At 39.9% G+C, this 65,670-nt stretch overlaps 4 protein-coding genes across 4 annotated transcripts; all 4 read left to right on the plus strand.

Moving 5' to 3' along the window:
- Nucleotides 1-3,818: 3,818 nt before the first annotated feature.
- Nucleotides 3,819-5,581, plus strand: LOC114473624 (tripartite motif-containing protein 16-like). The gene has a single exon (XM_028463374.1). The coding sequence runs from the start codon at nt 3,867-3,869 to the stop codon at nt 5,523-5,525; it is 1,659 nt and encodes a 552-aa protein (XP_028319175.1). The 5' UTR covers nt 3,819-3,866; the 3' UTR covers nt 5,526-5,581.
- A 15,350-nt stretch (nt 5,582-20,931) lies between these two features.
- Nucleotides 20,932-22,742, plus strand: LOC114473625 (tripartite motif-containing protein 16-like). Its single transcript, XM_028463375.1, has one exon. It carries the CDS (start codon nt 20,973-20,975, stop codon nt 22,626-22,628), a length of 1,656 nt encoding a protein of 551 aa, XP_028319176.1. The 5' UTR covers nt 20,932-20,972; the 3' UTR covers nt 22,629-22,742.
- A 5,855-nt stretch (nt 22,743-28,597) lies between these two features.
- On the plus strand, nt 28,598-40,532 carry LOC114473569 (tripartite motif-containing protein 16-like). The gene is made up of 2 exons (XM_028463285.1): nt 28,598-28,666; nt 38,814-40,532. The coding sequence occupies exon 2, from the start codon at nt 38,837-38,839 to the stop codon at nt 40,502-40,504; it is 1,668 nt and encodes a 555-aa protein (XP_028319086.1). The 5' UTR covers nt 28,598-28,666; nt 38,814-38,836; the 3' UTR covers nt 40,505-40,532.
- On the plus strand, nt 28,617-30,363 carry LOC114473570 (tripartite motif-containing protein 16-like). Its single transcript, XM_028463286.1, has one exon. It carries the CDS (start codon nt 28,690-28,692, stop codon nt 30,349-30,351), a length of 1,662 nt encoding a protein of 553 aa, XP_028319087.1. The 5' UTR covers nt 28,617-28,689; the 3' UTR covers nt 30,352-30,363.
- Nucleotides 40,533-65,670: the final 25,138 nt, after the last annotated feature.

Raw genomic sequence — 65,670 nt, forward strand, 5'->3', positions numbered from 1 at the left:
CATTTTCCGCTTTCTATTGTCTTGTTTTTTTCTTCTTATTGCATTCACATTTTTGTTGTTTTGTGTGTTATGAGCCCATTTGTGTGTTTTTGTTGTCGGTTTGTAATTCTATCATTTTTCTCTCATTAGGTCGTTTTGTATTTTTGGACTCTTGATGTTAACTAGTGTATATTTCTGTAATTTTGTATGCGTTTTTAACTCATTTTGTACATTAACTTCAGAGACTGCTCAAAATTAGAGCAATGTGGCCCCTGGTTCACCAGTTGTCCATGTCTGCCCTATAATACTGTAAAAATTGATATTTCAATATTTTATTCTCGTCGTCTATTACTACTCTAAGTATTATTTTTTAGTTATTTGTTTATTCTTTCAGTGAAATAATTCAAACTGACTTCTTTAAATTTGCTGTGTTTATAGTGATTTCGCTGACTTTACGTGGTCTGTGTACTTAGCAGCTCTTAGTTAACGCTGACACTGGATTCAAGAGTCCTGATTCAGTTCAAACATTTGACTCCTTAACCCAGATACAGTAGTTCATTAACCAACCAGCTAGATTGAAAACTACACGTCTGCCCTTTAAGGTTTGGTAAGTGAGGATGTGGCCCCTCCCCCTGTCTGACCAACACAGCCGCACCCCATCCTGTCCCCTAATATATTTATTTTCCCACTTTGTGTATTTCTGTCGATGTGAAAAAAGGCGCCACACTTCACTCATGTACTTGTTTGCACATAAAAGCCAGATGTGTTTTTTTTATTTTTTAACAGCAAGTAATAAAAATGTGAGCATCCAGTCCAAAGCTTTACGGTGTGACTTCATCCGTTAAGGAACTTGTTGATGCGTTTTTAAAACGTGGAAACAAATGGATACAAGCATCAACACTTTAAATATAAATGTCTATAGAAACCAATTTTAAAGGCTTTGAGCCTCTTCACCTTCCACAGACTTTATTCCTCCTTTTTCTTTAGCGTAGCTTGGATAAAAATGCCACAAGTTAATCGACCCGTCCTGTTTCTTTTCTCTGAACAAAGAATAAAGCTGTGCCATTAAGTTTTATGTAGATTTAAGTATTGCTACAGAATAATGGGATCAGCTTTGTTGAGAGAAACAGATTTCTCACTCTCACCAGAGCCAAAAACACACATCTGTGCTTCCACCTTCACACCAGGAAAGTCCAGAACTGAATTATTAACATGAACTCATTCAGTACAGATGGAGAAATGACCAATCAGTGAGCAAGAGGCCAGTTAGAAAGGGTTGAAAGTCAGCAAACTCACCATGTACCAGAACCAGAACCAGAAACATTGACCCTTACAATAAGGACTAAAATAATCTGGGTGAGGTACCCAGGTCATGGACTCAACAGATGCAGAATTGACCCACAAGAACACCTCAGGACTCAACCATATGGGTTAAGAACTCGGCTAGTGGACTCCCCGTATAGAGTCAGAAAAGATATCGGGATTAAGGATTTCGGGTCTCAGACTTCCAGAAAAGAGTTCATGCTGAAATGATCCAGGGTAATGACCCAGGTCATGGAATCCTTCAGTACTGAAACAATCAGATCATGGGTCATAGACTCTTCATAAACTGTCAGAGTTCAAACAATCTGGGTTAAGGACCAGGATTGTGGACTCACTGTTAAGAGTTAGGATTCAAACAATCTGGATTAAGGATTTCCAGGAAACAGTTAGGACTCAAATGATCAAGGTTAATGACCTGGGTCATAGACATTCGGTACTGAAACAATCTGGATTAAGGATCTGAGTCGTGGATTCACCATAAAGAGTCAGAAAACTATCGATCTCTGACTCACCGTAAAGAGTCAGGACTCAAGTCGTGGACCCACCATTAAGAGTAGGGCCTCAAACTATCTGGATTAAAGGACCAGGCTTATGAACTCAACATAAAGAGTCAAGACTCAAATTATCTGAGTTAAACACCCGGGTCATGGACTCACCGTAGAAAGTAAGGATTCAAACAATCCTGGTCTTGGACTCACCGTAAAAAGTCAGAAAGCAAACAACAGTAAAAAGTCAGGACTCAAATTATCTAGATTAGGAACCGGGTCGTGGACTCACCGTAAAGCTGGGGTGCACTATATGTCGATCGCAATGTATCGGTCGATCGCGAAGGCATTTTGTGTTGATCGCGCACGTGGGCTGCAATACATCATCAATGAAGGAGAACGGCACAGTCACGTTTATCAGAAATGAAACCTAACAATCCAGCTTTTGACCCCAGTTTGAGGGGGCGCTAGTGCACCAATCTGTTCATTTACAACCTCTAATAATAAGTAGAAGAAGACCCTCCTCCAGCCCAAATCCAGGGAGAGGGTGAGACCCGGACCCCTCCGGACGAAGCAGGTCGGCCCTGAGTCCCCTCGGTGAGGAGGGGGGACCGCCGAGTAACGAGCGTTGTGTGTTCACAGCGGTACTTCTCATCGTGTACAACTCTGATGTATGAGCTCACCGGATTTCCAAAATGGCGCTTAGCACCTCCCATACAAACAAATGGGAAAAGTAAAGATATCTTTCTTTAAAGATGATATTATTAAAAACCGAACAGACCGATACACTCACTGTTGAATCAGGTGAACTGTCTCAGTTCAAGTCAGGAGCTTGACACAAAGTGCAGGTGGATGATGGTCACCCAGAACTTAAAACAACTATGACCCCATCTTGGAGGTGGAAAACAGCTGTGCTACTAATACTGTTAATATTGAACAGTAATAAATATGACTGATAGATCAATGATTAACCTGTAGATTATGAAATACATCTTGGTGCAAAACTGCTGATGCTGCATTGCCAGGTTGGGTGTAGTGTGTGAAAGAGATGCAGTTGTTGCTGGTAAAGGTACATATATGTGGTCATAGGTTAACACTACATGAAGAGAAAAAATAGGGAAATTATAATGGCAATAATCATTACTGGCAAATTTCAATCGTTGTAGAATCAGAATAAATCATAACCGTAATATAAATCAAATCTAAATTGGAAAAATAATCAAAGATTTCCCAGAATTCCTTGAAGGCTTTGGTCACAAAAAGAAAACTGGAGCAAAGGAGTTACCTCATGAATATTTTCTATGGTATTAGCTCTATTGTGCATAAGTGATTTTTTTTTATTATGTACTTTTAGTATGTGTTTTTTAATCATCACTTTTGGACTGAAAATGGGTTCAAATCCCTTAAAATCCGTTTTTAATCAATTTTGTAGCAAAACTGGGCTTCAACCTTTTAAATCATATTGTTAAATTCACTTTTGCAGTAAACATAGGTTCAGAACCATCCAATTAAATGTTTATCACCACTTTTGTCGTAAAAGTAAGTTCAAATCCATTGAATCAGATGTTTTAAAAATGGGTACAAAACTGATAGATGTAAACATAGGTTCACTTTTATAGTACACATTGGTTTAAATCCATCAAATCTAATTTATAACATCACTTTTGGAGTAAAGATGGATTAAAATACCATAAAATCCAATGTTTATTATCACTTTTTTTGTAAAGATGAATTTGAATGCCTTGATTCTAATTTTATTGTTCACTTATTACAGTAAACATGGCTTCAAACACCCTCGTTATTTTTTTTATAATAAGAAGAGACACTATTGTGAACATAGGTTCAGCCCTGGACCTGCAAAACCAGCCAGGCTGGATGTGTCTTTAAACTGAGAATCAGTGAAACACCTTCATTTCCTGGATTAACAACATTCTCTCTCAGCTCTTGGCTCCACCCCCTCAGATCTTCACTTTGTCTGTGGGTGTAACCAGGAAGTGCTGACTCATGCTGTAAAGTAGCTTTGCACTCAGACACTCAGACTGGTTTTCAGGGAGAGGCAGTTACACTGGGACTTGTGAAATGGCGCAGGAAGGAGCTGATCTGTACGGAGAGACCTTCTCCTGTTCCATCTGTCTGAACCTCCTGAAGGAGCCGGTGACCGTTCCCTGTGGACACAGCTACTGCAGGACGTGTATCAGCAGCTTCTGGGATGGAGAGGCTGTGAAGAACAGCTACAGTTGCCCTCAGTGCAGAGAGGCGTTTACACCGAGGCCTGTCCTGGGGAAAAGCACCATGTTGGCAGAAGTAGTGGAGAAGATAAATAAGAGCAGACGTCACGATGCTCCTGCTGTTGAAAGATACGCTACAGCTGAAGACGTGGCCTGTGATTCCTGCACTGGAAGGAAACGGAAGGCCTACAAGTCCTGTTTGGTGTGTCTGGCCTCTTATTGTAAGAAACATCTTCAGCCTCATCATGAATCTGCTGCATTCAAGAGACACAAGCTGGTGGATCCATCTGAGAAGCTGCAGGAGAAGATCTGCTCTCGTCATGATGAGGTGATGAAGATCTTCTGCCGCACTGATCAGCAGTGTATCTGTTTTCTCTGCTCCATGGATGAACATAAAGGCCACGACACGGTTTCAGCTGCAGCAGAAAGAACTGAGAAGCAGAGAGAGCTGCAGGAGAGTCGAGCTGACATCCAGAAGAACATCCAGGACAGAGAGGAAGATGTGGAGCTGCTGAAACAGCAGGTGAAGACCATCAACGTCTCTGCTGATCAGACAGTGGAGCACAACGAGCAGATGTTCAGTGAGCTGATCCGTCTCCTCCAGGACAGAAGGTCTGAGCTGAAGAAGGAGGTCCGATCCAAGCAGCAGACTGAAGTGAGTGCAGTCCGAGCTCTTCAGGAGAAGCTGGAGCAGGAGATCAGTGAGCTGAAGAAGAGAGACGCTGAGCTGCAGCAGCTCTCCCACACTGAGGATCACATCCAGTTTGTCCTCAGCTACAGCTCCCTGTCAGCGCTCAGTGTGTCCACACACTCCTCCATCATCACAGGTCCTGAGAACTGCTTTGAGGAGGTGACAGCAGCTGTGTCAGAGCTCAGAGAACATCTCCACAAAGTCCTGATGGAGGACTGGACCAAAGTCTGTCACACTGTGGAGAGAGTGGATGTTTTACAACCAGAGCCGACGAGCAGAGCTGGATTCTTAAAGTATTCACAGGAAATCACTCTGGATCCAAACACAGCTTTCATTCAGCTCAGTTTATCAGAAGGAAACAGAAAAGTAACATTCATAAAAAGAAATCAGCGTCATCCTCCTCATCCAGAGAGATTCACTGATCATTGTCAGGTCCTGAGCAGAGAGAGTGTGACTGGACGTTGTTACTGGGAGGTGGAGTGGAGAGGGACAGGAGTTTGTGTAGCTGTTTCATACAAGAGTATCAGCAGAGCAGGGAATGAATCTGGAATTGGTTTAAATAACAAATCATGGTCTTTAATCTGTTCTACAAACAATTACACATTTTATCACAACAACATCATCACTACAGTCCCAGGTCCTCATTCCTCCAGGATAGGAGTGTACGTGGATCACACAGCAGGTATTCTGAGCTTCTACAGCGTCTGTGACACAATGACTCTCCTCCACAGAGTGAGCACCACCTTCACTGAGCCGCTCCACCTCGGACTCTGTGTTTACTACAATGTTGGAACTACTGCTGAACTCTGTAAACTTTAACACACACACACACACACGCACACACGCACACACACACAATATATTTGTGTATGGTTTCTGCTTTTATTCTGTAAATGCATTTGTCATAAAATATGGTTTTTAGGTTTCACATGTAAAAAATAGTTGGTTCCTTTTTTTTTTTTTTGTCGCTCCCCCTGAGAATAAAATCAATTGTAACCAATAAAGTGAATAAAGTCACTTGTTGTTGTTATTGTCCTTTTACACCTTAAACGATAGGATTTTAAACTGTTTTATTATATACAGTATATAGGTTGTTATACACACACACATACTGTATAAATGGAGATAGCAGTGCTAATTCAAATATAATATTGAATTATGACAATTATAATTGTAATTGAAAAACATCTGTTGCTGATGTAATTGTAATTGAATTGTAATTGAGTTCAGATATTTGATTTGTAATTGGTAGTTTACCAATAATAATAACTTCTGATCCTATAAAATATTCTGGCCTCTGGTGGTGAAATAACTGATGCATCCTTGGGTCCATTTATTTTTGTGTAATCATTATGGTCTGGGATGATGTCATCTGTATCATTTAAATGAAGTTTTGATAAACTTAATTTAAATTAACCTAAACAATAAACCTGCTCAGATTCAGTAAACCATTGATCCCTGAGGGGAAATTGGATGAATGTGACATTAATGCTGTTCTCATACATTTTTATATGACATAAATAATTAAAAAGGAGCAGTCAGAACAATCAATGTCATTAAAATTTAAATCTACCTTTTAATTGTATCTTACTTCATTTTTGACATACATTTCTGTTTAATTTTTTAATTATTTCATTTATTAGTATTTATTTTGTATTATTTATTTATTTTTTTTTTTAAATATTGATATTTCTAAAAAAAAATATTGATATCGAGTTTGAAATTCTAGTATCGTAACAACCCTAGATGATAGATGTTTGTTTTTTTGTGTGTGTGTTTTACAACTGATTTCAGACATGGATCAAAACTGACCCGTTATCATAAGAGATGCTAACAGAGAGAGAAACACAAGAGGAAGGTTAGGTTTTATGGGGTTATTTATAAAAGGGTCATTAATTGTAATTAAACATGGATAATTGAAGACGTAATTGTAATTGAAAAGAATGCATTTGACCCCAACCCTGCTCAAAACACACAAGACAACAACAAAAACACATGAAATGAAAGAATATAGAAAATGACATTAAAAACACACAAAACCACAAATAAACACAAAATGAGAAAAACACACATGTGGACCATGTGAGGGGCCCTCAGGAGCTCTAGTCACCTATGAGCTCCATCTAAAACCTGATTTACTTTCTAGGATTCAAACTCACAAATATAAATACATATGACAGATAAACACTGCTGCACATGATAAAGTTTTAGCATTAAAATACCATCTTTATATGTTTATTTTCACTGAAACGTTACATGAAATGTTTCAAGTGTTGCAGATACTGTATGGTGTATGGACTGTGGTATGTTACATACAGTAGGCTATAATATTATAATCATAGTTTCAGAAAGATTGGTGACCCCTGCTGTAAAAAGTCAGTACTATCAAACAAACCGGGTTAAGGACCAAGGTCGTGGACTCACCATGAAGAGTCGTGACTCAAGCAATCTGCTTTAAGGACCTGGGTTGTAGACTCACAATAAAGAGTCAGGACTCAAATGATCTGGATTAAGGACCTGGGTCGTGGACTCACAATAAAGAGTTAAGACTCAAACAATCTGGGTTAAAGTCTGTGTAAAGCAAATTCAGCCATTTTCTTCTAAACACATTAAATAAGTCATATTTAATGTATTCCTTAAAACATGTAAAAAGCCATTCAACCATTTAGAATGTAATTGTGGAGCGAGGCTTCACAATTTATGTTTCAAATTTAATGGCGGGTCAGAAATCGTAGCCACGTTACGTAACGGAGTCATCATTAGCATAAACCCGATCCTGCTGCTGCAGCACACCAAACTTCCGCGTTCTCCAGCGGGTGCAAACCGGCCCCTAGCCAAAACCAAACCACATATTTGGACTCAGGGGAACAAAATGTGTCCACTGGTGCCACAATTTCCATGAAATTAGGACTTTTTTTACACCGCAATTTAGTTTGTCACCTCTAGTGGGAGGGATGCACATAGTCGGACTGGGCGGAGCAGACCTTTCCGCTTGTTTGGCCTGATCTGAGCACTTATGGAAGCACTATCGACGCTGGAGCCGCTTTCACACTGCTCTCTCCCATAGACACAGTACATGGAGGCGGCACCCTCCTGCGCGTGGGCGTGGTTTTAGCGCCTTTAACTGACACGCCCCCAAGGTCTCAGAGCAGACGGTTCTTGTTTTTCTATGATTTTGAGACTTAATTTTATATACTTAGTGCTTTTTTTCATCTTTCAATTTTGGCTCAGTGGTCAAGAACTCATTTCTGTGACTCACTGTGAAGAGTCAGGACTCAAGCGATCTGGATTAAGACCCTGGGTCTTACTATTGGCTAGTGCACCAATATGTTTATTTCCAACCTCTAATAATAAGTAGAAGAAGGGAGAAGGGAGAGGGAGAGATACGGACCCTTCCGGAGGAAGCAGGTTGGCCCCGAGTCCCCTCGGTAAAAAGGGGGGACCGCCGAGTCACCAGCGTTGTGTGTTCACAGCGGTACTTCTCCTCGTGTACAACTCTGGTGTATGGGCTCGCTGGATTTACAAAATGGCGCTTAGCACCTCCGCTACAAACAAATGGGAAAAGTAAAGATATCTTTCTTTAAAGATATTATAAAAAACCGAACAGACCGATACACTCACCGTTGAATCAGGTGAACTGTCTCAGTTCAAGTCAGGAGCTTGACACAAAGTGCAGGTGGATGACGGTCAACCAGAACTTAAAACAACTATGACCCCATCTTGGAGGTGGAAAACAGCTGTGCTACTAATACTGTTAATATTGAACAGTAAGAAATATGACTGATAGATCAATGATTAACCTGTAGATTATGAAATACATCTTGGTGCAAAACTGCTGATGCTGCATTGCCAGGTTGGGTGTAGTGTGTGAAAGAGATGCAGTTGTTGCTGGTAAAGGTAGATATATGTGGTCATAGGTTGACACTACATGAAGAGCAAAAATAGGGAAATTAAAATGGCAATAATTATTACTGGCAAATTTCAATCATTGTAGAATCAGAATAAATCATAACCGTAATATAAATCAAATCTAAATTGGAAAAATAATGAAAGATTTCCCAGAATTCCTTGAAGGTTTTGGTCACATGATACTCAACGAGCAAAGAGAACTGGAGCAAAGAAATTACCTCATAAATATTTTCTATGGTATTAGCTCTATTGTGCATAATTGATTTTTTTATAATGTACTTTTAGTATATGTAGGTTTTTTTAATCATCATTTTGGACTGAAAATGGGTTCAAATCCCTTAAAATCCGTTTTTAATGAATTTTATAGCAAAACTGGGCTTCAACCTTTTAAATCATTATATTAAATTCACTTTTTCAGTAAACATAAGTTCAGAACCATCAAATTAAATATTTATCACCACTTTCTTTGTAAAAGTAAGTTCAAACCCATTGAATTAGATGTTTTAAAAATGGGTGCAAATCTGATTTATAACATCACTTTTGTAGTAAAGATGGATTCAAACACCATAAAATCCAATGTTAATGATCACTTTTGTTTTTAGTAAAGATGAATTTGAATACTTTGATTCTAATTTTATTGTTCACTGATTATAATAAACATGGCTTCAAACACCCTAGTTATTTTTTTATAATAAGAAGAACATAGGTGCGGCCCCGGACGCACAAAACCAGCCAGGCTGGATGTTTCTTTAAAATGAGTATCAGTGAAACCACTTCATTTCCTGGATTAACACAACAACATTCTCTCTCAGCTCTTGGCTCCACCCCCTCAGATCTGCACTTTGTCTGTGGCATACCTGTCAAGTTTTGAATTTGAAAATAAGGGAAATGTTCTGGCGCCCACTACGAACCGTCCCACGTGCCCAACCAAGCTCCAGTATCCCTTATATTTTCAGATAAGTGTACAATAAATCTAAAATACCCACTTGTCAACCACTTACTAAATACAATTATGTGATTAGAATCTGGTAGGTCGACCTTTATTAACATTGAAATGCTGTGAACATTCCTACTAGGGCTGGTGATATGAACCAAAACTCATATCTTAATATATTTTCTCAAAATGGTGAAATATGATATAAATCTTGATAATTTTATCAAATAAAGTCTGACCAGAAAGACAATTCTGGGTTAAATTTGCTGATGCAAAATGCTACACAGGGACATTTAATAACAAACAGCTGATCAATATGTGACACTCATTAATCATCTAACTGAGCTTTACATGTTGTTCTGAGAAGTAAAACTGTTAAAACTAGTATTTTGATACATAATGTAATATATATATATAATAGCTTACATATATATATTTTGATATATGAAATATTGTAGTTTTCTTTATCGCCAAAATAGAAAACTCAATACATCTTGAATCTCGATATATCGCCCAGCCCTAATTCCTAAAATATAAAACATATATTATAAAAATATAAATGTGTATATGAAGCACATGTGTTTATTTAATATACTTACAGTTTATATACAAGTCAACACATTAAATATTTACTGTTAATTTCACATTGTTTGTCTTTAAGTTAGACATTAACATTTTATTTTCATTATATATTTTCTTGTAATTTTTCATGCTCACTCATGTGGTTCTCTGGTATTCACTAATGTCTTATTAAACACATTTGTTGAGGACTTTACATCTTTTAAACCTTTTTGAAAGGAGTGTATATATTTGTGGCGTTGTTCTTTCCACTGTGGGAGACGTTAAAATCTCAGTTATTAATCTAACAGAATGTGTAACTGTGTCCAATCCTGCTGCTCCTTAGGAAGATAAACTCTCTGTTACATTTTACAACGTATTCACCCTAGTTCTTTGTTTTTTTCACCAGAACGTTTTTATTCATCGTCTCTGTTCTGAGTTGTTTCCGGGTTTGTTGCCGCTGTCAGCACTAAAGCTGCTGACAGCGGCACCTTTGGTCGTCAGTCTATCAACAGAGTGACAGTTCTCGCGAGGCTAGTGACAGCGTTCAGTTTATTGAGGCATCTTTTATATTTAATTACATTAAAATACGGGATATGTACAGGAAAATACTAATACGGGAAAATGGCGGGAAAGAGGGGTAAAAAACGGGAGTTTCCTGGCAAAAACGGGATACTTGACATGTTTGGTCTGTGGGTGTAACCAGGAAGTGCTCACTCATGCTGTAAAGTAGCTTTGCACTCAGACGCTCGGACTGGTTTTCAGGGAGAGGCAGTTACACTGGGACTTGTGAAATGGAGCAGGAAGGAGCTGAAAAGGAGAACAGGAGAAGGAAACATCTTCTCCTGTTCCATCTGTCTGAACCTCCTGAAGGAGCCGGTGACCGTTCCCTGTGGACACAGCTACTGCAGGACGTGTATCAGCAGCTTCTGGGATGGAGAGGCTGTGAAGAACAGCTACAGTTGCCCTCAGTGCAGAGAGACGGTAACACCGAGGCCTGTCCTGATGAAAAACACCATGATGGCAGAAGTAGTGGAGAAGATAAATAAGAGCAGACGTCACGATGCTCCTGCTGTTGAAAAGCTACGCTACAGCTGAAGACGTGGCCTGTGATTTCTGCACTGGAAGGAAACTGAAGGCCTACTGTTACGACCCCCTCTAGGATGTCATGTCAAGGCTTGAGGGGCCGCAACATAAACAAGACGCCACACAGAACCTCAACGTTTATCAAAAGTATTTATTAACAAAATTATAAAAGTACCAACAGAACAAATTAAAAGGGACTGGAGATCCTGGCCAAACTGAACAAAAGTAGGGAGGACACTGGGCCAACCCTATACAGGGCCGTCGTCCCAGCATCCACCCTCTAAACTACAAAAAACATACGAAAGACTAAAACTACCGGAGCACGAAAACAGGACTACCAGAAATCTCCAGTCCAAACTAAAATAACAAACTTACGAAGATGTCCAGTGGGGAGCTGAAGAACTCTCCCCACATGTCTGCTACTGGTCAGTTGTTGTGCCTCCCACCTTCTGGTCCTCTCAGCCCTTTATACAGCTCCTCCTCCCTCTCCTACCTGATTACTGATGTGAGCAGGTGTGTTAGGAGAGGAGAGGAAGGGCAGGCTGAGAGGCCAGGAGGGCACCAGCCGTAACACTACAAGTCCTGTTTGGTGTGTCTGGCCTCTTTTTTGTAAGAAACATCTTCAGCCTCATCATGAATCTGCTTGCATTCAAGAGACACAAGCTGGTGGATCCATCTGAGGAAGCTGCAGGAGAAGATCTGCTCTCGTCATTGATGAGGTGATGAAGATCTTCTGCCGCACTGATCAGCAGTGTATCTGTTTTCTCTGCTCCATGGATGAACATAAAGGCCACGACACGGTTTCAGCTGCAGCAGAAAGAACTGAGAAGCAGAGAGAGCTGCAGGAGAGTCGAGCTGACATCCAGAAGAACATCCAGGACAGAGAGGAAGATGTGGAGCTGCTGAAACAGCAGGTGAAGACTATCAACTTTAATAAATTAAAAGGAGCAGTCAGAATAATCAATGTCATTACAACTTAAATCTACCTTTTAATTGTATCTTACTTTATTTTTGACATACATTTCTGTTTAAGTTATTTTTTTTTTATTAGTATTTATTTTGTATTATTTATTTTTTTTTTGAAAAAAATATTAATATTTCTAAAAAAAAAATAGAATTTAAAAAAAATTAAGTGGAAAATATGGAATTTGGAATTATTGATTTTTTTTAGGGCCCTCATCATAACACTGAGTTAGCTGATGTCGGCATGGCTGCAGCATGGTTAGTGCTGCTGCTGGGGGGCGTGTACGCAACCAAATTTAGTCAGAAATGAGAAGGAACAACTTGATAAATTTTGTTATACTTTCTCAAATAAGTGTAATTGTTTTTGTTGTTTACAAGTGTTGTTAAATGTTGCACTACATTACACTTAATTTAAAAATACTTTGTTTTCTGTTCATAGTTTGTATTCTCATCTTTATTAAAGGAAATTATGCTTCTTCATTTTTGACTTTTTTTTGCCCCGTGGTATCAAAAATGGTATCGAGTATAGAAGTTTATTTTTTTTTTTGTCCTGAGCATTGATATCGAGTTTGAAATTCTAGTATCATGACAACCCTAGATGATAGATGTTTGGTTTTTTGTGTGTTTTACAACTGATTTCAGACATGGATCAAAACTGACCCGTTATCATAAGAGATGCTAACAGAGAGAGAAACACAAGAGGAAGGTTAGGTTTTATGGGGTTATTTACAAAAGGCTCATTAATTGTAATTAAACATGGATAATTGAAGACGTAATTGTAATTGAAAAAAAATGCAATTGACTCCAACCCTGCTCAAAACACACAAGACAACAAATAAACACAAAATGAGAAAAACACACATGTGGACCATGTGAGGGGCCCTCAGGAGCTCTAGTCACCTATGAGCTCCATCTAAAACCTGATTTATTTTCTAGGATTCAAACTCACAAATATAAATATATATGACAGATAAACACTGCTGTACATGATAAAGTTTTAGCATTAAATTACCATCTTTAAATGATTATTTTCACTTAAACATTATAAGAAATGTTTCAAGTGTTGCAGATACTGTATGGTGTATGGACTGTGGTATGTTATATACAGTAGGCTATAATATAATAAGATATATTTTAAAAGTACAACGTGGATTCACGCAAAATATGGCATAATTGTTACATTGCACGATTAGTTAAAAGTTGTTTGTTAGAAGCTAGTAAAATAGGAAGATGATTATTTTCTATGAAATGCAATGATAATGAAACTGCATAAATTATAAATGTTGCATGTTGAATCCTAAACATTTCCTATGTTTTTAAGTTAGCCTACTGCTAGCCTTCCTCATATTACCCTGGAATTACAGTGAAACCGTGAACATTTAGTATTTTTTAAAAGTGATTTTTCAAGCTGGCAGCCCTTCATACTATACAGTAACTATGAAGTAGCTCATAGTTTCAGAAAGATTGGTGACCCCTGCTGTAAAAAGTCAGTACTATCAAACAATCCGGGTTAAGGACCAAGGTTGTGGACTCACCATGAAGAGTCGTGACTCAAGCAATCTGCTTTAAGGACCTGGGTTGTAGACTCCCCTTAAAGAGTCAGGACTCAAATGATCTGGATTAAGGACCTGGGTCGTGGACTCACAAGAAAGAGTTAGGACTCAAACAATCTGGGTTAAAGTCTGTGTAAAGCAAATTCAGCCATTTTCTTCTAAACACATTAAAAAGGTCATAAATGTATTCCTTAAAGGGGACATATCATGGTTTTAAATCATTTCTTTTTAGATATAAATCATACAGTTGTGGTCTATATAAAGCAGAACTGCAATGCTTGGGTCTGAATTCCTCATTATTATAGCTCCACCCCTTTTCTACCCCTTTTCTGATGTGCTTCTGAGAGCAACTCGTTTTGGTGCGGTCTCTTTAAATGCAAATGAGACACTCCATATCCCGCCCCCTCTTCAGGTGACACTCGGTTCAACTCCACCCTGCTCGGCCATTTTTGTAGTTTGATAGAAGAGATACGGCTATGTAGCGGCACATAAACTTTTTATTCACAGGTTATTTACAAAATGTCAACAACAGAAGACTTGTCCATCCAGCCTTACATGTTTGAGCCAGAATCTGACCCAGCGGAGCGAGATGAAAATGAAGATGATGAACCTGCAGAACCCTAACAAGTGAGCTAACACAAGCACCGAGCTAACGCTAGCGCCAAGCTAACGTCACAAAATGCATTTTAATACAGTCTTTTCAAAGACAAAAACGGCAAAATGAAGTGACTAATGAAAACTTTAGACTTAATTAAATCACGTAGGCCATATCATCAAGGATCTAAAACGAGCACACAGCGCTAACATATGAAGACGGTGCAACTGCTAATGCTAACAAAACAATGACAGGGACGTTTCATCATCACACTTTTTAGCGTTATTTACAGCTTACCGAAGTGTTCTGTTCGTCGTCTCCAAAGATAGAAGGAATTGAACCCTCAATCAGACAAAGTCTTTCGGCAAATCCTTCTTTATACTGGCGGAGGTTGCTGAAGCAGTCATCCTTGAAGTGCTTCACGCACACAAAAATGATCTTACCCACAGATGTGGGTACATTTCCATAAAAAATAAAACTCAACCAGGCACTTTGAAAAGGTTCTGATGCTGGGAGACGGTGTAATGAAGCGTGTGGGTTACTACATCCAACAACCAAACATTTTGATTTCTCCTCTCGTAACTTCAGCATCCTTGAGCTTGGACTACAAAATCGCAGCGAGAAATAAAAATGGCGGATTGCTTGAAGTGTTGGGTCTGGAGTTGATGTACTAATTTGGCAGTTCCGCTGCAAATACTGTGATGTAATAGTTCAAAAAACGTAATAGAGAATAGAAAAATCGAAACAGATTGAAAAATATGAGCAAAACAGAATATAAAGATATCTACGGAGCACCTGAAGAGACTAATTTGATTTTTTTCTGTACTTCTAAGCACTCTAAATATACAACAAAATGCATTTAACACTAGAAGTCCCACAGAGGTGTCAAATGAACTTTTTACCTATAAAACCCAGAGAGGTGTCATTTGACCCAAAGAGAACACAAAAATTATTTATTTTTAATGACAGTGTGGTGTGAGAAATGTGCAAAAGAACAACTGTGATTTGTTTTCAATGGTTTTTATTTGTGTAAAAAAAACAAAACAAAAAAACAAAATAAATAAAATTAATGATAATAACAAAGCAACTGTGCACATATTTAGAAGAATCTCCTTCATCCTCTTATTGAGACTCGTGACATACTTGGCACTGCCACGGTATCTCTCTCCTACATTTGCCACATGTGTATTTGTGGCAATGAACACATCGCACAGTTGCGCGATTGCTCTTGCAGCAATGGTTGATCTGACACTTAGCCCTTTTCCCAGGGCCAGGTGTAGGCGGTTGTTGTTGGCGCAGTTGCTCTTTGAGTGCCTTCTTTTCACTCACATGAGAGTTAGCCAACTCTCTTGCTAGCTGAACCAGGAAGTCCACCCGTCTCTCCTGCACCCCGGTGCATGCTTGATAAAGCAGATGTGCATTGAGTGCCGCCATGTCGATCATGTTGTAGAACACGGCGACTGGCCATCGCCGTGTTCCTGTGCGCACACTGTACTCCCGCACCATCTGGTCCATCACATCCACTCCGCACTTTGTGGTGTTGTATTGGGTGATGGTGTTTGGCTTCCTTTTGATGGTTTCCTCAGTCTCAACCACGCTGTGCATGCTGCTGAGAATGTAGACGGTCTTTTTTCGTTTGGGCGCATACACCGTCAGCGTGGCACCAGTGGTGGAAAACACCTAAAAAAGAAGAAATTGTTGTTATTATAGCGGTTTTAAACACAATGACACACTCAGAGGTGTTGATGGAATAAAAAAGACCAACAACATACCTGAGTGGTGAATTCCTTGCGGTCCATCTTCTAGTTGACTGAGGAATTTCCCGGCGAATCTTGTTGACTGTCCCGAGGATGGTGGTTTTCCGGCTGAGCAGTCGTCGTGCAAGTGTCAGTGATGTAAAGAAATTGTCCGTGGTGACCGTCCTGCCTTTGTCCATAAATGGTTCCATCAGCTTCATCACCACACTCTCAGAAAGTCTCTCCTCACTGGGACGACTGGGGTCCTTTCCAAGATATGGGAGGACATTGCAGATGTACTTTGTTTTCAAATCACAAGCCACCCAAAACTTTATGCCAAATTTGTCGGGTTTTGTTTGCAATGTACTGCAGGAAACAGCAGCGAGTCTTCGATGGGAAAAGCTGTTCATCAATTGTGATGTGTCGACCAGGGTTGTAGCATGTGATGCAGTTGGTAACAAACGATCCCCACACATCCGAAATTGCAGCAAACTTATCTGTCTGCACTCGCTCACTGCGCGTAAACATGTCATCAAATCGTAGGTGACGCATGATGTCTTGGAAACGGTTTCGTGACATAATTCCAGTGATAAGTGGGTTTCCCAGGCATGCTGACCAGCTGTCACGCAGAGATGGAACCTTGGTCACCCCCCTCAAAATAATAACAGAAATAAATGCCATTAGTTCATGGAGGATCATGAACCAGTCCGTCTGCTCCGTTTGCCGTGCATGCCGAATAGTCCATTCTTGAATGGGACGGAGCATGCCAACAGTAATGAAACAGAGGAAGCTCTGAAGGCGACTCCTGATTCTTCTTCTGGCCTTTGCTGTTGGCTCTCCATCTGCAGCGTACGGTTCCATTGGAGTGAAACGGAGAATTTTACCCACATGTTCTTCATGCCACACTGTGCCCTCTTTCGCCGTCTCTGTGGGCTCACTCTCCAACCGAGCTCTCTTTTCCAGATGAGGAGCAGTCTCGTCATCTGCAATGTGAACAAATTCAAATTATTCTTTTCTTCGTTTTTAAATAAAAATAAAGTCAGGAAATGAAAATAGGATGTTTGGGAAATCTAACCTGAAGACAGCTCAGAGTCCGAATCCGAATTTGGCTGAAGGTTTATGTCCTCCCCATCTGAGTCACAAGGGTTTGCATTGTTCAGGATCAATTCCAACGCTTCTTGAGTGGTAAATCTTCTCTGCATTTTGAGTAGAATAAGTGTGGAGTGTCAGCAGGTGGAAGCAGCCAGCTATTTATTCCCCACAGCACAAAAGGCTGCATGACAACAGGGTATTCCAGGGGTGTCCAATTCCGGTCCTCGAGGGCCACTAATCAGCACACCTTATTCAAATGATCATCCAGCTCTGCAGAAGCCTGATAATCATTTGAATCAGGTGTGTTGGAAGAGGTGACTCTGTTTCTTTCAATGTTTGTAGTCTGTGTTTGTTCTCCCCCAGCATCAAGCAGAACGAGTTAATAAACGGGGCATTGTGACTTTAGCTTCCAGGGCACTTCCCCCTAACATTCCAGACTTCCATTGTTAGAGTCAGGCTCTCCCCCCTGCTGATTTCTCAGGTGATTCATTTACAAATGAATAGATGCAAATTGTAGCCATCAGAGTCGTCAGTTTGGTCCTAGAGTTCATTTGACCCTGCTCTGGGACTTCTGGGGGGATATAGAAATCCCTGGGACTTCTAGTGTTAAGGTTCACCCCCAGGCCCCCCAGGCCGAAAAGAGCACCCCTGGCGCCCTGGATGGGACGAGGCCACCGGGCTGAGCTAGGCTTGGTGTTAAGGTTCACCCCCAGGGACCAGGCCCCCCAGGCTGGTCTCAGTGGTAGCAAAGAGCACCCCTGGCGCCCTGGATGGGACTAGGCCGCCGGGCTGAGCTAGGCTTGGGGTTAAGGTTCACCCCCAGGGACCAGGCACCCCAGGCCCCCCAGGCCGAAAAGAGCACCCCTGGCGCCCTGGATGGGACGAGGCCACTGGGCTGAGCTAGGCTTGGTGTTAAGGTTCACCCCCAGGGACCAGGCACCCCAGGCCCCCCAGGCCAAAAAGAGCATTTACAAATGAATAGATGCAAATTGTAGCCATCAGAGTCGTCAGTTTGGTCCTAGAGTTCATTTGACCCTGCTCTGGGACTTCTGGGGGGATATAGAAATCCCTGGGACTTCTAGTGTTAAGGGTTAAAAAAGTGGATTTAGCATGATATGTCCCCTTTAAAACATGTAAAAAGCCATTCAACCATTTAGAATGTAACTGTGGAGCGAGCCTTCACAAACTATGTTTCAAATTTAATGACGGGTCAGAAATCGTAGCCACGTTACGTAACCGAGTCATCATTTGCATAAACCCAATCCTGCTGCTGCAGCACACCAAACTTCCATGTTCTCCAGCGGGTACAAACCGGCCCCTAGCCAAAAACAAACCACATATTCGGACTCAGGGGAATAAAATGCGTCCGCTGGTGCCACAATTTCCATGAAATTAGGATTTTTTTTACACCGCAATTTAGTTTATCACATCTAGTGGGAGGGATACACATATTCGGACTTGGGCGGAGCAGACCTTTCCGCTTGTTTGGCCTGATCTGAGCACTTCTGGAAGCATTATCGACGCTGGAGCAGCTTTCACACTGCTCTCTCCCATAGACACAGTACATAAAGGCGGCACCCTCCCATGCGTGGGCGTGTTTCCAGCAGCCTTTAACTGACACGCCCCCAGTTTTTCTATGATTTTGACACCTAATTTTATATACCGAGTGATTTTTTTCATCATTCAATTTTGGCTCAGTGGTTCATAACTCGTTTCTGTGGTGTGAAGAACTCATAACACAGATTTATCTTTACTTTACACAAACTTTAAGGACCTGGGTCCTGGACTCACTGTGAAGGGTCAGGACTCAAACGATCTGGATTAAAGACTTCCAGACTTCCAGGAAAAAGTTAGGACTCAAATGATCAAGGTTGATGACCTGGGTCGTAGACTCCTTGGAAACATTCATTACTGAAACAATCTGGATTAAGGATCTGAGTCGTGGACTCACCATAAAGAGTCGGAAAACTAACGATATGGGTTAAGGACCGGGTCATGGACTCACCATAAAGAGTCAGGACTCAAACAATCTGGCTTAAAAACCCAGGTTATGGACTCAACATGAAGAGTCAAGACTCAAACAATCTGGATTAAGGATCTGAGTTGTAGACTCACCATAAAAAGTCAGAACTCAAATTATCTGAGTTAAGGACCCGGGTCATGGACTCACCGTAGAGAGTAAGGATTCAACACGGTAAAAAGTCAGAACGCAAATAATCTGGACTAAGGACCCAGGTTGTTGACTCACGTTAAAAAGTCAGGACTCAAATTATCTGGATTAAGAACCGGGTCGTGGACTCACTGTAAAGCAAGGGTGCACAATACGTCAATCGCAATCTAACGGTTGATCGCAGAAGCATTTTGTGTCAATCGCGCACGTGGGCTGCAATACATCATAAATGAAGGAGAACGGCACAGTCACGTTTACCAGAAATGAAACCCAACAATCCACCTTTTTACCCCAGTTTGAGGGGGCGCTAGTGCACCAATCTGTTCATTTACAACCTCTAATAATAAGTAGAAGAAGACCCTCCTCCAGCCCAAATCCAGGGAGAGGGTGAGATACGGACCCTTCCGGACGAAGCAGGTCAGCCCTGAGTCCCCTCGGTGAGGAGGGGGGACCGCCGAGTAACGAGCGTTGTGTGTTCACAGCTGTACTTCTCCTCGTGTACAACTCTGATGTATGGGCTTGCTGGATTTCCAAAATGGCGCTTAGCGCCTCCGCTACAAACAAATGGGAAAAGTAAAGATATCTTTCATTGAAGATGATATTAATAAAAACCCAACAGACCCAGTTCAAGTCAGGAGCTTGACACAAAGTGCAGGTGGATGACGGTCACCCAGAACTTAAAACAAACTATGACCCAATCTTGGAGGTGGAAAACAGCTGTGCTACTAATACTGTTAATATTGAACAGTAATAAATATGACTGATAGATCAATGATTAACCTCTATATTATGAAATACATCTTGGTGCAAAACTGCTGATGCTGCATTGCCAGGTTAGGTGTAGTGTGTGAAAGAGATGCAGTTGTTGCTGGTAAAGGTAGATATATGTGGTCATAGGTTGACACTACATGACGAGCAAAAATAGGGAAATTAAAATCGCAATAATCTTTACTGGCAAATTTCAATCATTGTAGGATCAGAATAAATCATAACCGTAATATAAATTAAATCTAAATTGGAAAAATAATCAAAAGATTTCCCAGAATTCCTTGAAGGCTTTGGTCACATGATACTCAACGAGAAACAGGGGAGGGATTTCAGCTACAAAAGAGAACTTTTGTTGTAAAAGTAAGATCAAATCCATTGAATCAGAGGTTTTAAAAATGGGTACAAAACTGATAGATGTAAACATAGGCTCACTTTTATAGTACACATTGGTTTAAATCCATCAAATCTAATTTATAACATCACTTTTGTAGTAAAGATGGATTCAAACACGATAAAATCCAATGTTTATGATCACTTTTTTGTAAAGATGAATTTGAATGCCTTGATTCTAATTTTTTGTTCACTTATTACAGTAAACATAGCTTCAAACACCCTCGTTATTTTTTTTATAATAAGTAGAGACACTATTGTGAACATAGGTTCAGCCCCGGACCTGCAAAACCAGCCAGGCTGGATGTGTCTTTAAACTGAGAATCAGTGAAACACCTTCATTTCCTGGATTAAACAACAACATTCTCTCTCAGCTCTTGGCTCCACCCCCTCAGATCTGCAATTTGTCTGTGGTTGTAACCAGGAAGTGATGACTCATGCTGTAAAGTAGCTTTGCACTCAGACACTCAGACTGGTTTTCAGGGAGAGGCAGTTACACTGGGACTTGTGAAATGGAGCAGGAAGGAGCTGATCTGTACGGAGAGACCTTCTCCTGTTCCATCTGTCTGAACCTCCTGAAGGAGCCGGTGACCGTTCCCTGTGGACACAGCTACTGCAGGATGTGTATCAGCAGCTTCTGGGATGGAGAGGCTGTGAAGAACAGCTACAGTTGCCCTCAGTGCAGAGAGGCGTTTACACCGAGGCCTGTCCTGGGGAAAAGCACCGTGTTGGCAGAAGTAGTGGAGAAGATAAATAAGAGCAGACGTCACGATGCTCCTGCTGTTGAAAGCTACGCTACAGCTGAAGACGTGGCCTGTGATTCCTGCACTGGAAGGAAACTGAAGGCCTACAAGTCCTGTTTGGTGTGTCTGGCCTCTTTTTGTAAGAAACATCTTCAGCCTCATCATGAATCTGCTGCATTCAAGAGACACAAGCTGGTGGATCCATCTGAGAAGCTGCAGGAGAAGATCTGCTCTCGTCATGATGAGGTGATGAAGATCATCTGCCGCACTGATCAGCAGTTTATCTGTTTTCTCTGCTCCATGGATGAACATAAAGGCCACGACACGGTTTCAGCTGCAGCAGAAAGAACTGAGAAGCAGAGAGAGCTGCAGGAGAGTCGAGCTGACATCCAGAAGAACATCCAGGACAGAGAGGAAGATGTGGAGCTGCTGAAACAGCAGGTGAAGACCATCAACGTCTCTGCTGATCAGACAGTGGAGCACAACGAGCAGATGTTCACTGAGCTGATCCGTCTCCTCCAGGACAAAAGGTCTGAGCTGAAGAAGGAGGTCCGATCCAAGCAGCAGACTGAAGTGAGTGCAGTCCGAGCTCTTCAGGAGAAGCTGGAGCAGGAGATCAGTGAGCTGAAGAAGAGAGACGCTGAGCTGCAGCAGCTCTCCCACACTGAGGATCACATCCAGTTTGTCCTCAGCTACAGCTCCCTGTCAGCGCTCAGTGTGTCCACACACTCCTCCATCATCACAGGTCCTGAGAACTGCTTTGAGGAGGTGACAGCAGCTGTGTCAGAGCTCAGAGAACATCTCCACAAAGTCCTGATGGAGGACTGGACCAAAGTCTGTCACACTGTGGAGAGAGTGGATGTTTTACAACCAGAGCCGACGAGCAGAGCTGGATTCTTAAAGTATTCACAGGAAATCACTCTGGATCCAAACACAGCTTTCATTAAGCTCAGTTTATCAGAAGGAAACAGAAAAGTAACAGTAATGAGAGAAAATCAGGATCATCCTCCTCATCCAGACAGATTCACTAAATATTATCAGGTTCTGAGCAGAGAGAGTGTGACTGGACGTTGTTACTGGGAGGTGGAGTGGAGAGGGGGAGGAGTTGATGTAGCTGTTTCATACAAGAGTATCAGCAGAGCAGTGTTTGAAAGTAGACTTGGTTTTAATAACAAATCATGGTCTTTAAACTGTACTACAAACAAATACACATTGTATCACAACATCACCATCACTACAGTCCCAGGTCCTCATTCCTCCAGGATAGGAGTGTACGTGGATCACACAGCAGGTATTCTGAGCTTCTACAGCGTCTGTGACACAATGACTCTCCTCCACAGAGTGAACACCACCTTCACTGAGCCGCTCCACCTCGGACTCTGGTTTTGTAATTATGGAGATACTGCTGAACTCTGTAAACTTTAACACACACACACGCACACACGCACGCACGCACGCACGCACGCACGCACACACACACACACACACACACACAATATATTTGTGTATGGTTTCTGCTTTTATTCTGTAAATGTATTTGTCATAAAATATGGTTTTTAGGTTTCACATGTAAAAAATAGTTGGCTCCTTTTTTTTTTTTGTCGCTCCCCCTGAGAATAAAATCAATTGTAACCAATAAAGTGAATAAAGTCACTTGTTGTTGTTATTGTCCTTTTACACCTTAAACGATAGGATTTTAAACTGTTTTATTATATACAGTATATAGGTTATTATACACACACACATACTGTATAAATGGAGATAGCAGTGCTAATTCAAATATAATATTGAATTATGACAATTATAATTGTAATTGAAAAACATCTGTTGCTGAGGTAATTGTAAATGAATTGTAATTGAGTTCAGATATTTGATTTGTAATTGGTAGTTTACAAATAATAATAACTTCTGATCCTATAGAATATTCTGGCCTCTGGTGGTGAAATAACTGATGCATCCTTGGGTCCATTTATTTTTATGTAATCATTATGGTCTGGGATGATGTCATCAGGATCATTTAAATTAAGTTTTGATAAACTTAATTTAAATTAACCTAAACAATAAACCTGCTCAGATTCAGTAAACCATTGATCCCTGAGGGGAAATTGGATGAATGTGACATTAATGCTGTTCTGATACATTTTTATATGACGTAAATAATTAAAAAGTAGCAGTCAGAATAATCAATGTCATTAAAATTTAAATCTACCTTTTAATTGTATCTTACTTCATTTTTGACATACATTTCTGTTTAATTTTTTAATTATTTCATTTATTAGTATTTATTGTGTATTATTTATTTATTTATTTTTTTAAATATTAATATTTCTAAAAAAAAAAATTGATATCGAGTTTGAAATTCTAGTATCGTGACATCCCTAGATGATAGATGTTTGTTTTTTTTTTGTGTGTGTTTTACAACTGATTTCAGACATGGATCAAAACTGACCCGTTATCATAAGAGATGCTAACAGAGAGAGAAACACAAGAGGAAGGTTAGGTTTTATGGGGTTATTTACAAAAGGCTCATTAATTGTAATTAAACATGGATAATTGAAGACGTAATTGTAAATGAAAAGAATGCATTTGACCCCAACCCTGCTCAAAACACACAAGACAACAACAAAAACACATGAAATGAAAGAATATAGAAAATGACATTAAAAACACACAAAACCACAATAAACACAAAATATTAAAACACACATGTGGACCATGTGAGGGGCCCTCAGGAGCTCTAGTCACCTATGAGCTCCATCTAAAACCTGATTTATTTTCTAGGATTCAAACTCACAAATATAAATACATATGACAGATAAACACTGCTGTACATGCTAAAGTTTTAGCATTAAAATACCATCTTTATATGTTTATTTTCACTGAAGCATTATAAGAAATGTTTCAAGTGTTGCAGATACTGTATGGTGTATGGACTGTGGTATGTTATATACAGTAGGCTATAATATAATAAGATATATTTTAAAAGTACAACGTGGATTCACGCAAAATATGGCATAATTGTTACATTGCACGATTAGTTAAAATTTGTTTGTTAGAAGCTAGTAAAATAGGAAGATGATTATTTTCTATGAAATGCAATGATAATGGAACTGCATAATTTATAAATGTTGCATGTTGAATCCTAAACATTTCCTATGTTTTTAAGTTAGCCTACTGCTAGCCTTCCTCATTATATTACCCTGGAATTAAAGTGAAACCGTGAACATTTAGTATTTTTTTAAAAAGTGATTTTCAAGCTGGCAGCCCTTCATACTATACAGTAACTATGAAGTAGCTCATAGTTTCAGAAAGATTGGTGACCCCTGCTGTAAAAAGTCAGTACTATCAAACAAACCGGGTTAAGGACCAAGGTCGTGGACTCACCATGAAGAGTCGTGACTCAAGCAATCTGCTTTAAGGACCTGGGTTGTAGACTCCCCTTAAAGAGTCAGGACTCAAATGATCTGGATTAAGGACCTGGGTCGTGGACTCACAATAAAGAGTTAGGACTCAAACAATCTGGGTTAAAGTCCGTGCAAAGCAAATTCAGCCATTTTCTTCTAAACACATTAAAAAGGTCATAAATGTATTCCTTAAAGGGGACATATCATGGTTTTAAATCATTTCTTTTTAGATATAAATCATACAGTTGTGGTCTACATAAAGCAGAACTGCAATGCTTGGGTCTGAATTCCTAATTATTATAGCTCCACCCCTTTTCTACCCATTTCTGATGTGCATCTGAGAGCAACTCGTTTTGATGCGGTCTCTTTAAATGCAAATGAGACACTCCATACCCCGCCCCCTCTTCAGGTAACACTTGGTTCAAATCCACCCTGCTCGGCCATTTTTGTAGTTTGATAGAAGAGATACGGCTATGTAGCGGCGCATAAACTTTTTATTCAGAGGTTATTTACAAAATGTCAACAACAGAAGACTTGTCCATCCAGCCTTACATGTTTGAGCCAGAATCTGACCCAGCGGAGCGAGATGAAAATGAAGATGATGAACCTGCAGAACCCTAACAAGTGAGCTAACACAAGCACCGAGCTAACACTAGCGCCAAGCTAATGTCACAAAATGCATTTTAATACAGTCTTTTCAAAGACAAAAATGGCAAAATGAAATGACTAATGAAAACTTTAGACTTGATTAAATCACGTAGGCCATATCATCAAGGATCTAAAATGAGCACACAGCGCTAACATATGAAGACGGTGCAACTGCTAATGCTAACAAAACAATGACAGGGACGTTTCATCATCACACTTTTTAGCGTTATTTACAGCTTACCAAAGTGCTCTGTTCATCGTCTCCAAAGATAGAAGGAATTGAACCCTCAATCAGACAAAGTCTTTCCACACATCCTTCTTTATACTGGTGGAGGTTGCTGAAGCAGTCATCCTTGAAGTGCTTCACGCACACAAAAATGACCTTACCCACAGATGTGGGTACATTTCCATAAAAAATAAAACTCAACCAGGCACTTCGAAAAGGTTCTGATGCTGGGAGACTGTGTAATGAAGCGTGTGGGTTACTACATCCAACAACCGAACATTTTGATTTCTCCTCTCGTAACTTCAGCATCCTTGAGCTTGGACTACAAAATCGCAGCGAGAAATAAAAATGGCGGATTGCTCGAAGTGTTGGACCTGGAGTTGATGTACTAATTTGGCAGTTCTGCTGCAAATACTGTGATGTAATAGTTCAAAAAACATAATAGAGAATAAAAAAATCGAAACAGATTGAAAAATATGACCAAAACAGAATATAAAGATATCTACGGAGCACCTGAAGAGACTAATTTGATTTTTTCTGTACTTCTAAGCACTCTAAATATACAACAAAATGCATTTAAGGGCTAAAAAAGTGGATTTAGCATGATATGTCCCCTTTAAAACATGTAAAAAGCCATTCAACCATTTAGAATGTAACTGTGGAGCGAGGCTTCACAAACTATGTTTCAAATTTAATGGCGGGTCAGAAATCGTAGCCATGTTACGTAACCGAGTCATCATTTGCATAAACCCAATCCTGCTGCTGCAGCACACCAAACTTCCGCATTCTCCAGCGGGTACAAACCGGCCCCTAGCCAAAAACAAACCACATATTCGGACTCAGGGGAATAAAATGCGTCCGCTGGTGCCACAATTTCTATGAAATAAGGATTTTTTTTACACCGCAATTTAGTTTATCACTTCTAGTGGGAGGGATGCACATATTCGGAATTGGGAGGAGCAGACCTTTCCGCTTGTTTGGCCTGATCTGAGCACTTCTGGAAGCATTATCGATGCTGGAGCCGCTTTCACACTGCTCTCTCCCATAGACCCAGTACATGGAGGCGGCACCCTGTTTCCAGCAGCCTTTAACTGACACGCCCCCAGTTTTTCTATGATTTTGACACCTAATTTTATATACCGAGTGATTTTTTTCATCTTTCAATTTTGGCTCAGTGGTTAATAACTCGTTTCTGTGGTGTGAAGAACTCATAACACAAATTTATCTTTACTTTACACAGACTTTAAAAACCTGGGTCCTTGACTCACTGTGAAGGGTCAGGACTCAAACGATCTGGAATAAAGACTTCCAGACTTCCAGGAAAAAGTTAGGACTCAAATGATCAAGGTTGATGACCTGGGTCGTAGACTCCTTGGAAACATTCATTACTGAAACAATCTGGATTAAGGATCTGAGTCGTGGACTCACCATAAAGAGTCGGAAAACTAACGATATGGGTTATGGTCCGGGTCATGGACTCACCATAAAGAGTCAGGACTCAAACAATCTGGCTTAAAAACCCAGGTTATGGACTCAACATGAAGAGTCAAGACTCAAACAATCTGGATTAAGGATCTGAGTTGTAGACTCACCATAAAAAGTCAGAACTCAAATTATCTGAGTTAAGGACCCGGGTCATGGACTCACCGTAGAGAGTAAGGATTCAACATAAAGAGTCAAGACTCAAGCAATCTGGATTAAGGATCTGAGTTGTAGACTCACGTTAAAGAGTCAGGACTCAAATTATCTGGATTAAGAACCGGGTCGTGGACTCACTGTAAAGCAAGGGTGCACAATACGTCAATCGCAATCTAACGGTTGATCGCAGAAGCATTTTGTGTCGATCGCGCACGTGGACTGTAATACATCATAAATGAAGGAGAACGGCACAGTCACGTTTATCAGACATTAAACCCAACAATCCAGCTTTTCACCCCAGTTTGAGGGGGCGCTAGTGCACCGATCTGTTCATTTACAACCTCTAATAATAAGTAGAAGAAGACCCTCCTCCAGCCCAAATCCAGGGAGAGGGTGAGATACGGACCCTACCGGACGAAGCAGGTCAGCCCTGAGTCCCCTCGGTGAGGAGGGGGGACCGCCGAGTAACCAGCGTTGTGTGTTCACAGCTGGACTTCTCCTCGTGTACAACTCTGGTGTATGGGCTCACCGGATTTTCAAAATGGCGCTTAGCACCTCCGCTACAAACACCCAGAACTTAAAACAACTATGACCCCATCTTGGAGGTGGAAAACAGCTGTGCTACTAATACTGTTAATATTGAACAGTAATAAATATGACTGATAGATCAATGATTAACCTCTAAATTATGAAATACATCTTGGTGCAAAACTGCTGATGCTGCATTGCCAGGTTGGGTGTAGTGTGTGAAAGAGATGCAGTTGTTGCTGGTAAAGGTAGATATATGTGGTCATAGGTTGACACTACATGAAGAGCAAAAATAGGGAAATTAAAATCGCAATAATCTTTACTGGCAAATTTCAATCATTGTAGGATCAGAATAAATCATAACCGTGATATAAATCAAATCTAAATTGGAAAACAAATCAAAAGATTTCCCAGAATTCCTTGAAGGCTTTGGTCACATGATACTCAACGAGAAACAGGGGAGGGATTTCAGCTACAAAAGAGAACTTTTGTTGTAAAAGTAAGTTCAAATCCATTGAATCAGATGTTTTAAAAATGGGTACAAAACTGATTGATGTAAACATAGGTTCACTTTTATAGTACACATTGGTTTAAATCCATCAAAACTAATTTATAACATCACTTTTGGAGTAAAGATGGATTCAAACACTATAAAATCCAATGTTTATGATCACTTTTTTGTAAAGATGAATTTGAATGCCTTGATTCTAATTTTATTGTTCACTTATTACAGTAAACATGGCTTCAAACACCCTCGTTTTTTTTTTTATAATAAGTAGAGACACTATTGTGAACATAGGTTCAGCCCTGGACCTGCAAAACCAGCCAGGCTGGATGTGTCTTTAAACTGAGAATCAGTGAAACACCTTCATTTCCTGGATTAAACAACAACATTCTCTCTCAGCTCTTGGCTCCACCCCCTCAGATCTGCACTTTGTCTGTGAGTGTAACCAGGAAGTGCTGACTCATGCTGTAAAGTAGCTTTGCACTCAGACGCTCAGACTGGTTTTCAGGGAGAGGCAGTTACACTGGGACTTGTGAAATGGCGCAGGAAGGAGCTGATCTGTACGGAGAGACCTTCTCCTGTTCCATCTGTCTGAACCTCCTGAAGGAGCCGGTGACCGTTCCCTGTGGACACAGCTACTGCAGGACGTGTATCAGCAGCTTCTGGGATGGAGAGGCTGTGAAGAACAGCTACAGTTGCCCTCAGTGCAGAGAGGCGTTTACACCGAGGCCTGTGCTGGGGAAAAACACCATGATGGCAGAAGTAGTGGAGAAGATAAATAAGAGCAGATGTCACGATGCTCCTGTTGTTGAAAGCTACGCTACAGCTGAAGACGTGGCCTGTGATTTCTGCACTGGAAGGAAACTGAAGGCCTACAAGTCCTGTTTGGTGTGTCTGGCCTCTTATTGTAAGAAACATCTTCAGCCTCATCATGAATTTGCTGCATTCAAGAGACACAAGCTGGTGGATCCATCTGAGAAGCTGCAGGAGAAGATCTGCTCTCGTCATGATGAGGTGATGAAGATCTTCTGCCGCACTGATCAGCAGTGTATCTGTTTTCTCTGCTCCATGGATGAACATAAAGGCCACGACACGGTTTCAGCTGCAGCAGAAAGAACTGAGAAGCAGAGAGAGCTGCAGGAGAGTCGAGCTGACATCCAGAAGAACATCCAGGACAGAGAGGAAGATGTGGAGCTGCTGAAACAGCAGGTGAAGACCATCAACGTCTCTGCTGATCAGACAGTGGAGCACAACGAGCAGATGTTCACTGAGCTGATCCGTCTCCTCCAGGACAGAAGGTCTGAGCTGAAGAAGGAGGTCCGATCCAAGCAGCAGACTGAAGTGAGTGCAGTCCGAGCTCTTCAGGAGAAGCTGGAGCAGGAGATCAGTGAGCTGAAGAAGAGAGACGCTGAGCTGCAGCAGCTCTCCCACACTGAGGATCACATCCAGTTTGTCCTCAGCTACAGCTCCCTGTCAGCGCTCAGTGTGTCCACACACTCCTCCATCATCACAGGTCCTGAGAACTGCTTTGAGGAGGTGACAGCAGCTGTGTCAGAGCTCAGAGAACATCTCCACAAAGTCCTGATGGAGGACTGGACCAAAGTCTGTCACACTGTGGAGAGAGTGGATGTTTTACAACCAGAGCTGACGAGCAGAGCTGGATTCTTAAAGTATTCACAGGAAATCACTCTGGATCCAAACACAGCTTTCATTAAGCTCAGTTTATCAGAAGGAAACAGAAAAGTAACATTAATGAGAGGAAATCAGGGTCATCCTCCTCATCCAGACAGATTCACTTATCATTGTCAGGTCCTGAGCAGAGAGAGTGTGACTGGACGTTGTTACTGGGAGGTGGAGTGGAGAGGGGGAGAAGTTTATGTAGCTGTTTCATACAAGAGTATCAGCAGAGCAGGGAGAGGGTATGAATGTGGACTTGGTCTTAATAACAAATCATGGTCTTTAATGTGTACTACAAACAAATACACATTTTATCACAACAACATCATCACTACAGTCCCAGGTCCTCATTCCTCCAGGATAGGAGTGTACGTGGATCACACAGCAGGTATTCTGAGCTTCTACAGCGTCTGTGACACAATGACTCTCCTCCACAGAGTGAACACCACCTTCACTGAGCCGCTACACCTCGGACTCTGGGTTTGGGATGTTGGAGATACTGCTGAACTCTGTAAACTTTAAAACACACACACACACACACGCGCACGCACGCACGCACTTAAAGGGAATGCGTTTTTTTTTTTAGTGGTTTCTGCTTTTATTCTGTAAATGTATTTGTCATAAAATATGGTTTTTAGGTTTCACATGTAAAAAATAGTTGGTTCTTTTTTTTTTTTTTTTTTTGTCGCTCCCCCTGAGAATAAAATCAACTGTAACCAATAAAGTTAATGAAGTCACTTGTTGTTATTGTCCTTTTACACCTTGAATGATAGGATTTTAAACTGTTTTATTATATACAGTATATAGGTTATTATACACACACATACTGTATAAATGGAGCAGTGCTAATTCAAATATAATATTAAATTATGACACTTATAATTGTAATTGAAAAACATCTGTTGCTGTTGTAATTGTAACTGAACTGTAATTGAGTTCAGCAAATTTAAATGTAATTGGTAATTTACAAATAATAACTTCTGATACTATAAAATATTCTGGCCTCTGGTGGTGAAATAACTGATGCCTCCTTGGGTCCATTTATTGTTGTGTAATCATTATGGTCTGGGACAGGGATCTACAACCTTTACTCTCAAAGGAGCCATTTTGCCTCATCTCACCTGGATTAAAGTCGTCCTGGAGCCGGAAAAAAAACCTTCTCAATGAAGACAATACAGTGAATGAAATTCTATACAGTTAAAATGACATAGAATAATGTTTGATTTCATGATTTGATTTATATTGATCATGTAAATGGCAACTTAAAAACAGATTAAAATAAAATGAAATAAATTAACATCAAGAAATAACAACTAAACCGTATCTTGCATCTTCAAATTCTTACACATCTCAGTTTACATGAACACAATGTTATATAAAGAAGATATTTTTTAGTTAATGTATTTAAAGGGCTACAAAAAGTAACTTGAAGTTTGATAACACATGATCATGTGATCAACACATGCTAATTTCTCATTTCTTGCTACACATAAAACATGCATATTTAACCTGTACATTGGTGGTTAAATGAATCTGTCCCCACACAATTAAAATCTCTATTTTCTTCCAGAATAGTGTTTTTGTTGGTTTAGTTATTTTACCAGAGATTTAAAACTTAAGGTTAGTCACAGGAAAGTTGATGGTCTGTAGATTTTGCAGGAGGTGAAGTAGGAATGTGCTGAGTCACTGCACAATGTGATTTATTTTTAGGTTAACAAATTGTTATATCTTGATTTTATTTGTCATTAATCAATAATAGCTTCTGTAGGAAAATAACAACTCTTTATTTCAATAGTTTTTTTTTTTAAAGCTACAGGGAGCCATTGCAAAAGAGTCAAAGAGCCACATGAGGCTCCAGAGCCGCAGGTTGCAGACCCCTGGTCTGGGATGATGTCATCAGGATCATTTAAATGAAGTTTTGATCATTTTAATTTAAATTAACCTCAACAATAAACCTGCTCAGATTCAGTAAACCATTGATCCCTGAGGGGAAATTGGATGAATGTGACATTAATGCTGTTCTGATACATTTTTATATGACATAAATAATTAAAGAGGAGCAGTCAGAATAATCAATGTCATTACAACTTAAATCTACCTTTTAATTGTATCTTACTTTATTTTTGACATACATTTGTTTAATTTTGTTATTTTTTTTTACTTATCAGTATTTATTTTGTTTTTTGTTTTTTTTTTGAAAAAAATGTTTAAAAAAAAGAAATTTAAAAAAAATTAAGTGAAAAATATGGAATTTGGAAAAAAATGAAACTGATTTTTTTAGGGCCCTCATCATAACACTGAGTCAGCTAGTGCTGCTGCTGGGAGGCGTATACACAACCAGTTTTAGTCAAACATGAGAAGGGACAACTTGATAAATGTTGTTATACTTTCTCAAAAAAGTGTAATAGTTTTTGTTGTTTACAAGTGTTGTTAAATGTTGCACTACATTACACTTAATTTAAAAATACTTTGTAAACTGTTCATAGTTTGTATTCTCATCTTTATTAAAGGAAATTATGCTTCTACATTTTTGACTTTTTTTTGCCCCGTGGTATCAAAAATGGTATCGAGTATAGAGGTGTTTTTTTTTCCTGAGAATTGATATCGAGTTTGAAATTCTAGTATCGTGACAACCCTAGATGATAGATGTTTGTTTTTTGTGTGTGTGTATTTTAAAACTGATTTCAGACATGGATCAAAACTGACCCGTTATCATAAGAGATGCAAACAGAGAGAAAAACACAAGAAGAAGGTTAAGTTTTACAGGGTTATTTATGAAAGGCTCATTAATTGTAATTAAACATGGATAATTGAAGACGTAATTGTAATTGAAAAGAATGCATTTGACCCCAACCCTGCTCAAAACCATACCTGTCAAGAATCCCGTTTTGGCCGGGAAACTCGTATTTTACCCCTATTTCCCGCCATCTTCCCTTATTATTATTTTCCCGTAAATATCCCGTATTTTAATGTAATAATAAATAAAAGATGCCTTACTAAACTGAACGGCGTCACAAGCCTCGCGAGAACTGCCGCCTGAAACGGCCCTGCTTGGTGGCAGTTCTCGCGAGATTTGTGCTGACAGCGGCAAAAAACCCGTAAACAACTGCAACAGAGATGATGAATGAAGACGTTCCGGCAAAAAAAACTAAGAACTGGTGTAAATACGTTGTAAAATGAGACACAGAGTTTATCTTCCTAAAGAACAGCAGCATGGGACACAGTTACACGTTCTGTAAGATTAATAACTGAGATTTCAGCGTCTACCACGGGGGAAAGAAAAGACGTAAGTGAGCGTGAAAAATCAGCCAATCACAAGCGCCACAAATATACACTGCTTTAAAAAGTGTTCAATGTTGTAAAGTCTGCAACAAATGTGTGTAAATAAGTCATTAGTGAAAACCAGAGAACCACATGAGAAATTAAAAGAAAAAAATATGTAATGAAAATAAAATGTTCATGTCTAACTTAAAGACAAACAATGTGAAATTAACAGTAATTATTCATTGTGTTGACTTGTATATAAACTGTAAGTATATTAAATAAACACATGTGCTTCATATACACATTTATATTTTTATTTAGGCTGTTTTATTATTTAGGAATTAGAGCTGGGTGATATATCGAGATTCAAGATGTACTGAGTTTTCTATTTTGGCATAATAGAAAACTATAATATTTCATATATCAAATATAGATATATTAGCTAATTATGTATCAAAATACTAGTTTTAGGAGTCGCTGCTTTTACTTCTCAGAACAACATATAAAGCTCAGTTAGATGATTAATGACTGCACATATTGATCAGCTGTTTGTTATTAAATGTCCCTGTGTAGCATTTTGCATCAGCAAATTTAACCCAGAATTGTCTTTCTGGTCAGACTTTATTTGATAAAATTATCTAGATTTATATCGTATATCACCATTTTGAGAAAAAACATTGAGATATGAGTTTTGGTTCATATCACCAGCTCTAGTAGGAATGTTCACAGCATTTCAATGTTAATCAAGGACGACCTACCAGATTCTAATCACATCATTGTATTTAGTAAGTGGTTGACAAGTGGCTATTTTAGATTTATTGTACACTTATCTTAAAATATAAGGGATACTGGAGCTTGGCTGGGCGGGTGGGACGGTTCGTAGTGGGCGCCAGAACATTTCCCTTATTTTCAAATTCAAAACTTGACAGGTATGCTAAAAACACACACGACAACAACAAAAACACATGAAATGAAAGAATATAGAAAATGACATTAAAAACACACAAGACAACAAACAAACACAAAATGAGAGAAACACACATGTGGACCATGTGAGGGGCCCTCAGGAGCTCTAGTCACCTATGAGCTCCATCTAAAACCTGATTTACTTTCTAGGATTCAAACTCAAATATAAATACATATGACAGATAAACACTGCTGCACATGATAAAGTTTTAGCATTAAATTACCATCTTTAAATGTTTATTTTCACTGAAACATTACAAGAAATGTTTCAAGTGTTGCAGATACTGTATGGTGTATGGACTGTGGTATGTTATATACAGTAGGCTATAATATAATAAGATATATTTTAAAAGTACAAGGTGGATTTACGCAAAATATGGCATAATTGTTACATTGCACGATTAGTTAAAAGTTTTTTGTTAGAAGCTAGTAAAATAGGAAGATGATCATTTTCTATGAAATGCAATGATAATGGAACTGCATAAATTAGAAATGTTGCATGTTGAATCCTAAACATTTCCTATGTTTTTAAGTTAGCCTACTGCTAGCCTTCCTCATTATATTACCCTGGAATTAAAGTGAAATCGTGAACATTTAGTATTTTGTAAAAAGTGATTTTCAAGCTGGAAGCCCTTCATACTATACAGTAACTATGAAGTAGCTCATAGTTTCAGAAAGATTGGTGACCCCTGCTGTAAAAAGTCAGTACTATCAAACAATCCGGGTTAAGGACCAAGGTCGTGGACTCACCATGAAGAGTCGTGACTCAAGCAATCTGCTTTAAGGACCTGGGTTGTAGACTCCCCTTAAAGAGTCAGGACTCAAATGATCTGGATTAAGGACCTGGGTCGTGGACTCACAATAAAGAGTTAGGACTCAAACAATCTGGGTTAAAGTCCGTGTAAAGCAAATTCAGCCATTTTCTTCTAAACACATTAAAAAGGTCATAAATGTATTCCTTAAAGGGGACATATCATGGTTTTAAATCATTTCTTTTTAGATATAAATCATACAGTTGTGGTCTATATAAAGCAGAACTGCAATGCTTGGGTCTGAATTCCTCATTATTATAGCTCCACCCCTTTTCTACCCCTCTTCTGATGTGCTTCCGAGAGCAACTCGTTTTGATGCGGTCTCTTTAAATGCAAATAAGACACTCCATACCCCGCCCCCTCTTCAGGTGACACTCGGTTCAACTCCACCCTGCTCAGCCATTTTTGTAGTTTGATAGAAGAGATACGGCTATGTAGCGGCGCATAAACTTTTTATTCACAGGTTATTTACAAAATGTCAACAACAGAATACTTGTCCACCCAGCCTTACATGTTTGAGCCAGAGTCGGACCCGGCGGAGCGAGATGAAAATGAAGATGATGAACCTGCAGAACCCTAACAAGTGAGCTAACACAAGCACCGAGCTAACGCTAGCGCCAAGCTAACGTCACGAAATGCATTTTAATACAGTCTTTTCAAAGACAAAAACGGCAAAATGAAATTACTAATAAAAACTTTAGACTTAAATTAAATCACGTAGGCCACATCATCAAGGATCTAAAACGAGCACACAGCGCTAACATATGAAGACGGTGCAACTGCTAATGCTAACAAAACAATGACAGGAACGTCTTATCATCACACTTTTTCGCGTTATTTACAGCTTACCGAAGTGCTCTGTTCATCGTCTCCAAAGATAGAAGGAATTGAACCCTCAATCAGACAAAGTCTTTCGGCAAATCCTTCTTTATACTGGTGGAGGTTGCTGAAGCAGTCATCCTTGAAGTGCTTCGCACACACAAAAATGACCTTACCCACAGATGTGGGTACATTTCTGTGAAAAATAAAACTCAACCAGGCACTTTGAAAAGGTTCTGATGCTGGGAGACAGTGTAATGAAGCGTGTGGGTTACTACATCCAACAACCGAACATTTTGATTTCTCCTCTCGTAACTTCAGCATCCTTGAGCTTGGACTACAAAATCGCAGCGAGAAATAAAAATGGCGGATTGCTCGAAGTGTTGGGCCTGGAGTTGATGTACTAATTTGGCAGTTCCGCTGCAAATACTGTGATGTAATAGTTAAAAAAACGTAATAGAGAATAGAAAAATCGAAACAGATTGAAAAATATGACCAAAACAGAATATAAAGATATCTACGGAGCACCTGGAGAGACTAATTTGATTTTTTTCTGTACTTCTAAGCACTCTAAATATACAACAAAATGCATTTAAGGGCTAAAAAAGTGGATTTAGCATGATATGTCCCCTTTAAAACATGTAAAAAGCCATTCAACCATTTAGAATGTAACTGTGGAGCGAGGCTTCATAAACTATGTTTCAAATTTAATGGCGGGTCAGAAATCGTAGCCACGTTACGTAACCGAGTCATCATTTGCATAAACCCGATCCTGCTGCTGCAGCACACCAAACTTCCGCGTTCTCCAGCGGGTGCAAACCGGCCCCTAGCCAAAAACAAACCACATATTCGGACTCAGGGGAATAAAATGCGTCCGCTGGTGCCACAATTTCCATGAAATTAGGATTTTTTTTACACCGCAATTTAGTTTATCACTTCTAGTGGGAGGGGTGCACATATTCGGACTTGGGCGGAGCAGACCTTTCCGCTTGTTTGGCCTGATCTGAGCACTTCTGGAAGCACTATCGACGCTGGAGCCGCTCGTGTGAAGAACTCGTAACACAAATTTATCTCTACTTTACACAGACTTTAAGGACCTGGGTCCTGGACTCACTGTGAAGGGTCAGGACTCAAACGATCTGGATTAAAGACTTCCAGACTTCCAGGAAAAAGTTAGGACTCAAATGATCAAGGTTAATGACCTGGGTCGTAGACTCCTTGGAAACATTCATTACTGAAACAATCTGGATTAAGGATCTGAGTCGTGGACTCACCATAAAGAGTCGGAAAACTAACGATATGGGTTAAGGACCGGGTCATGGACTCACCATAAAGAGTCAAGACTCAAACAATCTGGATTAAGGATCTGAGTTGTAGATTTACCATAAAAAGTAAGAACTCAAATTATCTGAGTTAAGGACCCGGGTCATGGACTCACCGTAGAGAGTAAGAATCCAAATAATCTGGACTAAGGACCCAGATTGTGGACTAACATTAAAGAGTCAGGACTCAAATTATCTGGATAAAGAACCGGGTCGTGGACTCACTGTAAAGCAGAGGTGCACTTTAAGTCGATCGCAATCTATCGGTCGATCGCGGAGACATTTTGTGTCGATCGCGCACGTGGGCTGCAAGACATCATAAATGAAGGAGAACGGCACAGTCACATTTATCAGAAATGAAACCTAACAAACCAGCTTTTGACCCCAGTTTGAGGGGGCGCTAGTGCACCAATCTGTTCATTTACAACCTCTAATAATAAGTAGAAGAAGACCCTCCTCCAGCCCAAATCAGGGGAGAGGGTGAGACCCGGACCCTTCCGGATATTATTAAAAACCCAACAGACCGATACACTCACCGTTGAATCAGGTTAACTGTCTCAGTTCAAGTCAGGAGCTTGACACAAAGTGCAGGTGGATGACGGTCACCCAGAACTTAAAACAACTATGACCCCATCATGGAGGTAGAAAACAGCTGTGCTACTAATACTGTTAATATTGAACAGTAATAAATATGACTGATAGATCAATGATTAACCTGTAGATTATGAAATACATCTTGGTGCAAAACTGCTGATGCTGCATTGCCAGGTTGGGTGTAGTGTGTGAAAGAGATGCAGTTGTAGCTGGTAAAGGTGAATATGTGGTCATAGGTTAACACTACATGAAGAGCAAAAATAGGGAAATTAAAATGGCAATAATCATTACTGGCAAATTTCAATCATTGTAGAATCAGAATAAATCATAACCGTAATATTAATCAAATCTAAATTGGAAAAATAATCAAAAATTTCCCAGAATTCCTTGAAGGCTTTGGTCACATGATACTCAACGAGCGCCAGGGGAGGAATTTCAGCTACAAAAGAGAACTGGAGCAAAGAAGTTACCTAGTAAATATTTTATATGGAATTAGCTCTATTGTGCATAATTGATTTTTTTTTATGTACTTCTTCAAATCCCTCAAATCCGTTTTCAATCAATTTTGTAGCAAAACTGGACTTAAACCTTTTAAATCATATTATTAAATTCTCTTTTGCAGTAAACATAGGTTCAGAACCATCAAATTAAAAGTTTATCACCATTTTTTTCATAAACATAAGTTTAAACCCATTGAATCAGATGTTTCTGATAATTTTTGTGTTTTAAATAAACATGGATTTAATACCCTAAAATCTGATTTTGATCATCATTTTAATGTAAAAAAGGGCTACAAAACTGATTGATGTAAACATAGATTCACTTTTATAGTACACATTGGTTTAAATTCCTGAAATCTGATTTATAACATCAGTCTGGTAACAAAGATGGGTTCAAACACCTTAAAATCCAATGTTTATTGTTTGCTTTTTGAAGTAAACATGGCTTTAAACACCCTAGTTATTTTTTTATAATAAGAAAAGACACTATTGTGAACATAGGTGCGGCCCTGGACCTGCAAAACCAGCCAGGCTGGATGTGTCTTTAAACTGAGTATCAGTGAAACCAATTCATTTCCTGGATTAAACAACAACATTCTCTCTCAGCTCTTGGCTCCACCCCCTCAGATCTGCACTTTGTCTGTGGGTGTAACCAAGAAGTGATGACTCATGCTATAAAGTGGCTTTGCACTGGTTTTCAGGGAGAGGCAGTTACACTGGGACTTGTGAAATGGCGCAGGAAGGAGCTGATCTGTACGGAGAGACCTTCTCCTGTTCCATCTGTCTGAACCTCCTGAAGGAGCCGGTGACCGTTCCCTGTGGACACAGCTACTGCAGGACGTGTATCAGCAGCTTCTGGGATGGAGAGGCTGTGAAGAACAGCTACAGTTGCCCTCAGTGCAGAGAGGCGTTTACACCGAGGCCTGTCCTGGTGAAAAACACCATGATGGCAGAAGTAGTGGAGAACATAAATAAGAGCAGACGTCACGATGCTCCTGCTGTTGAAAGCTACGCTACAGCTGAAGACGTGGCCTGTGATTTCTGCACTGGAAGGAAACTGAAGGCCTACAAGTCCTGTTTGGTGTGTCTGGCCTCTTTTTGTAAGAAACATCTTCAGCCTCATCATGATTCTGCTGCATTCAAGAGACACAAGCTGGTGGATCCATCTGAGAAGCTGCAGGAGAAGATCTGCTCTCGTCATGATGAGGTGATGAAGATCTTCTGCCGCACTGATCAGCAGTGTATCTGTTTTCTCTGCTCCATGGACGAACATAAAGGCCACGACACGGTTTCAGCTGCAGCAGAAAGCACTGAGAAGCAGAGAGAGCTGCAGGAGAGTCGAGCTGACATCCAGAAGAACATCCAGGACAGAGAGAAAGATGTGGAGCTGCTGAAACAGCAGGTGAAGACCATCAACGTCTCTGCTGAACAGACAGTGGAGCACAACGAGCAGATGTTCACTGAGCTGATCCGTCTCCTCCAGGACAGAAGGTCTGAGCTGAAGAAGGAGGTCCGATCCAAGCAGCAGACTGAAGTGAGTGCAGTCCGAGCAATTCAGGAGAAGCTGGAGCAGGAGATCAGTGAGCTGAAGAAGAGAGACGCTGAGCTGCAGCAGCTCTCCCACACTGAGGATCACATCCAGTTTGTCCTCAGCTACAGCTCCCTGTCAGCGCTCAGTGTGTCCACACACTCCTCCATCATCACAGGTCCTGAGAACTGCTTTGAGGAGGTGACAGCAGCTGTGTCAGAGCTCAGAGAACATCTCCACAAAGTCCTGATGGAGGACTGGACCAAAGTCTGTCACACTGTGGAGAGAGTGGATGTTTTACATCCAGAGCTGACGAGCAGAGCTGGATTCTTAAAGTATTCACAGGAAATCACTCTGGATCCAAACACAGCTTTCATTAAGCTCAGTTTATCAGAAGGAAACAGAAAAGTAACATTAATGAAAAGAAATCAGGATCATCCTCCTCATCCAGACAGATTCACTAATTATTATCAGGTCCTGAGCCGAGAGAGTGTGACTGGACGTTGTTACTGGGAGGTGGAGTGGAGAGGGAGAGGGGGAGGAGTTTATGTAGCTGTTTCATACAAGAGTATCAGCAGAGCAGGGTTTGGAATTGGATGTGGATTTGGTCTTAATAACAAATCATGGTCTTTAAAGTGTACTACAAACAATTACACATTTAATCACAACAGCCTCATCACTACAGTCCCAGGTCCTCATTCCTCCAGGATAGGAGTGTACGTGGATCACACAGCAGGTATTCTGAGCTTCTACAGCGTCTGTGACACAATGACTCTCCTCCACAGAGTGAACACCACCTTCACTGAGCCGCTCCACCTCGGACTCAGTGTTTGGTGTGATGGTGATACTGCTGAACTCTGTAAACTTTAACACACACACACACACACACACACACACTTAAAGGGAATATGTTTTTTTAGTGGTTTCTGCTTTTATTCTGTAAATGTATTTGTCATAAAATATGGTTTTTAGGTTTCACATGTAAAAAATAGTTGGTTCCTTTTTTTTTTTTTGTCGTTTCCCCTGAGAATAAAATCAATTGTAACCAATAAAGTGAATGAAGTCACTTGTTGTTGTTATTGTCCTTTTACACCTTGAATGATAGGATTTTAAACTGTTTTAATATATACAGTATATAGGTTATTATACACACACACATACTGTATAAATGGAGATAGCAGTGCTAATTCAAATATAATATTAAATTGTGGCAATTATAATTGTAATTGAAAAACATCTGTTGCTGATGTAATTGTAATTGAATTGTAATTGAGTTCAGATAATTGAATTGTAATTGGTAGTTTACAAATAATAAAAACTTCTGATACTATAAAATATTCTGGCCTCTGGTGGTGAAATAACTGATGCATCCTTGGGTCCATTTATTTTTGTGTAATCATTATGGTCTGGGATGATATCATCAGGATCATTTAAATGAAGTTTTGATAAACTTAATTTAAATAAACCTAAACAATAAACCTGCTCAGATTCAGTAAACCATTGATCCCTGAGGGGAAATTGGATGAATGTGACATTAATGCTGTTCTCATACATTTTTATATGACATCAATAATTAAAAAGGAGCAGTCAGAATAATCAATGTCATTAAAATTTAAATCTGCCTTTTAATTGTATCTTACTTCATTTTTGACATACATTTCTGTTTAATTTTTTAATTATTTCATTTATTAGTATTTATTTTGTAACATTTTTATTTATTTTTTTAAATAACAATATTTCTAAAAAAAAAAATTATATCGAGTTTGAAATTCTAGTATCGTGACAACCCTAGATGATAGATGTTTGTTTTTTTTGTGTGGGGGAACTGAGGAAATACGTGATGTGTCAGTTTTGTCTGCCCCACTCTGTCATCGAACCTCCGGCCGGGCGGACATAATTTTGTACTCTCCTTTTTACTTAGTCTAGAATAAAATATTTTTTTATAAAATCATCAATGCTCGGATTGGACTCCATTCTTCAACAGAGCAATAAATTATGTCTCCTAAGGAGGTCAACCGTAAATTTGCCGTGACAAATTGGCGTCACAGAACAGGATCCATCTTCTGCTCTGGGGGGGGCTCCTGCCGTGAACCAGCACCGAAGAGTGGACGCATTTAAAACCCCAAAGCTGCCCCACGGTGGACCGCCCCCCGGACAGAGACTGGACAATACGAACCATCGGTTGACCCTCAAATACCAATTCGACTATTAAGGTAAAGACACCTTTTTATATGTATGTATATATATATATATATATATATATGTAAATTTTAATTTGCATATATATATATATATATATATATATATATATATATATATATATTCGCTCTGTATTGATAAGACAGGCAACCAGTCAGCACTGTATTGATTTTCATCATACTGGAGGTTCTCTCCTCCTTTAGCTGTTCTGTGCTTTGATGCAGTTAAAGCACTGATATGAGAAAGGCTCAAATGGTTGAAGTTCTTTGTTTTTTTTTTAATACTATAAGTTCCCTCTATTTTTTCTCCGGGCTCGGATATTTTTGTTCAGGCATCTAGAGTACGGCTGGTTATTATTTACTTTGGTTTTGTTCAGGCACCTACGGACAGCCCGTGAGGTCCTGACCACAAGATAAACAGGCAGCCAAAGTTTCCAAAACACCCCGCAGTCATGTAACGAGTTCACATCTGTCCCCTTTAAAACCCCAAACCTAACCTAAACTGTAGTAAAGACTACAGGGAAGTAAAACACTAATAATGGAATCGAACAGAATCAAATAAACAAATAATATATGCATCCGCATATACAATCCTGGTATGATGTGAACTCAGATCATGAAACCGGCAAGCTTTCAGTGAGTTTTACTTTTTTCTTATCTTTGTTTTTATTTTTTTTAACGTGTGAATGGAATCAGATTTCACACTTTGGTTGAGTCGGCTGCTTTCTGTGCGTTCGGTGCGTTTTGTTTTTCTTTCTCAGCTGTAGGCACACGAGAGATCGACACACACACTCAAAGGAGAGAGAGAGAGGGCACACACACGCGCACGCAAAGAGCACACCCATACATGCACACGCACGCAGAGAGAGAGGTAGACACACCCCCACACACACACACTCAAAGGAGAGAGTGATTTCTCACATTTCCCCCTGCCTACAGAATAGTGCCATGACAATATGACACTGTTTTTATTTTTATTTATTTATTTATTTATTTATTTATTTTTTCATTTGATTTCATGCTTGAGATATCTGAGAGATATCTGGGGTCCAATATGAGCAACACACACTCAAACACACACACAGATGAATACAGTATTTCATTTTATTTTATTTTAATATTACTGTTATCATTATCATTTTTTTTTTTATTATTCTATTGTTAGTTTCTGTTGGCTTTGCGGTTGTCCCTCTGAAACGACATCTTCAATGAAAGAAATCACCTTCAACTCCTATGCAAATGAAATGTCAACATCATTCAAAGGATCAAGCTTCAGAAGGAAATCGACTATCAAAGGACTCAACTCTCACATTCAGCTGCAACGAAATAACTCACTCAGTCCCAAGTCAACTCATCGTCTAAGAATGGGCAGCATGCTGGGATTAACAAATCCTGCCCCACCATCAAAGACTGAGAACCTGTGGGCATCGGAGTTGGGACACTCCCCCCCCACCAATGAGTTGCGAGCTAAAAGCCACGATACTGCCTGAATGATGGGCAGAAACTGCAGACTGGTCGCAAGTCTGCTGGAACATCTTCACCAAAAAGACACTGTTTCAAAAGCCACGAGGATATCAAGCCAGAAGAAGTCCACCACAGCCTTTGGTGGTAGTGCTATATCACTTTTGCCTTGAACTTTGGCATAGGGGGAGGACGACCAGCAAATAGCCAACAAGCTTCTCCTTCGATAGGACAATACTAACCCCTCTATTTTCTGACTGTGCACTAGATTATTTTGTTTTCGTTTATTCTCACACACTTTGAGAAGGTGTGCTCTAAGACAGACCACACAAACACACACACTCACATTCATAACTATGAGCTGAAACACAGGACCACCATAACTGCACACAGAACCCTTCTGTTTGCCACATGAGACCATGTGTGTTCATCATTTATCTTTGCTTTTATTCATTATGTTGCTCATTTATTTACACTGCTTTTGCCGTTATGAGAGAAAAACAAACAAAAGGGTGTCACTGATGGGTTTGTTTTTGTTTGCTTTTCTTTCCTTTTATTTTCTTGTTGAGGGGAGCCCCCCCCCCCCCACAATGCAAGATATGGTTACATCCGTTGAAGAAAGAGCCTTCTGTTGCCTTAGCTTTTGGAGCTGAAGTTTTTATTTTTCATTCTTTTATTGGCCATGAATTTTTTTTTTGAGCTCACAAGTTTTTTCTTCTTTGTTATTTCTGAACGATTCTTCTTTTACTCTTTTGGTTTTTTACTCAATTTCAGGAAAATTGAGAAGGAGATTGAGGACTGCAGCCTCAACCAACTTTACATTTTGACATTTTTTGACCGATACCCTCGTAAACAATCTGTACCTTACCCTTTTGAAGCTGCTTGCGACAGACAGCCTAGTTCAACATTCATCGTTTTCATTTTGCGCGCCTCCTCCTTACCGCGTCGGACTGTCTTGCAGGCCCAAAGCCACTCAACAGCAGGGGGGGTACCAAATTTTTCCTGAGAAAACTGTCCCATTAGTTGCTATGAGTACATAGACAATTACTCTTCAAACAAGAAGTCCTGGTTTAATGTGCAGAAAAAGGATAAACCTTGCTAGGGAAGTGCTCTTTGGGGGATAGTGGTCCACCTGATTTGATACATGCTTGGTAACCAAATACCGTTCTGAACAAATTTCTACGTTCCCTCAGAGTGAGGGTTATTAGAGGTTGCGTGCTTCGTTCAATGTTGAATGAAATTAGAGGTGCCCAGAAAGTCCTGACAGTTGAGTTTTCCTCCGGTTTGGTACCGAGGTTGTTTTCCTCCGGTTTGGTACCGAGGTTGTTTTCCTCCGGTTTGGTACCGAGGTTGTTTTCCTCCGGTTTGGTACCGAGGTTGTTTCCCTCCGGTTTGGTACCGAGGTTGAGTGACTAAGTTTTCCTCCGGTTTGGTACCGAGGTTGTTTTCCTCCGGTTTGGTACCGAGGTTGTTTCCCTCCGGTTTGATACCGAGGTTGAGTGACTAAGTTTTCCTCCGGTTTGGTACCGAGGTTGTTTTCCCCCGGTTGGGTACCGGGGTTGCACGCGTGCGATTTCTGCCTGATCAGCAGTTAGTAGACTGTCAGTACTAAGGGCGATACTCTAAGTGTGGACTCCGCAAAGGCGGAAGTAAAAAGGAGCGTACCTCTTATTAATCAGATGATACCAGTTAAAAGCAATTAATGAATGCTAAAAGGTTGCCAAGCATGGGGGACAATAAGAGCTCATTGACCCCGAGAGAGGAGGTGGACTCGCTATCGCCGCTGGTGGTTTAGATAAGGCCTATATTCTACTTAGACACTATGCAGCGAAACCTTGTGAATGCATGGATGTGAAAATTGAGGCACGAACGTGTGCGGTGCATGAATGACTGAATGATGACACGTTACGTATACCTGAGAGAACCGCGTTGTGAGTGCGAATGTGCAGTGGACGTGTCATCGAGTGATTGACCGATGAATGGCTGTTTGACTACACATGTTCCTCTGTTTCACCTTCCTTTCCTCCTGGGTTTTGATGCACTAGATCTTCTCCCTGTTTTTGCCAATTATGTAGTGGGGTGTTCAGATCTCACTGCTGCTTGTTAATAGAATTATGGTTTTAGGCCTTGGGCCTTCTAAAAAGTCTACCAGGTTTTAAAGGTTATTTTTCTGGGTGTTTAAAATAACACCAAATGACATTTTTAATATATAATACCACTTTCAGTGGAATGACTGGTTTTGACCTTGACTGACCTTACTGTTCATGTTCAGTGTCCATGTTTTTGTTGTTGTATGTGTATACTCGTTGTTGTGTACACTTGTCTATGTCTTCGTCTTAGTTGTTGTTATTGTGTTGTTTTTTACTCAAAGGAGACGAATCAAATCCAACTAAAGAAAAGAGATATTTTAAATTATTCATTTAAGTCTTAATGTTTTCCTCTCTTTCTGTTTCTGAGTGTTTCCAAACAGAAAATGCCACCGCCTTTTCGACTCCGATCCTGCCTCCTACAGCCGTCATGCCTCAACATTGGGTTGGTGGCCCAATATGGGTCGCCTGAGATTTAAAAAGGGTCCTCCTGAAATTCTTGATAATTGATTGATATAAGAGATAGTTTAAAGTTAAGTAACTTCCAAGCATTTAAGGAAGCTCTCCAAACCGTGCTAGGGCTCGTCACTCCTACGAATGGGATAAACACAGAGAGCAAAAGACAATATGATTGTTCGACTCAACTTAACTTTAATTCTGTCTAACATTAAAGGGCCAATAATCTTGCTTAACTCTGGTTCAGACACAGAATAGGAGAAACTTTTGCCACCAATTTACCTTCAGAATTAAGTAAATTACATCTCAAATAATAATCATGAGGGGAAATAATGAAATAAATGAACTGACAAATTCAGCTCTATGAAATAATTAGGCTATGAAAGGAGAATCGAATTAATACTTCCTGCCTTTCTTTCAGCCTCATATTTTCCCACTCACGTGTGAATGGGCTACAGATAACATTGAGCTAGCATGGCTAAAAGCTCACTAACCCACTCCTAACCATTGTGTGATTGTGCAGCAGCACCTTTTAGGATCTGAAAAGCTCTCAGATCCTGACCTCTGACCTGTCTCTGCCTTCCCGGAAGCTATAACTGAGCACCAGAGCCATACTAACTATTCATTTAGTTAGTTAACTAATCCTAACACCCCTACTCTTTAAATTTTATTGTATTGTATTGTATTGTATTGTGTTTTGTTTTGTTTTTTTCCCCCCCCCCCCCCCCTCCTCTGACAACAACTGATCACCTACACGATATTCGGCCTAATGACTTCGTGATCATCTACAACCCGAGACGAAAAGGGTGGACCGACCGAAGGTGAATCGGCCCTTTTCAGGTTCAACTGACGACACACACAGCTGTTAAGGTCGCAGGGCGAGCCACGTGGATTCACGCATCACACTGCAGGAGGTTGCCAACACAAGCCGACCCTGATCTTGAGGCTTTTTTACGGGGCATACGGTCTGTTGAAGCCTTTGAAATCCAACCTTGAGGACATCGTGGGAGAAAAGAGGTCACAAGCCTTTCTCGCTGTGATTGAAGCTGGTCATCGATTGACGCGATAGTCCTGTCAGCAATTCCAGTACTCCTCTGGCTCCTGGCCTCCAAGGAGGCAATCGAGGACACTGGGCTTGAACCAATGAATGCAAGTGTTGTTCCTGATGTGAATGTTTCCTTTTACAGGGATACTAATGCTAGCAGAAATAAACGTTGGATAAACGACATCTTCCTGCACGACACTTTAGCTGCGACCAATGTTACTCATCCGTTTTTCACGAACACCTGGTACGGGCGACCGTGGCTCAGGTGGTAGTGGGTCGTCTTCTGATCGAGAGGTTGGGGGTTCGATCCCAGTACCTGACTATGTGTCGAAGTGTCCTTGGGCAAGACACTGAACCCTAAGTTGCTCCCAGTGGTCGACGAGCGACTTGCATGGCAGTCCTGTCCCACTGGTGTGTGAATGTGAGAGTGAATGGGTGAATGAGCTGATATGTAAAGTGCTTTGAGACTGCTTCAGTGTGGTGATAAAGCGCTATATAAAATCAAGTCCATTTACCATTTACCATTTACCTGGTACCGATATGTGCACTATCAAGCTAAAAGTAGAAGCCTATCCAACTGTTATGTTTGCTCTTACATGCCCGTGTCATCAGCACCCCCACTAAACCGCGATACCAATGGATGCTTCCGACTCCTTTTGTTATTTTTCTTACTCTAACTTCGGCATGGGGGACCCCAACCGTTGTTCTAAACAGCCAGTTAAAAAAAAAAAAAAAATTGGCTACACTACGCGATGAAACGTCTTCCACTACTGTATGTATGTAGATTACTCGTGATCCATACTTTTTCCCTTCTGTTTCGCCAGAAATGGAACTCATAAACAAGGCCAGATTCCCGGTCACAATTGAATGCGACACCGCACATAATTCGCACCCACGTCCATACACCCGGGACTAATGGCACGTTTAATTTAACAAACGGTTTTTGACTATGCTCAACTATTCCCCTTTCGTCACGACGTAAACGCGAATCACACACTCCTTTGGGCTTTAATCCACACGACGCAATCTGGGGCACGGACGTTCTCCCCGAACATAAACTGTGGACGACAGGCCAGAAAGTTACTTATTCGCTGTTTCCCTGGGCTGGTGTGGGCAAAACACTGGAAGTCACGAATATACGCTTAATGGTCTGACAAAATAGAATGGTCCTGAACCTACAGACCGTGGCCAAAGGAGGCGTTTGCGCAATGGTAGGTGCATCTTGTTGCAGTTTTTATCCCGAATAATACCGCTGACGGTCAGATTATCGCAGAGGCAGTCAAAAACATTTCCAGGCTACGCGACGCAATGAACAAAGACCGCCACGTCCTATAACCCTACCGCCGCCGGAAGTCCAGCCTGAAGTGTTTATGATGCGTGTTTTGATGTCTCAGATGATGACTCTGCTTACTGATGACACCTACATATGTTTTTGTTGCTATGCTGTGCTGATATTTATATCATGTGTGTTTTTGCTACGAGTGATATATATATATACATTCCATATTCATTGCCGTGATTGCCAATGATTTTAGTAGCTAAGGATATTTGATTTTATTGTGCATATGACCTTGTCTCACGTAATATTCATTATGTGTTTATGGGGTTCTTTGTTTTATGTGTTTTGGGCTGTGCTTTGCTAAGGTTAAACAATTTACTAACTAATTTCGCTTTTTAGTGTTGGACTTTGTCCAAAAAGGGTGGATTGTTATGGCGAAATTATTAGTTATGCTTAACAATATATTTACTCATATACTTACTCATTTATCTTAATCCTTAAGCCTTGGGTTGTAACTTTCCATTGTGTGATCCTCATGTCTTCAACTTTGCTTCTAGCCACCTTTCCCCAGCACATGATGTCTTCTCAAAACAATACTGAAATCTCACAAGGCCAGACACATAGGCACCCTCTGTGTACACACTCACATGCCTACACACACTCACATAGTCACACATACACACCCCATACACATCCATTCATACACACAAACACCATACACGCACACACCTCCAACACTCACGACAATCAGGAGATACCAGAGAACTGGTTGTTTTGACCTAAAGAAGAAACTGTCTCTTTTCACTCTCTTCCCTCACCTCCTCCTCTCTGCCCTCTTTATCTCCCGGGGGGAGGAGGGAGGGGGACTGAGGGGGAATATACGTGATGAGTTTTGAACTGTGGGGCACTCGATCATCGGACGTCTGCCCGGGCGGTCACTAATTTTGTCCATCTTTGTACTCTTTTTACTTAGTTTTATAATAAACCTTTTTCATAAAATCATCAATGCCTCACCTGGACTCCATCACTCAACCAGAGCAATAAATCATGTCTCCAAATGAGGTCAACCGCAAATTTGCCGTAACAAAAAGAAATTAAAAAAAAATTAAGTGAAAAATATGGAATTTGGAAAAAAATGAAACTGATTTTTTTAGGGCCCTCATAACACTGAGTTAGCTAGTGCTGCTGCTGGGAGGCGTATACACAACCAGTTTTAGTCAAACATGAGAAGGGACAACTTGATAAATGTTGTTATACTTTCTCAAAAAAGTGAAATAGTTTTTGTTGTTTACAAGTGTTGTTAAATGTTGCACTACATTACACTTAATTTGAAAATACTTTGTAAACTGTTCATAGTTTGTATTCTCATCTTTATTAAAGGAAATTATGTTTCTACATTTTTGACTTTTTTTTGCCCCGTGGTATCAAAAATGGTATCGAGTATAGAGGTTTTTTTTGTCCTGAGCATTGATATCGAGTTTGAAATTATAGTATCGTGACAACCCTAGATGATAGATGTTTGTTTTTTGTGTGTGTATTTTAAAACTGATTTCAGACATGGATCAAAACTAACCCGTTATCATAAGAGATGCTAACAAAGAGAGAAACACAAGAGAGAAGGTTACGTTTTATGGGGTTATTTATGAAAGGCTCATTAATTGTAATTAAACATGGATAATTGAAGACGTAATTGTAATTGAAAAGAATGCATTTGACCCCAACCCTGCTCAAAACACACAAGACAACAAATAAACACATGAAATGAAAGAATATAGAAAATGACATTAAAAACACACAAAACCACAATAAACACAAAATATTAAAACACACATGTGGACCATGTGAGGGGCCCTCAGGAGCTCTAGTCACCTATGAGCTCCATCTAAAACTTGATTTAGTTCCCAGGATTCAAACTCACAAATATAAATACATATGACAGATAAACACTGCTGCACATGACAAAGTTTTTGCATTAAATTACCATCTTTATATGTTTATTTTCACTGAAACATTATAAGGACTATCTTGACCAGGTTTAAGCAGCAGGCTTGGCTTAAGCTGCAGACGCACTCTCATGAAACCACGTCATCATTATTAAAGAAGTCATTTAGTGATGCTTTAAAACACTCAACAAAGATCTACAAAAGGAAAAAGGAGTCAAAAAAACTTCTGTTATACTTTCTTTTTTTTTTTTTAACACTGCATTAATGCGGTATTTTAAAAGAAAATTAAACAGAATATCATGGTAAATGTTTAAATATAATTCTAAATCGATAGAAATGATGACAATCTTGTCTTGTGTGTTTAATATGTCCCGTACTTTTTAATGAGATAATCACTGTCTTCATGTGCTTAAACAATCAGTAATAATATGTCTATACAGTTTAAGGATACGTGTGTATCCATCGCCTCCGTTTACTACATGGTATAAATGTGCATTCATTGATCAGGGATTAATAATGAGAAAGTTCTGAATATACAGAGAAAGAGAGAGGCTGTTCATGGACAGTCACAGGGCACAGCACTAAGGCTGCCACACCTCCCTGCAGCTGGAGCGTCTGCAGTGCTCGACGTGATATCCAGTGGCGCAGACAGCACCGCTGAGCTGTTCCCTCTCATAATAACTCACATAATCAGTGTGCGATCACATGCTTCAGTTGTTTTCTTCGACAAATTGACTAAATAACGCCATCTTAAACTCTTTACTACTTTTAAATCGTTCAAACCATAGAAACGTCTTAATCGTGCCCGTCCTTTATTTTCACTGCTCAGTAACAGATGACGTCACGTCCTGTTGGTCTCAGCATTGCTTTCTATTGGCTGCTTATTCATCGTAAAAGCTACAGCGCATGTGCCCTCACGTCTGTGATTGATCTCGTGGGTCCTATGAAGATGAGCTAAACACTGTTAGCTGGCTTGGCTCAGCTGGGGAGCTCCAAGCTGAGAAGAGTTTGTTGTAATGGGAAAAGCCGGCATGGTCACAAACAGTTTGGCTAAACCAGGTTTAAACCATAGGCCTGGCTCTACTAAGAACACTTTGATGAAATACCCTCCTGTTCTCCATAAGGCTGCCACAGCTGCGCACGTAATACTTTTATTCCAAGAAAAAAAAAATCCCCCCAAAAATCAAGGCCTCTTATTATTAAAAGTTGGCCTGTTTATTAAATAAAGGTTGACTCATTTACTACAAGCACAACTTTCATAGTAGTTTCTCACGTCTGATGATTCCCAGACGTTCTTGTTCATAACTCAGACTTTACAACCAGAGGAGACCAAAAAACAGCTGGAAACGTGCATTTTACCAAGTCATTCTGTGAAGTTTTTTCTTTTTAATTTCATGCTTTTTTAAATTATTTTGTGTATTTCTGTTGTTAATTTAAGTGTCGTTTAGTGTGTATTTTTGAAGTCATTTTGTGTATTTTTCTGTCATTCTCTGTTGTGATTTGTGTTTTGTCTACTTTAGCGTGTCCTGTGTAAACTAGTATTACAGCTCCCTTTGGGATTGTTTTCATTAATTTCTCAAAAATCCAGATGTTTGTCTAACTCTGTCCTCGATAACACAACAGCAAATAAACCATGTGTATCCACGGTGTCTGCTGCTTATTTAAAGACGCGTTGCTTCCAATCACAAAAATCACAATAATAAAAATACCAGCAGGGACTGGAAATCAGACATTTTACACAATTTCCTTTTTGTTTGTTTTAGCTCCAGCTCTGATCTCACAGATATGATTGGCTTATTGATTTCTTTCGTCTCCGTTTTCCTTTTTTTAAGCATCCTCACCGTGCAGCGCGAGATTAAACCAAAGCCAGTTTGTAGGAGACGGAAGGAGAGGAACAGGCTGATAAAGGAAATGAGCGAGCAGTCAGGCATCGACAGAGATCCTTAGAAAAAGTCCTCAAAGAGCGACGGAGGCGATGGTGATCTCCACCTAAACTTGTTCAGGCTCCTCAGACGACTGTTGATGTCTGATATGGAACGTTTCAAAGCTTTATTACAAAATTTCTGCTCTCCTTAACAGGAAAGCCGTCTTTACTGGAGTAAATCATGAAGAATGAGAGAACACAAGTTTCAAATCTGTCTGATCAATATGGCTGAGCATGATCAAAGTATTAGCTTAGAGCAGACGTCGGTGTGAGCGACCCTTGGCGCAATTTTATGCGGCCCCGAAAGTACATGCACAAGTTGACTGAAAAAATTAAATAGCTCGACGCCAAAAGGCAGGAAAATACACAAAATGACTCAAAAAACATACAAAATGACAGAAAAATACATGGAAAGACTACAAACACAAAACATGACAACAAAAACATAGAAAATGAGCGAAAAATAAACAAAATGACAACAAAAACACACAGAAACTCAGAGAAATTAATCCAAAATTACATAAATTAAAAAAACATACAAAATTACAGAAAGATACATTAAATTATTTCAAAAACGTGAAGAAAATGACAACAAAAACATACAAATTAAGCAAAAAACAAAATGACAACCAATATACACAAAGTGACAAGAAAACACACAGAAAAGACTTAAAAAAAACACACACAATGGCAACAAATCAATACTATTTTATTGTGATTTTCTAAAAAAATTGTGTTATCCATACATTTATAACTACTGTATCGTTATTAATAGAGATATACATTTCTTCCAAGCTTTTAAAGTGTAAATGATCATGGTACTATGATCAGGTTCAATGACATCATCTGTTAAAGGAGATATGGCGGAGGTTCGTGCTACCTGTGTGCTCTTGCTTTCTGGTATTTTTGTTGTCATTTTGTGGATTTTTGAAGTAATTTTTTAGACTCACTTAAACATCACAAAATTAGTCAGAGGGCCGCATGTGGCCCCCGTGCCGTCAGTTGCCCATTACGGCTCTGGAGGAATAAAGAAAACACACACAAGTAAAAAAAGCTCTGTCCTCACTGTAAAGCATGGTGGTGGTAACATAATGCTATAGGGATATTTCTCTTCCAGTACCATTCATTTTCATTGAATCTGAAAAGCTTCGACTCTTCTACAACTGGAGGTCAAGGTCCAACTGGAGGTCAAGGTCCAACAACAATGATTTCATTGGTTCCTCCGAGCTTCCCAATCACAACAGGCTCTGACGAGGAGGAACGATTGTTTGTTTGGGAATCTGGTGACGATGGTTGTGTGTGTGGGAATTTTTGGCAGGAATTTGACTTGCTAATGTGAGTCGTGTGTTGGACTCAGATAACCTCGGTGAGTGTTTGTTGGTGCTCCAGCGGGAGAGGAGGAGAGGAGGGGATGGAAGCATCCATGTTACCATTCATGCCGGGAGCTGGAAAACATCTTGTGCTTGATGTGATTGGAAAACTGTCAGTCCTGGTTAGTTCTCTGTCACTTTGTGTGTTTGTTTGGTTCGGATTTGGTTTCTTTTCGGTGTTACAAATCAACTGCCACGGAAACATTTCACTGTGAACAAATAGCAAGCAGTGGATTGATGATGAAGGTAAGATAGTTTTAAGCCAAATAATAAGATATAGAGTTTAATCTAAAAGCCTTTGGTATTTTTTTTTTTTATCTTAAAATATTGAGGTTGTAAAAAAAAAAAAATCAAAACTTATTCCTTTCAATCCGGGTTAAAGAGTCAAACTGCGTTTCCGTAACATTAGGAGTGTAAACAATGATCATAAACACATTATTTTCTCATTTACCTTCTCTCACTAATTACATTTTCAACTATTGTTTATTTTTCTTGCTTCTAAACATTTTAGGTATGTGATTATTCCTATGTGTGACACCAGCAGACAGACATTATTCCTTTTTAAATGGGTTTGTCAGACAGTCATGTTGATTTAAAGAAGAAAAAAAAAGAAGCTAATGCTAATAGCATCCTACCTTTCGGAAACACAATGGAGTCAGGTTGGAGGCTATGTAACGTGTACTATGAAAATACCTTAATAATAGTTGCATTACAAATCATTGCCAATAGTGACACTATATAGTTAAAGGGAAGCTAATGCTGCTAATAGCATTATATCTTTAAAAACACAGTGGAGTCATGTTTGGAAGCTAATTAGCTTATACTTTACCTCAATTGTAATTAGTAAAATTATTAGTAAAAGTACCCATTAGTGGCATTACATTGTTAAAAATGATGCTAAAGCTAATATTACATTACATTTAAGAACAATAGTTAAGTTAGCTTGGATTCTAACCACCTTGCTTGCTGCTGCTCGACTTTGTTCCCGGATAGGGTTGCCACCCGTCCCTTAAAATACGGAATCATTCCTTATATGACCCTTAAATGGTGTGTCCCGTACTGAGCCAAAACAGAACGCTGTTTGTTCCGTATTTGCATAAATGACCAGAACACTAGACATGTCCGTCAGACCGTCACACACAAAGTAAAACGCAGGAAATGCGTGGTGGGATCTACGTAGGACCCCCGCTCTGTGTGATGTGTCCTGTGTACATGGATGTGAGTGTGTGGTGCTTTCAGGGACTGTTGGAGAGTAGAGAGACGACACACACCAGCGCTGCTCTAACCCTAAAAATGTCCAACTTTAGAGAGTTTTCAGTGTCACGCGGTCAAACATCCTCAGGAGAACAATACTGTAGATATGAACCATCATTCATCTCCTGAGGACGATACAGTAGACACATCATGGTTGGATTGCAAGCTTGTGAGATTGGATTGATAGTGGGATTTGATTTAATGTTTATGTGGAGGTTTTTAAGTTAAATGAAAGATTATTTATTTATTATTACAGTAGTATTAGGCAATATAAATAGGCATATTATGTATTGTCTGTTAACAATAAATAAATAAAAAAAATACATTCATATTTTATTTTATATTATATATATTCCGTAGGTTAAAAATGTTTGTAGAGATTTCTGTATACTCTAGTGGTTCCCAAACTGGGGTACGTGTACCCCTAGGACAGGGGTCTGCAACCTGTGACTCTGGAGCCTCATGTGGTTCTTTGACTCTTTTGCAATGGCTCCCAATAGCTATAAGAAAATATTAAAATAATGAAATGTTATTTCTTACAGAGGTTATTAATGATAAATGACATTGACACCAAATAAAAGCATGATAAAACAATTTGTCAACCTACAAAAATTAATAACTCTCACCAACCATAAAAGCATGCTTGATATGTTGCAATAAATTAGCAATTAGTATTATATATATGTGTTGATCGACATGATCATGTGTCAAATTCAAGCTATTTTTTGTAGCACTACAAATACATCAACATTTTTTTTTTTAAATTATTAATAGTATTATTTGATATAATTGTTAACTCTGGCTGTTTGTATAGCTAGAAGCTAAAGATCAGAATGTGTAGAATACTTTCTGATACATTCCTGGACTTAACTGTGGTAAAGGAATAAAACAGGAAGACGGTGGGTTTTAAATTAACAGCTGATGCTCTTCTGTTTATCAAAGATAAGATTTTATGGGGCTTTAAAAAAAAACCTTTGGATATAAAGGGTCAGACTAAAAAAAAAAAGGAGGAGAAAAGCTACTTAGCTGCCCTCCGTGCCTGGATCTCATTCATGCCATTACTGTTTGTTTCACCCCCTAAAGGTGATCTTCAAAACAAGAAAATAAGCTCTGGGTTTGTGGTTCACCATCCGTCATGCAGTATTCAGAGATTTTCCAGGTTGCAGGAAAAGCCTTTGGCAAATATCTGGCTTCTTGTGTGCATCTCTTAAAGTTTTAAAAGCACACAGAGTTATTCATGTGAGTCATGCACTCAGCAATCCTGGGAGCAGAGAAGCCAAGTGCGTTATTCCTCTTTGTGCTCAGTCCCAATGCGAGCGGCATTGTCGTTTAAAAGCACCGCCTGCTCATCCCAATTGCAGGACGTTGCTTCCCTGCAGCTAAAGGCAACACGCGGCCTCGCTTCATTGACATTCCTCATGCTCTTTGCCCCCCTCGTATCCAAGCCACTAACCAGTGGGAGTCACATCAGAGGGAATGACTGAAGAGGAGGAGGAGAATGTCAGCTCATTAGAACCCAAACCTGAGGCGGTGGACTCCTGTGGACCAGAGACCAGGCGCTGGTCAATATTAACGTAGGAGACACTTTGGTCCTCAGAGGACATTCAAAGCAGGGGAGGAGAGGAGCAAGTTGCCTTTAAGCAAGGCATCGAAATGCAAGCTTTTCCGATTGGAGCCGTAGTTCTTTGTGTAGGGCTGTACTGAATCAGATCTCACTAATAACTAATCTTTAATTATCTTAAGAAGCTGCAAAGGACGTAAAATCAGTACTTCGTCCATAAAAGATTCCGAAAAATCCTGAAAACGCTATTAACCACTGATAACATGCTGGATTTCAAAGATACATTTCAAGTACCCAAATAACAGACTCCTCAAGCACAGAACCACTCAAAACAGTTTGGACTCTAATTATCCAGGTAAAGGACCCATGTCACCACTCAGGTCAATGACCAGAGTCACAGAATTGTCAGAAAGGGTCCGGCCCCAACGTATGATGGCTGGGCCACCATGTAGAGCACAAATACATCAGGGTGGTGCGGTCGGGCGTGGCGGGGCAATGAGCATGGGGGGTTGTTGCTGGGTGCCTGTCGAGTCACTGTCGATTGCCTGGTGGGTCTGTCCTGCCATCTGCGGGCCGATGGGTGGGTCCAAGCGCCTTTGGTTTGGGGCTGCTATACCACACCAGGTGTGTGCTGTTGATGTGCCTTGGTTTGTCCTTGCGCCGTTTAGGACTGTGTGGTCCTGCTGGATGGTGGCTCGTTCGTGGTCTGGGGTGGGGGGACCCTCCCCGGGGGCTTCACCCAGGGACTTGCCCTTGGGGGGTTACTGGTCCCAGGAGGGCGTCCTTGGCGTCCGGCGGGCTTGGCCGGTCTCGGCGGAGGTCTTCCAGGGTGCGCGGGCTGTTCCCTTGCATGCCTGGGGGTGTGGGGTGGCTCCTGCTTGGGCGGTGCCCTGCGGGTCCAGGGTCTGCGGCTCTACCGCCTTGGGGCTGAGCGTGCCACATACCGGTATAATAGTCTGGCTGGGGCCTCAGGGGGGGGTTCTGACTTTGACAATAACTAAGGCTCATCGTGCTGGTGACACCTGGATCATGGAATTCCCAGAAAGAGTTAAATCTCAAACGATCTGAGTTGTGGAAATCAAATGACTCCAAGGAATCAATAACTTACACTTGTGCACTTTTATTGATAGATTAAATAATAAAATGTTCTATATCTCGCTGTAATCAATCATAACCTTCATACGTCGCTGTGACCTTGAGTTGCTAAATGATGACCAAGGCGAAGACTCTAAGTTTGCAGGTTGCAGTATTATCCCCCAGGCCTGAGAGGAGGTGAGCCAACCGTGTGGATCAAGTGCACAGAAAAGTATCGCAGACGGGCACGCTGTGAGAAACTCAATGGAATAATTTAGTGTATGTGTGTGTGTGTGTGCAGGGTTGAATCCCAAAGTGCCATCCGTACCTTTTCCTCCTTCCTTTCCTGCCTGTGATTTACGATCAGGGCCGGGAGTCACGGAGGCTTTCCTGAGCTGGTTTGACAATGCTGGTTTATTTTCATTAGCCTGTCAGGCTGGAGGAGGACATGTGTTCACTTCTGTCAGAACAGCAGCAACAGGCAAACACTCAGTGCAAATGTATTTTTCTGCACATATTGACACCATGATGAATGGCGTACGATAGAGCACAGCTGTCGTTTCCCGATGTGTCAGACGGCGTCGTAGTCGGTAAAGAGAAACTCACAGGTTGTCTTTTTATCCTGAGGCTCAAACAAAGAAGCCATTCTGGAGTTTCTCATTACTTTAAATTTGTCCTCGAAATCATTTGAATACACCCAACAAGCTTTAGAAGAGATAAGAAATAATAATATAGTCTGAGTATTCTTTGACAACAGTGAAGGATGTTTTCATAGTCGTTTGAAAAAACACCTTTTATTATCTCTGTAAAGGAGCTGCAAGTGTCTTTTCCTCCCCACAGACCAGCTTCAGGATGAAAAAAGTCAGTTAAGATAATATAATAATTTTGTAGAGTTTTTGGCCCAAATTCCCTGATTTACACAGTAGACTGAAGATGTATTCTTGTTCAATAATAACTTCTGGTTTACTTTGTATGTTGTGATGTGTTCGCTCATTATATCCACACTAAGAAAGTGAATTTCCATCACTGACAACGATTCGATAGGCACCTTGATACATTAGCGATACATTGAATCCCCTGACGATACGATACAATTCACTCCTGTTCCTGATTCGATGAGGATTCATGCAATTTTTTAGAATTATTAAACATGTTTTAAGGCTGTAAAACCCCTCACCACACACTTTATACACCTTTCTCAGACAGGTATTAACATTTCTCTCGTGTTTAAACACTCAAAAATTCTCTGTAGTTTTCATTTTTGAAAGTCGGCACTGGGCTAGCATAGCATTAGCCGCTAATCACACCGGCTTTTTTCACTGGTGGTTTATGTTTATGAGAGGAGAAAAAGGAGCGCAGCTCCTCGCTTCAGCAGGCAGTGAAACTCACCAAGTTGGATGTGTCGCTGGTAGGTGAACGCAGCATTAACCAATCAGGACACAGAACACAATACGGGTTCAAACCGAGGCCGCGAAAGGTGAACCGCGTTATAGTGAGGGACAACTGTATACCAAAAAATTTGATAGTAAATAAGTAGTTGTAATTCGGTATGATACTAGAGGCAGAGGATTTATTGTAATACTTATAAGCATTAAATTTAACAAAAAAGTGCACATTTTGCTTATAATCTCTACTAGTACTTTGCATCACTTTATGCAACTTCTTTTTGGCCTCAAAAAGAACAACAAAAATACAGGCCTTTTCACAAGTAGCGTTGGGATTTGGAACCAGAATCAATATAAGGAACAGGAATGGGTTCCTCATAGGGCTGAGCAAACAATCGATTTAATCAATTTAGCAAATTTGTAGATAAAAACGATTTTTATTTTGCAAATTTGAGTAAAATTTTTTTCCCAACACAGTTTTTTTTGGACTTTTTTGTGTTTGTGTTATTGTAATGTTATAAAATATGTAGTTATCTGATTTCTTCATCAGAAAATGTAAGGTACTGTGCTGTTACACTTTTGCTTAAACCTGGGTTAAAGCTTGAAATTGTTAAATGACAGAGCCTCGTTTACTTTTTATTTTGGGATTGTTCTATACATTTTAACTCTGAAGGACAATCACAGACATAAAGTTGCACTTTTGACAATATATCTGATGTCTGCAGTCATTTTTAAGTGCATTGAAAAAGAAAAATCAAAAATCAAATCGAAACTCAATTTTTTCTTTAAAAAATTTGATTTTTTTTTTTTTTTTTTAGGCAAAATCACCCAGCCCGCGTTCCTCACATTTGGAACCTGTTTTATTACACTGTCACAACTTAAACAGTGAACATCACCGAGACATTACTCTCAATGAGTGACTTAAAGTGACACTTTTAATCGTACAATATCCTTATTCCGGTCTGCCACAGATACTAATATTAACTCTTTACTACAGTATTAGCCTAATACCTTCTGAAAAGTATTAACATTCCTAATATGAATAATACAAATATTAATAACCTTTCACAATTAGGTCTTTCACAACTGCTTGTGCAAAGAAAGAAGCCAACAACTATTGGTCACTAGTCACAGCTGCTGTAAACAGACCCTCCATAATATCCATTAGACAAGCTAAAGAATGAAATAAAATAATGACTTTAAAGGTTTGGTGTCAGTTGTGTCTTCAGCACAGGTAGATGGTTCTACCAGAGAACCACCCTGGCAAATTCATTTCAGATACTTTTCTCAACAGTTTTGCTGGAGCTCTTGTTTGTGTAAGTTTAGCAGCACGGCATTCTTTATAAACCACCTTGTCAAGTTTTTAGATACGTGATAAATCTCATCTATAGCTGCTGCTGCTCTCGAGGACCGCCGTGCTTCCCGGCTTCAGTCCGTGTTCAAAACAAAACGAGAAGCAGTGATGGTGCATTCAATGTGCCTTGGAAACACAAGAAATAATGAAATACAACATCGCCCAGCAACCCTGAAAACACCAACAAGTCAAGTCAGAAAAAGGATGGATGGATTAATGAAAAAAAAAATCGATGCAACCATGGATTTTACCGATGCAGACACGCAATGACCGATGCGTCTCCATTTCATTGCACACTGAATGAATCGATGCACTGGCATCGCGCACGTTTGTATCTAGATACCGATTCATATCGAATAATCTCCACATCCTTAATCACCACAGATATAGAAGTGTCTGGACCGTATTTTCCTATAAGTCACGACTTTATTTCATTTAACATTGAAGAAGGAACTTTTACTTTGGAGCGACTTGTGTGATTTATTTTTGGCTAGTCTGCAGCACCATCTAGTGAGCCAAAATGTGACTTACAAGTCACTTTAAAATGTGAATGAAATCGTGTGAAAGTCAATTAAATTGTAGGAAAATATCATGATAACTAGCATGAAGTATCCAAACCAGATTAAGTAGAACTGATAAACACAGCCTGATTACAGTAATCAATGACTGTAAAAAATCATTAAGTTGTCTGATCTATGCAGACATGGAGCAGTGAGGAGGAGCTTACTTTGGTAGATACTCACAGGAATGTAGTTAAAGTCAATTTATCACAAGAGACACAAGCAGAACGCACTGATTGAGTCAAGAAAGCCATGTGCAGTCGATCCACGCACTCACCGATCAATTAATAGGTAAAAAGTTCAGCCAGTGTGGATTTATTTGTGCGAGAATGAATACATAAATAAACGAACAGCATTTATGGGACATATTTTCAATTATGGCAGAGTTATTCCTCCCTAAATACTTTCGTAAAATTAAAAATGTCCAAGGCCTGTTAGAAAAAGCACATTACAAAAACATGTTCTTCACAAGTTGTTGCTTATTTTCTGTATATTTGAATGAATGAGTTACAACCTGTAAGATTAAAGCTCCGATCCTGAGAATTTACAGTAAATATTTTGTTAAAAAAGAAATATTCAAGGTATTGATGATGTTTAGAATGCAGATTGTCCAGCCAGTGTCATCTTTTCCATCACTTTTTTTTTTTTTTTTACTTGTTGGTGATAACAGATATTTCATATTAATTTGTTCTTAAATTTACGTTCTCTTCGCAAATTAGTCGCAGAATAAAAGGTTATCGACTAAAGGAGTTTTAATTAACACTCGATAATAAAAAACAGATATACCTTCAATTCTGTGCTTGATTTTAAAGCAATTGAAGAAAAGGTGAGGTAAAAACAGGACTTGGAGTATTTTTTTTCGTGGCGGTTGTTCTGATGGAGCAGAATAACCTCCAGCTACGGTTGGCCTCGGGGATTGCCGGCTCTCTGAGGCCTGACGCTCACGTCCCTGATGGCTTCTGTAATGAGCAATGAGCGGCAGCGCCTGTGCTTTGGGTAATTGTCATATTTGTCAGCTGAAGCGGCGCCGGTGAGCCGCTCCTGTGATCTAATTGGACGAGTTATCAGGCGGCGGAGCAGGAGGAGCAGCAGCAGCAGGCGGCGGTGATCCATATCGTGCTCAGCGGCAGAATGAGGAGTCGTTATGAAACATTAGAGGCTTCACACACACATCGGCTCACTTACAGCGCTGTAAACACACACACACACACACACTCAGTGTATCGTTTAGGTTTTAATACCAATAATGTCTACTCAGATTTATTACCAACGCCGCCTTACAAAGCTGTGCAGAAGCTTTCACCAACGCTGCCTGGCAGCAGACGCACACTTTGTCTTGAAGAGGTGACGCGTTAGCTTGAGGTTAGCATAACAAACGCTGAGGTGGAGATACAAAGGAGTCAAGAATGGAGGGTTGAATAAAAGCCAAGAAGGTTAAATAAAGTAAATCTGACATGTTTTCGACCAGGGAGGGGCAACTCTATCACAGCGGGGGCCACAAAAATGTGACTGAATCTGATCCGAGGGCCATATTATCAACATTTATGTCAGCATTAAAATAATGATTGATCTGAGCATTAACACGGGGGAGAAAGATTTTTAATTTTGTCAGTTTTTAGTCATTTTGTGTGTTTTTGGAGTCAGTGTGTGTTTTTGTTATTATATATTGTTTTATTTTATTATTATTTTATATTTTTCAGCATTTATGCTGTCGATTTGTACAGGTTTGGGTGTCGCTTTCTGTATTTTTGTTGTTCCTGTATTTTCCAGTCATTTTGTGTAATTTTGTTGAGAATTTGTGTGTCTTTGGACCTTTTCTGTAATGTGTTATGTTTTTGGTGTTTTCGTAGTCATTTTGTTTTTTTAAGTGGTTGTTGTGTCTGTCTTTGTCGTCATTTTGTGTATTTTAGGATTTTTTGGTGTGTTTTTGTGTACTTTGTGCAATCTGCTGTCAATTTGTGTGTTTTGGAAGTTACTTTGTTTGTTATGTCAGGTTTTATGTTCTTTCCAACTTCTTGAAATACAATTTTTGGGGACGTGTTTTGTGGGCCGCACAAAATTAGGCCGAGGGCCAATCACTGGGCTTCTATGACATCACCTGATTCGAGTGAGGCAATTTCACTGAGAAATCTCAAATTAAAAAAGAGGAAACAAGTGTTCCTCTTATAGAAATACACAGAGGTTAAAGTAATGGAATTTCTGAATGCAGGAATGGAATAAGTTAATAAAATCAGGCTTTCCACACAAACAAACATTAATCTGTCGTTAATATGAGGGGAAAAGGAGATATTTTTTAAGTCCAGACGGGAGAATAGACCCCAAAGAGAGCTATGCAAAACTCGCGGCTGTCAATCATCATGACGTAAAATCAGATTTTTCAACCTCAAAGAAACTTAATTAAAACAACACAGAAAAATTAACACTTGAACACAACGTAGGGTGATAATAACTAATGATCACAGCAGAGTTTAGGTTTGGGAAAAAAATATGTGACGAGTAATTTAACCCACATTCCATCCGTTATCATTGAGAAGGCGGGGTTTATGACCTACAGTATACTGCAGCCAGTCAGCAGGAGGAGCTCTAAAAATAAAAGCTTCACTCCACCGGGGAGTTTGTCCCGTCTGTCCCGTCCATTCTTTTTTAGAGTATATGATTGAAAATTAAAATGGTGAACATTATAACAGGTGAATGGCTTACATTCATGTAGTAAGTTTCTTTGTTAGCCGACCTGAGAGCTAGGCTACTATCGTTGAAAGCGTGTTGGTAACACTTCAGTAAAGCTTTTAAAGTTTTAAAGCGACACCAACCTATCACACGAATGCACGAGATGATCAATCAAAAGCGGATTATTAAAACTGTATTACTCATGTCTATGAAGTCATTTATCAACTTTTGGCCTCAAACACGTGTAATATCTCTTTTGATTTCGGCGTTACCATTTTGCAGATATCAGCTAATCAGCGCTCACGTTGTGACTAATGTGCAAAATACAGAAAATCTCAGAGGTTTTGCTTCACACTTAAAGTCTGAGTCCCACATACAAGCACACACATAATGGCTGTCATTTATCAACCGCTCATATGTTCAGATCTGAGCGGAGCAAACATTAAAATGCTGCAAACACAGGAACACCTTTAAGTCCAGTTTTCACACTGTCAAAAAGCACATCTTTGTTTTGCTCCACCTCAGATGTGAGGATTTCCTTTCTTTTTTTTTTTAGCTCGGTGGGCGGGGCCTCCAAACCAGGAAGATTTAAGGGCGTAACATGTTAATGACGATCAAACTCAAACGCCAAATTTATCAACACCCGATCTTTTACGAATGTTTCATGAATCACACGTTGGTCCTGTTGTACGACCAAATGTGAACTCACAAAAAAACACAAATATTTTCTTTTTGGCTACAACATAGGAGACCACATGAGAACTGTTTTCACTTTTATTTTAATTGCAGCTTGACAATAACACACGGTTTCACTTTGGTCCGCTGAGCAGGAGAAGGAGATAAAGCAGGGGAGAAGAAAGGCAGAACACCGTACTTTGGTCAATAAAGGTCGTGGTTAGTGCAACAACACTCTACAGGACGTTGAGTGAAAAATTTACTTTGTAATGATCCGTATATCATTAGTGAAGCTCTGGTCCCTGATGAATTCCATTTGCCGAGGTCCGTGTGCGTAATAAGTTCATGTGTCCGTGTGAATTTCGGCACGTTTATTCTGGCCATCCTGGATTATGTCGTCACCAGCGCGTCATCGCGGCAATGCACAGAACGACCGGAATTAACTTAAATTATTTAATTCAGAATTAAAATCTGAATAAATCATCCACCTACTTTGGATTTAAGTTTAATTCGGAATTAAATTTGCATTAGTGTTTACAAGGTCAGTTTAAAGAGGATTTACCTTTTATTCTGAATTAAAGAGGAATTAAAGCCCCCATGTAAACGTGGCCATTGAGAGAGAAACTCAAAAAGAGAAGATGTTGTTAATTTCTGATGATGTTGTTGTTTAACTGATGTAAAGAACTGCTGACCACCCCCTGCAGCTGTGCAAATAGCAGCACTTTGCAGCATTCCTTCATTATTATAACGATGAATCAGGGCAGGATCATTTCACTGAAAGCCTTGATATGTCATTGTTAAACCAGATTATCAATCAAATCACTGTTGTGGCCAAAAACGCAGCTCTTTAAATGATTAAAGCATAAATAACTTTGTGTTTCTTGTAATCACGTTATCTGACTATCTGCCATCAGTGCACAGACGTTTTCTCATTTTTTAACCTTTGACCGTGACAAAGAAAAGTGAAGGAAACCGTTTCCAAACCGCAATCAGTCCCAGAAAAACTGTTTCCAGAACAGCTCCCACGTCCAAGTCTTTCAGCGTCTCATTATTCTGTCAGAGCTGAACTCTTCCTGATTTCAGATTGATTTTATTTATATCTCGACCCGAGTCCAACGAGTGGATCATATGTGAGGCATTGATTGTTGGAGCGGATTCCTCCAGTGTGTGTGCGTGTGTGAGGGCCAATTCCTGCTCTGAGTGTGTGTCATTGTGTGTAAGAAATTGTTGAAATGTTTTAAAATCAACAGCTGAGCAGCTTTTTAAGGACCTGAGTCTTGTTTTTATATCAGTGAATGATGAATGGATGTTTTCTTAAATGCATGATTTAAAAAAAGCTGAATTCAGACGTTGCATTACTCAATGTTGCCAGGTTGGGCTGCTGAGCCCTTCATTACTCAGGTAAAAAAAAAAGAAAGTGTCTATTTGCACGGTTGCCATAGGGACAACCCCCGGTGCTATTGGTACGGTTACCGAAGTACACGTATGTAGCGACTTAGGGTTAGGGTTCGGTTTAGGGTATAACCCAATATTGCAACAATTGTTAGGGTTCGGTTTAGTCTTGGTCACCTGACCTAAACTGACCAATGACTGACCTATCACGTGACTTAAACTGGCCAGTGGGGGTACTACTAACGGACAGAATGCCGGTATATTGACACGGCAACCGTACGGATAGCCACTGCCTTAAAACAAAAAACAAAATGCACAACAAAAATGCATTAACATGACAAAAATACACAA

This window comes from Gouania willdenowi, chromosome 12 (assembly GCF_900634775.1).
Source record: "Gouania willdenowi chromosome 12, fGouWil2.1, whole genome shotgun sequence".
Lineage (NCBI taxonomy): Eukaryota > Metazoa > Chordata > Actinopteri > Blenniiformes > Gobiesocidae > Gouania > Gouania willdenowi.

Coding starts and splice junctions, on each gene's coding strand:
- LOC114473569 (XM_028463285.1), top strand. CDS start 38,837: ATGGCGCAGGAAGGAGCTGATCTGTACGGAGAGACCTTCTCCTGTTCC.
- LOC114473570 (XM_028463286.1), top strand. CDS start 28,690: ATGGCGCAGGAAGGAGCTGATCTGTACGGAGAGACCTTCTCCTGTTCC.
- LOC114473625 (XM_028463375.1), top strand. CDS start 20,973: ATGGAGCAGGAAGGAGCTGATCTGTACGGAGAGACCTTCTCCTGTTCC.
- LOC114473624 (XM_028463374.1), top strand. CDS start 3,867: ATGGCGCAGGAAGGAGCTGATCTGTACGGAGAGACCTTCTCCTGTTCC.